At 39.6% G+C, this 72,089-nt stretch overlaps 2 protein-coding genes, 1 long non-coding RNA gene and 1 pseudogene across 4 annotated transcripts; 3 read left to right on the top strand and 1 right to left on the bottom strand.

Annotated features, from left to right (window-relative positions):
* The first annotated feature begins 9,955 nt into the window (after window positions 1–9,955).
* LOC131248273 (transcription factor UNE10-like) lies at window positions 9,956–20,714 on the top strand. 2 transcript variants are annotated; one of them, XM_058248479.1, is made up of 6 exons: window positions 9,956–10,115; window positions 10,202–10,775; window positions 10,892–10,993; window positions 18,839–18,904; window positions 19,002–19,337; window positions 20,578–20,714. In XM_058248479.1, the coding sequence occupies exons 1-6, from the start codon at window positions 10,009–10,011 to the stop codon at window positions 20,668–20,670; spliced, it is 1,278 nt and encodes a 425-aa protein (XP_058104462.1). In that variant the 5' UTR covers window positions 9,956–10,008; the 3' UTR covers window positions 20,671–20,714. The 2 variants fall into 2 exon arrangements, with proteins under 2 accessions (XP_058104462.1, XP_058104461.1); XM_058248478.1 differs by having other exon boundaries at window positions 10,202–10,796.
* A 19,299-nt stretch (window positions 20,715–40,013) lies between these two features.
* On the top strand, window positions 40,014–43,378 carry LOC131248272 (F-box protein At5g51370-like). The gene is made up of 2 exons (XM_058248476.1): window positions 40,014–41,421; window positions 42,648–43,378. Exons 1-2 carry the CDS (start codon window positions 40,223–40,225, stop codon window positions 42,913–42,915), a joined length of 1,467 nt encoding a protein of 488 aa, XP_058104459.1. The 5' UTR covers window positions 40,014–40,222; the 3' UTR covers window positions 42,916–43,378.
* A 15,321-nt stretch (window positions 43,379–58,699) lies between these two features.
* Window positions 58,700–61,840, bottom strand: LOC131249487 (elongation factor G-2, chloroplastic-like; annotated as a pseudogene).
* A 3,881-nt stretch (window positions 61,841–65,721) lies between these two features.
* On the top strand, window positions 65,722–66,169 carry LOC131249869 (uncharacterized). Its single transcript, XR_009172883.1, has 3 exons — window positions 65,722–65,791; window positions 65,895–65,943; window positions 66,023–66,169. It is a non-coding gene; the product is annotated as an uncharacterized LOC131249869 (long non-coding RNA).
* Window positions 66,170–72,089: the final 5,920 nt, after the last annotated feature.

Below are 72,089 nucleotides of genomic sequence, written 5' to 3'. Positions count from 1 at the left end.
GAAAAACCTCCAATATTATGATTTTAGGGGAAAATAGGGATGTTTGTATGCATAAGATTATCCCATTTATGAATTTAGAAGTTCTTTAATTGGTTTATTTGTCAAAATGAAGTTAATGATTTAGTAGATTTGTTGGTAGGAATTTTACAAATACCAAATTAATGGGGAATTTACATTTCGGTACCTTATTGAAAAATGTTTTCAAAAAGCTACTTCATTAATCCACATAATTATCCTTATGTTACATTACTCTAACAGCTTGTTGGGCAACGGGCTAGCAATTGGGTAAGCTGCTTGGGTGGGGCCATGTAATTTCTATGTAAAATCTACATGAACCATTGGGTGCATCACCTCACGTTATGCCAAGGCTGAAAAATCATACCCATTAGTGATTCAGGTGGACCACATGATATAAGACTACCCTCTAAACTGTTTTCCTTGGTATGGTTCACCTAAATCACAACTAGGTTTGATTATTACACCCCATACTTAAATTTTAGCGTGACATCTAATTGAAATGGATTTCATATAACCATCGTGTTGGACTTTGTAAAAATCAAAGTGTTTGTTTCTCTTCCAACTATTTTCTTTGATTTGCCCACCCTAATCACAAGTCAGTCTCTGCAAAAGCTGAGGAGTTATTTAGTAAATAAAGGAAATGTACACCCCTCTTGATTTTGATGAGACCATGGACAAAAAAAAGAGAGAAGGTGACTTGTGATTCTAACAAGCACACTAAAGAAACTAGTTAGTAGAGAGACATCCACCCTTGGCTTTTATAGGGCTCGCTGTCATAATTATATGAAGTCCATGCCAATCATTAATATATATATATATATATATATATATATATATTTGTGGACCATACATCATACCTATCCTTGATTTATTTGGAGCCATGCTCATGGAAATAGTTTTGAGGATGAGCATTATATGTACAATATTTTCAATCACGAAGGCTATGGAATCATAGATGGAGTTGATTTTTGAGCTCTTAGCCTAACATGGGGCACCTCATGGTCTAGATTTCCCACCCAAGCCACCAACTCATTTGCTTGCACCATGGCTGCCATGGTAGGTTGTGGAATGATTATTATTTTAATTAATGAGATCTTTTTTATAAAATAAAATCTTTCTTAAATGTAAATTCCTTATCATTTAAGTAGTTTTTGTAAAATTCTCTATTTTTCTTTTTCAATTCATTACCTTGCACCTTTATTGGTTGATTAACCTGGTGAAATTTTTATTTTGAAAACCCGTCTACATTAATTTCTCAAGTCTTTTTGAAACGCTTGAGAGTAAATAATCAAAATCATCTAATCAATGGTCATGAACATGGAATGTCCAAATAAAAAATAATACAAAAGAGGTCCAATAATGGGTCTGAGCCATCCATCATGCGTGCATCCCACCTTTTATTGTTCATCTCTCTGACATCACTTTGATAATTGGATCGTTCTGGGACACAGATTGCCTAATGATGTTGCCCGTTGTCAGGTGGCTACTGTCGGTGTCTGTCGGTGCTCTATAAGCCCCGCCACGGTATAATGTTTCCACGCCATCCATCCATGTAAATCTCAGGTGTACCACACTACATGAAAACAGTGGTGATTGAACGCCTAATATTAAAAAGCTTCCTAAGGCCCACTGTAATGTTTATTTGCGATCCAACTGTTGATTAGGTCACACACACCTAGATGAAGGGAAAACGCAAATATCAGCTTCGATCCAAAACTTTTGTGGCCCCGAAAAGATTTTAATGGTGGGCATCCAATCACTACTGTTTCATGTGGTGTGGTCCACTCGAGAGACTAGGTTCATACCCGTCTACCAGTCTATCTTATGGTATTTTTTATTTTATTTTAAGAAAGATAGAAGTACACCTGTAACTTTGTTAATTTACCAAAATAACTATACAATCTATCTACATTCATCATAGAAAGATACGTGCCACACTTATTGTAAAACATAGCCTCTATTATTGTTTACCGAACAAATTGGGTGGGCCAAATAAAAAGAATTGGGCCACACCAATTAAAGAAAACATGCCAAAATAGAAACCATACTATTACAGCCAGCCCACCTCAACCACAAGCAAAACCCAAGCTTCATAATCAAGGAAGCCAAACGATACTTCGATTGCAAATCCCTCATGAAACTTATTTGATCAGATGATTCCAACCAACTTAAGATTGGTCTAGTCATCAATTTAAACTGTCCACTACTGATCTTCGTAAATTATCCAATTGACATGTGACATAGGGATGAATGTGATGAGGTCGATCACCGTCTTCCTCAAGGATAACTACTTCAAATCCACGAAGCTTCTTTGGACTCTTCGCAAGGACTTTTTGAATCCATAAGGATAAAACAAGAAAATAAAATTAATATTCTAGAAAATTCGTAAATTGATTGATACATGAATAAACGAGATTACACCCCTTTAAATAGGGATACTATGCTATGGAAGAAGTCTCGGAATTGAACTACAACCAAATCTCCTAGAAATCATGACTTACTATAAATAGTAAACTTACTATTTATAGACGATTGTGATTCCTACTAGTGTGCATGGTTTTCAGCCAAAAAGAGTAAGTGTCCTATTTGGACGAACCATGATGTTCTCCTAACTATTCTAAGCACTTTTCATGTTAGACACAACTCTTAAAGCCCAACAGATGAATAGTTATACTCAAACTAAAACCTACTATAAATAGTAAAAATGAAATTAAAACAGAAATTCGACCGTTGATCTGATCGTATTTCTCAAATTTGGCGTGAGTAACTCGTTGTAACTGGGTTGGGTGGCTAAACTAGCTCGTCCTATCCCAAAATCATATATGGTACGTCCGATAGCTCAATTTGATTTGTGAGATACGTCTGTTTTAAGTTTTGACGCTCTAGATCACTTCTGCTTTCAATCGGGCCTTTTATGATCCATCTTGGCTATGAAGCTATCCACGACCCGCTCTACATCAACATGAAATGAAGTGTCTATATTATTTTTTAACGAGGGCTCATATTGGTGATCTAGACTATCCTTTATATGGGCCCATCTTTCATTATTAATCCCTTCAAAAAGATCACTTTATTGGATGATTCTATCCAATCAATGAACAGGGAATGGATGAAAGACATTTGTTATACTTTAAAAAGATACGATCATCGCCCATCATTTTTATTTTTAATTGTGGGTCCAATGTTGATTGTCCATCAATTTTTAAAGTTTTAATTGATCAAATGGTCTTAACCATAGGATCAATGGATAGAAAATGGATGTTCCATCTTTGTTATACTATAAAGCTCTAAACAATGATCTAGATGATCTATCATGTGCATCCCACCATTAATGAATCATATTCCCTCCCAAAAGTCACCTTAATGAGATGATAGTAACCATCCCATCCATGACTAAGAAAGTAGACAATACATGTTAATTTTAATAGACAAGTTTTAGTTATTGATTTGGACAATTTAGCTTAAACCCACCTTTGATACTTGTCCCTTTTAAAAATTAGTTTGATTGCTTGATCCTAACTATTTGATAAATGGCTTTAAATACGGGCTACCTATTGACCATCGTAAAGAAGTTCCAATAATTCACGTGGACTTTCCAATTACATGAAGTCCACTTTAAACTGATCACTTCTCTTCAATTGATTCTTATCCAGTCATCCCAACCATCAAATCAATGTTTAGAAAAATGTGAATTCTATATTAGCTCTAATAGAGGTCTGATTAGTGATCTATATCATCCATGATGTAGGGCCCACCATTTATTGTCTATACCTTTGAAAATTATTGTGCTATAATGGTCCTTAACATCAACCAGGTGATAAGAAATGGAAAGTTCAAACTTAATTATTATACTAGAAAATGTCATATTAGTAACCTAACAATTTGATTGACAATTACTAAATGTATGATTCATATTTAATATATATACCAAAAAATAGTTTAGTTATATTGTCTATCATGTGGGACCTACTTATGATTGCCTATCCATCTAGAAAATTAGACTGATGGAATGATGTTAACCATTCAGGCAATGGCTTAAAAACTTCTGTTGTTAAACATATGTCTTAAATCTTGGTGGTCCGAGATGTTTGACGAGTTAAGGGACTGACTCGGCTAGTCGAAGGTCCCTTTGACTGGTTGAAGCCCTCCTTTAACTAGTCGAGGGTTACGCTGATCTTAGGATATGCATAAGTGGGAGTTTCCCATCTATAAATAGGAGTCTCTGAGGCTATTATAGGATATTCTAAGGCTTCCTAAAGGTATTCCAAGGGTTTATAAAAGGGTAAGATTCGAGCTTGTTTGAATCGGGTAAGTCTTTTTCTCTTTATAATTTATGCTTTCATAGTGGATATCTGTCGCTTTGTGTCGTGATTTTTTCTCAAAAGAGTTTTCCACGTTAAATCTTTGTGTTCTTTTATGATTATTTGGTGCTTTTGGATTGTTATCCTAGATCCATATCTATGTGATTCCGCAAACCGAATCCCAACAACTTTATGGTCCATTAGATGTCACACTAAAATTAGGCCCAGTTGTGTGTACCACCTAAATCACAACTAGAGCTGATCTTTGGGGCTTGGGCCTAATAGGGATGACGCACCTGATTGTCTGGGGTGGATTTCACATAAACATCTCAGTGAGGCCCACCCAAGCCCATGATAAGAAGTCTAAGAGAAAATTCTCTAATGATAATTACTTGATAATGAAATAACTTATTTAAAACCTTTTTGAATAAGGTACTTGAATATAAATTCTAGAGTTTTTTCATAAGTGAACCAAATGTGTGCTCCGCTTGGGAGCCTAAAATAGTATCCTTTTTTCAAAAAATAAATTTTAAACCTAAAATTGCTTCTTGATATATTTTTTTTTGGGATAAAAAATGCCCATTGACCTTTGCCTCCACACTTTCTTCTTTTACCACTACTGTCTTGCTACCTCTCTTTTTATCTCTGCAATGCAGTTATCTTTGATGCTTTTCGTATATCCTATTCAACAAGTCAGAAACTCTCACCCTAAAAAAATGGATTTCGAGCTTATTTGGGAAGAAAATGAGAGTAAAATATATATAAAAAAAATATTACAAAAGTTTTACTTTTAAAATATAGGTTCTTCTTCTTTCTTGAAAAGATTTAGCTTAGATGAGTCTTTTTTGCTAAGAAATAAAAAAAGAAAAGTTAAAAATATCAAAAACTCCACTTTTAGAAATGAAAGAGAACGTAAGATGAACTTTAAGCTCACTTTTAGAAGGTCAAGCATAAGATAATTCTAGTCCTATTTGAAAAATCTTACAATTATCTTTTTAATGAGCCCAAAATTACCATGATCCAATCTGTAACGAGGGAGTTATCAGTGTTTTCATGTGATTGTTTCATGCTGGAAATGAACACACCATGACGAATTTATGTTCCCTTTTCAAAGGTTAAATGGTATGTAAATGAGATTATTCTAGTTCCATTTGGAAGCTCATCAAATTATCTTTCTAATTAAACTAAGATTGCTCTAATCCAACCTAAATGAGAGAGTTATGATTGTTTTTGTGAGATCATACGATATTAGAATAATCATTATTCGTGCAATGTTAGAATCTTAATTCATGTAGCGTTAGAACTACGATCCATGCAATATTACAGCTACAATCTATGTAGTGTTATAGCCACCATCTATTCAATGTTAGAATCACGATCCATGCATGACCAACATTGAAGGTAAGGTCCTCGTGATGAATAGTCCACATTAAAGGCGAGCTCGACATGACAGGTGTTAGATATTGAAAGTGGGCCCTACATGATGACCCAAAACATCAATAGTGGACCCCACTTTATGGATGATCTACATTAAGGTGGGGCTCACATAATGGATAGTCCATATCAAAGGTTGGCCCTTAATTATTAATAGCCCACATCTGAGGTGGGCCTCACATGATGGACGGCTAATTTCGAAGGTGGCTCCCACACGATGGATGGTTCACATCAAAGATGCAATCCACATGATGGGTGGTGGATATTGATGGTGGGCCCTACATGATGGATAGTAACCCTAACGGTGGGCCCCACCTCGATGTGAGTCATCCATTATGTGGGGCCACCATCATTGTTATTGTCCATCATGTGGGGCCCACCTTCAATATCTACCACCTATCATCTGGAGCACATCTTTGAAGTGAATCATCCTTCGTGGGCCCCACCTTTAATATGAATTGTCCATCATGTGGGGCCCACCTTGGATGTGGTTCGTTAATCATTAGGGATTGACCTTTTATGTGGACCATCCAATATGTGGGGCTCACCTTAATATGGGTCTTCCATCATGTGGGGCCCACTCGTCGATATTATTGTCCATCATGTAGGGCCCAGCCTCAATATCCATCGCCATCATGCGGAGCCCACCTTTAATATAGATTGTCCATCATATGGATCAAACCTTGGTCATCCATCATGTATAGATCGTGGTTCTAATGCTGTATGGATCGTGATTGTAACACTACATGGATTATGATTCAAAATTATATGGATCGTGGTTCTAATACTGCATTATTAGCAGTTGTTCCAATATCATGCGATTTTATAAAAATAATTATAACTCCCTCGTCATTGGTTGGATCAAGGCGATCTTGGGCTCGTCAGAAAGATAATTCAATTAGCTTTACAATGAGATTAGAATCATCTTATTTACACACTTTTTGACATTTCAAAAGTGGGCCCAAAGTTCATCATGACATTCGTGTTTAATTACTGCATCGCACGATTCCATGAAAAACGCTCATAACTCTCTCATTACACATCAGATTGGGGCGATTTTAAGCTCATTGGAAAGATAATTCATTGACATTTCAAATATGAGTAAAATCATCTCATTTAGACATTATATAACCTTTGAAAAGTGGAACCAAATCCATCTTGTGTTAGGTTTTTATTTCTAAAAGTGAACTTTTTGCCATCTCTTTGCTACCTTTTATCCATTTCTTGGTAAAAAAAGACCCATGTAAGTTGAATGTTTCGAAGGTGGTTTCAAACCTATCGGGTGTTATTCTCCATTATGAGGGATATTCCTAGGAAAATGTTGCCCCCCTATGTATTGCATGTTCCGTTATAAAAAGGTGTTGTCGATACTAAATATGTTGGTTTCAAGTTTCCGACATAGTTTATCTCAATAGTTTGTTGCGACACAGTCGACCAAGTCACTGTTTGCTGAAGCATAATGGACGCTCTTTTAGTGAAAATGACCATCATCCGATTCAAGCTTTTAGTCTGACTGGACATATACATGTTGAAAGTTTTAGCTTGAATTTGAAACTTCTCAGCCTGAGCTCGTGACTGTTCTGCGGTATGTTGAATCTTCATTTACATATCATGTAACGCAGTTAACATTATCTCAAGAAGATCAGTTCGAGATAAAGATGCCTTGTCTTTATTTGGAAGATTCGGTGCTGGATTCCGCAACAACTCAGGTACTGGATGCACTTGTGTTTCCTCTTCTTATGCAGGAGGTTCAGTAATGCTAGAAGGGTTATGACACCTTTGGCTCATATTGCACAGGTAAGCTTAATTTTGTGTCGATTATGTTGAAAATAATTGGCTTTTTGCACGACTAATGCACAATAAATTTTTATGACACCCAAATAATTTGAAGTCCCACCGTGCATGCCAAAATTTATTATATATCGGTTTGTTTTTAGTCATGTATGGTGTGTGCGAGCATGACAGGATTGATTGTGCGGCTCGTTTCAAACCAAACAACTTTGACCCCAAGCATTAAGATGGGCAGATATGTTGAATGCGATTGTATATAATCAAGACCTGAGAAGATCGGTCGCCTATTCAACCACTCATGTAAGATTGTTACAAGATGATTAGGCGACTGTCGGAGAGTGGGATTCTTCATCCAAAGATGGGTTACACTTTGCCTTCCATACAAAAGGATTTGGGGTATAACAGGCAATCAGGAAGTTAGGCATAAAAAAATACTCACGGTCAACAAAAGGATGAGACTACGAGGAATCTTTCTGAATGAAGTACTATTTGTATTAAAACGAAAATAATTCAGAGCAAAAGCGTATACTTGAATCACAGTTAAAAATTAATGTTAAAGATTATTGTTACTTTTAAGATAGAGTTAAAGTTATGTTAAAGAAAGATAAGGCTATTATTTTATTTAGTTGGTATAAGATAGTTAATTGTTAAGTGAATTTTTTCTTCTATTTATATACTTTTCTACTGCGTGGATGGTCTTAATCTATTTTCTTTTTTGGCTTCAATCATTATTCCATTCTGTCTCTCTTTTTAACTTCAATCGTTATATCATTCTCTCTTCTAACGTGTGTTCTTTTAACAGTTATTTTCTCCTCAATGTCTCCTGGCCTTTTTAGGTTATCCCTCCTCATCAAATGACGTGTATTATTCAGTTAATCGCCGACTGTACTTCTATAAAAGGTACCCGATATATTTTAGAATCCGTCAAAAAAATAGAGTACACGTGTGCCTCGGAGGCCCCATCCACCGTCCTACACTCTGCATGCGTTAGCGGATCACACGTGTGCAGATATTCACCGTAGACTTGTACCACCTGAAGCGAAAGACAAAGCGGCCTCTGGTGAAGGCCAATCCAAAATCGAATTGATAGGACGATAGGTCGGTAAACAAATCCAAAAGCGGTCTCTTGACAATCCATTCGCATGGTGGTCGTAGTCTGACGGTCTAGATCATCCAATCATACCTTTTTATGCTCTACGTGGGGCCCACGCCCGACATTATAAGCGAGCGGATTATGTGCGGCCCCAGCCTCATTTAAGAGGTGTGGCCCTTACCGTGGGACCCATTTTGCTGCATATATTCTATATCCACGCCGTCCCTCCGTTTTTCCATATCACTTTAGTGCATTAACGTAAAAATGAAACAGATCCAAATCTCAGGTGGGCCATAACGTAGGAAATACTGGTGATTGATCATTGAAGGCTTCTTGTAGACCAAAAGGTTTTCAGATCAATCTGGTATTAATTTTTTTCCCTTCATCCAGATTTTTGTGACCTTATCAACAGGTTGGATTGCAAACAAAAATGTTGGAAACACTACGGTGGGTCTAGTAATTTTTTTAATGGTGTAACGTTCAATCATTACTGTTTCTTATAGTATGTTGCATCTGAGATTTATAAATACTTAATTTTTTCCTTTCATGCATAAAATGATCTGAAAAAATAGATGGACGGCGTGGATTTATAATATATACATGAAGGAAGACCCCACGACAAGGGACGCACTGTCTTTAGTACAGCCGGGGTCGCACCTAATCCGCGCCCACAATGGTAAACGCTCGGGAAAGCGACAAGAGCGGTCAAATAAAAATCATCGAAACGCAGTAGGGAAATTCTATCCACTAAAAACATCCATCTGTGGACTGCCTGTTGTTGACATGTGGCGATGGCAACCTGACCTGTCTAGCATCCATGCACCCTCTCCTTCCACTCAACACGTTCCATGCCAGCTCCTCCTTCCGTACCACTCTCCATCGTCCAACACGATCACATGAGAGAAGTTTTACGGTACGTAGTCCATATCTTTGTACGTTATGAGCGCGTTCATAGATCCGACAAGTGAGGCCAATTATCCGTAAATCACGACCGTCGATGTCGCATCTTTATCAATTCCTAGTTTTCTAGATAAAAGATTTTCTGAACATTTTTCAGTCGAATATTGGCTGCAGTTGTATTTCAGTTTGAACCGTCTAATTACAGGCCACAAATGTACGATTCGGATTGTTCTACGAAGAATATTTTTTCAGTATAGTCCATTTAATGGGGGACATTAAAGGAAGAATTCAGTGGATCATCGAAATGTAGGCCCCACTTTTCCGAATTGAAAATGTATGTAACTGTGAAAAAACATGCCGTAGAGTCATATAAATCAATATGATAGTACATCTCCGTTCTTTGCCACTAAAATAACATCACTCGTCTCTAACATTTCTGCATCTCTCTCTCTCTCTCAGACTCTCAGTAGAATGAGCCAGTGCGTCCCAAGCTGGGACCTCCATGAGAGCACCAATTCAGCTAGACCCGCGCTGCAGGGAGACCCAAGCACCAACTCTACGCCACCTGAGGAGGCCATGTACTCTCTCTCTCTCTCTCTCTCTCTCTCTCTCTCTCTCTCTCTCATATACGTATGGATCGGTGTATGCTTTTTGTTTTTTGCAGGTTAGACTACGAGGTGGCGGAGCTGACGTGGGAGAACGGCCAGCTAATGATGCACGGGCACGGCCTCCCTCGGATCGCCGGCAAGACTCTCTCGAAGTACGCGTGGGAAAAACCACGTGCAGGCGGCACGCTCGAGTCGATCGTCAACCAGGCCGCGTGTCCGCCTCCACCCCAGGCCGCGGGGGAACTGGTGCCGGGCCTGAGCATGGACGCTCTGGTCCCGTGCTCGAACCCCACCCATTTCCCTGACGAGCACCCGACACGTGTCCCCGATCCGAAGCGTGGCGACCTCGGCGCCCGTGTGGTGGGCTCGTGTAGCGAGGAGAAAGTGGCTGAGGCCGAGGCTGCCGCGAGGAAGCGTCCGAGGGTGGCACGCGCGGCGCACGAGTGGAGTGGCCGCGCTAGCACGAGCATGGCGAGTGGTAGTGAGAGCAGGCACGTGACGATAGACACGTGTGAGATGGATCCAGACATGGGGATTGCATCCACCTCCCTGGGATCGCCCGAGGACACGAGCTTTGGGCTGCCGTTGTCGTCCCGCTCTCTGCCTACTACCGTCGACGATCACGACTCGGTCTGTCATAGCACATCTCAGGCAATATTCCCGATTTTACCCTTTCCTTTCTCTCTACTTTCTACGTGTGCTGACGTGGATGGGTTGTTATTGTTTTGTCTCTCTGCTGGAAAAAGATGGAGGAGGGAGGAGGTGAGGATGAGAAGGGCAAAACGGGGAAATCGTCCACTTCGACGAAGAGGAGTAGGACCGCTGCAGTCCATAACCAGTCCGAACGTGTAAGAATCTCCGTGGACTTTTTAATTGAGTTATTTCCTACTCTGGCCGACTGTGATGGATGATAATCAGGCGTATTTGTGTCTGTACACGTGGTACACAATTAACTCAAATTGAATTATTAAAATCATGGAACGCACTCTATATAGGTTACACTCTGAAAATAATATTAATTTGATCAATCTAACGTCTGATTTATGGAAGTAATTAATTCTGTTGAGCTTGAACCGTTTATTATTTTCGTGTTGACCGTCCAATATATATTGTTTAATCACTTATTCGAGTGATTATTTCTGTACAATTATTGTTTCTTAAGTCATCTAATATGGGATCCACTATTCGAACGGTTTAATTTGAGTTAAACGCCACGTGAACAATTTTGTGGGTGCCTGCGTATCATCCATGACACCAGAGTATCAAAGGTTTTCTTTTTCCTTTTTTACCCCTTCTTTACGTGGGACCGATATCTACTCGCTTACTGATTTGGAAGCTGATTGCGTGCTGAGTAAGCGGCGCCCCACCACATAGATGTATATATGTATCTCATCCATACCGTCCATTCATTTTTCCAGATTATTTTAGCACCTGATCTTAAAATTGAAGCATGTCCAAAGCTCGAATGGACCACACCACAGTTAGAATAATGATGTCTACCGTTGAGCCCACAGCTGATGTTTATTTGTCATCTAACACCTTCATAAGATCACACCGACATGGATGAAGGGAAAGCATAAGTATCAGCTTGATTCAAAACTTCTGCCGGACATTTTATCCAAAGCTCAAGTGCGCCACACCATAGAAAACAACGGGAATTGAACCTCTACCATTAAAAATTTCCTAAGGTTACAAAAGCTTGGATCAATATGATGTTTATGATTTTTATTGATCATCCATGTTGGTTTAACCTTATGAACAGGTTGAGTGATAAATAAATATAAAGTGTGGGCCTTAAAAAGGTTTTGACAGTAGTTGTCGTTTTCTCAAATGTTTCCTATGGTGTGGTCCACTTGAACTTTGGATATACTTCAATTTTAAGCTTATGTTCTAAAATGAGCTGGTAAAATGGATAGACAGATATGATACATACATCATGGTGGGACCCACAACGTTTACCTTATGCGCTGTAGTAGCTGACAGTTACTCAAACACGCAATCCGAATTGCAGTTTGCTCAAAAGTTCGGTGGCAGTCTAGAAGTTTCCAACCATTCCACTACGTCCTGTGATGCCGTGGACTTGGAGCTTTTAATATACTTCAATTGAAAACGAGCTCTTGATATAGTAAGACGGCGTGAATAAGACAATACATCAAAACGTTATGGTATGTTGAGTAAGTACGCAATCCATCCCCCGCTGTAGGCTGTGGGTAAGATCACCGAGCTCAACGGGGCCCACATTGTTGTAAACCTTGCACCCACTCTGTCCATCAATTGAAACTTTTCGTGTTGTCCAAACAGCCCAAAAATCAGACGATCCAAATCTCAGGCGGGCCACACGACGGGGAACAATGTAAAATCATGCCATGTGGTGCCCATGAGATTCGGGAGGGTGATTTGGTGCACTTGATGAACTATCAGGACTGAATATAGACAGATGGACTTTAGCTCTGAGCTTTGGATCGTCCTTAACTTTTTAAAATGAGCTGGAAAGATTGATGGATAACGTGGATAAAACACATAAATAGCAAAGGCTACGGAGATCGTGGGCCACGTAGTGCCACCAGGGATATCCCCGGTTGCGGGGGCTGCAGACAATGGCTATCTTTTTAGTTTTTATTTTTTATTTTTTTTACTTAATATAGTAGGACAACGTTGTAGCATCTTATGACCAAAAGTGGCAAAAGTAGAAAAGTATGATGTTGGATGATTGGATTACAAAAGTAAAAGTAAGGAAGAAAGAAAACTGGTCAAAAGAAAAAGAAACTGATCATATACAACGTTTGTATGATATATAACTTAACGTACAATGTTTTATTTTCCACTGGCCTGTCATTTTCTATGACATCTCAGCCATGAAAACTAGGATGGTCCATTAATCAGGTAGGCAACAGATAGGCTAGACCGTTGAAATCCATGAACAGGCACTGGTCTGAGTCAAGGTATGTATGTGGCCCACCTGATAAATGGATCCTTTCATTTTTCACACCAGATGATATTCATGGTGTGCTTAACCGTTTTGATGGCTTGGATGCTCCGCAGATGTGACACATCAGCTAACAATAAAGACATTATATGTTTATCACAAGTATTGTAACCGCACAAGTTGTTGGGGTTTTCACGTACCACAACTTGCGGTACAGTGTCATCCTTTCCACCAACACGCCCCCTATTGGTATAAATATAATGAAGATGGTAGGCATGTTTCATTTCTACTGCTTTTGAATTCAATTCTCCGTTATTCTCCTCTCCATCTCTATATAAACAGGAGTACATGACCCACTTGGGTATATTGAAAAATCATAAAAATAGCTCTTTCTATGTTAGAGTCTTTTCATGGACCTGCAGCAAGATTACATTTATTGAAAATCAGGCTGTTATACTTTTTAGGTGGGCTAATCCTCTAATATCTCCAAATTGTGTGGTGTGCCACATACCACTGACTTCCACGGTGTGTTGATGTCACGAAGTTTTGTGGACCCCAACGATGTATGTCTTTTATCCAAACCACCCATTCATTTGGCAAGATCATTTTAGGGCTTGAGCCAAAAAATTAATAAAGATCCAAATCTCAAGTGGACCACACTATATAAAGCAGTAGGGATTTAACTGCTACCAATGAAAACTTCTTTAAGGTCAAAGAAGTTTGGTATGTATCTGCTGAGTCGGGATCCTCTATTATCAGGTCAACAGAGAATTCATGTTACCATAATGGTTTGGCGTCCGAAGCTGTTTTTTATTTTTTTTATTTTTTTAGTGAGTGGTGATGTTGACCAATGGGAATTAGGGTATCAGGAATTCTCTGTTGACCTGATAACAGAGGATCCGGACTCGTATCTGATATTTACTTTTTTTTTGTGAAACCTTTTGAACAGGTTAGATGGTAAATAAACATCATGGTGGTCCCTACTAAGGTTTCAAAAGTGGGAATCATGATGTTTATTTCCCATCCAACCTATTCAAAAGGTTTCACAGCCTTGGATAAAGGAAAAAAATTAAAGCAAATATGAGATTTATCCAGGACTTCTTTGACCGGTTTCAACGGTAGACTTTAAATCCCCACTACTTTCTGTGGTGTGGTCTACTTGGGATTTTGATCTTGTCTCATTTTTGGGCTAAAGCTCTAAAATGATCTCAAAAAATGGATGAATGGTGTGGATATAAGACATACATCATAATTGGGCCCATAGAACTTGGTGATGTCAACACACCATACCATGGGGCTTCCAAAATCTTCTAAGTTGAGCCTACTACTTTAATTGTATGGAACACAAATGGCATGATGGTGGAAAAGATGGTGCGGTACCAGAAATCTAGGTGCATCACTTGTATGTGATCAATTCTCTTCAATGGAATGCAGGGCACCTAAGGCTGGGGTCGACGGAGCTACTATGCCTGTCCTGGTTCCCACATCCGATGGCAGATGTGTTACAGACCCTGGATATTCATTAGCCAGTGCTAATGGTTACCACATTGGATTGAAAAACGTGCTAGAGATATTGCATAGTTATTCATTAGTTAGTGTTTAAGCTTCTAAATTTTTTTTTAAAAATTAAAAATTAAAAAAACAAAAACAAAATGAGAAGTTCTAAAACAAGGATTGCCTTCTGATCTCCGCTGTTGAAAATCCACTTGATCGTCGGTGCCACGGGCATCTAAGGTTTTTTTGTGTTTATTCTCACTTATAGGAAATTGTTCTCACTTTATGAAATTACTCTCACTTTAGCATAATGAGTTAATAATTTAGGGAGACCAGTATAATGCTTCATTACAAACTTTGGTATGCCTCGCTACAATATGAAGTCTATAATCCTGCTTAACGGTGTATAACGAATTGACTTTATTTCTTCACTAAATATGGTCATCCATCCTTGATTAGATTTTCTTGTAAGTTTAAGTGATGGACCATAAGATTTGAACAGTCAAAATTGTCATCAAGTGAGATGAAAACATATTAACGATTAAAACAAAATGTCAACAATTGAAGACATTCATAAAACCATTTAAAATCTTGAGGGTATCGATATTAGTGAAAAACTACTTGATAGATGATCAAATCCATTAGAACTCTTAAGTGTCTCATCTCTAGGAAACCAATGAATTATTTATTAGATTATATGATCCTTAAATGTATCCTAATACATAAACCGGATAATATTCACATGTGAGTTACTGTAGTCGACTCTATGAAACGGGCTTAATTAAGCACATTATATTAGGAAACATTATTGGGTCTAAAGAGAATCAAAGTTAGTACATACACAAGTTAATTTGGACCAAGCATAATAAACCTCTTGATTCAGAAACATAAAGTGATCATTCGATTCAAATATCGAATAAGTTTAATACCAAGATCTCATTCTCATGAATGCTAACACTATGCATGTAAGGTAAGGCACATGCAATTTAACTCATTGTCAAACCCATTGGTGGAGATCTTCCATCCTAATTTGTCATTGGTTCCATAACACAAGCTAACAATTAACTATCATATCTTTGTCCCACAGCCTGTTAACACAATACTCCCTAGACCAATGGTTATTGTGCCCAATCTCAATTTTCCCAGGACAACGGAGAAACATACATGTATGATTTAAAATATATTCACACCTTAGTTATGGCATTATTAATATGCCCACACAGGGCCTATGGTTATCATTATTTATGGACATGATCATTAAATCAACAGTTAAGATTAACACATTGACTTTACAAGACACGAAACACTAACACATGCCACATTATCTCTACCAGCTTTACCAATGAGCTAGAGACAAGATTGAGAACTTATTCACTGTTTAACTTTAAGTTGATTTTATTTACAGAAGATGAAAAATAGGGCTAGAAGCCTTAAAGTTTGGTAGAGCCAACTCTCCATAATGTATCCAAGTTCGGAGTCATTGGAATAAAATGGATAGCAGAAAGAGGAAGGCCCAAGTAGGTAGGGGTGGCAATGGGCAACTGAGCCCTGCCCACCCAAACAGGCCTAGGCCTGAAAAATTGGTTGGGCACAGGACCAACCCAACACTGTAAGGGCCGATCTTGAGAAATGGTTGGGCCCAGGCGCAACCCATGCTTGCATTAACTTGAGGGTTGTTTAAAAACCTGTGAGTTTTGTAAGTAGGGAGTGACTTATTGATGGTGCCTTGGGAGGAAAGTCACGTGTAAGCTGCTTACAACTTGTAAGTTACGCAGAGGCAAAACTATCAGGAAATGGCATGTTTGGAACATAAGTTACTTTAAATACTGCTTATATCTCAATTTGCTTATTTTGGTTTCTACTTATTTAATAGATAATTATGTTTGGTAAACAACATACTTATGAACCAAAAAGTAGAAAAGTATGTTAGGCTTCCAATATTGTATGAGTATTTATTTCTCAATTTGTTTGGTCTGCCTTTAATATTCATCGTCTGTTATGTTAGCCAACCTTTAATGTGGACCGTTCATTATGCTGGGCCCACCTTAGTCATGTCTTCAATTTGAACCGTCCATCATGTGGGGCTAACCTTCAATGTGGTTATCCACCTTGCAAGGCTCACCTTAGATGTGGTTATCCATTATGTGGGGCCACCTTGATTGGGGGCTATCCATCGTATCGGACATTGGATGTGAGTCGTCCATCATGGGGCCCACCTTTAATGTGGATTGTATATGTGAGGTCCAACTTCAAAGTGGATCGTCCATTACACGAGGCCGGCCTTGGACGTGGACCATTCATCATTAGAGGTTGACTTTCAATGTGAATTGTTTTTCGTGTAAGACACCTTTTTTTCTTCTTTTTTTTAAAGATGGGAAGCACACCACCTATGAATTTGTTAATGCACAAAATCAGCCTATACAATGATTCGATCGTTATAAAAAGAATGGACCACATCTATTATATAAACTTGGTACGAGACCTCCACAGAGGGTCCTTAATTACTCTTGCTCGGGTGGTAGACTCTCAGGAGTTTCAACACCTGGTCAAGGGTTCGAGTACCCATAGGTGGTGAAATTCCACTAGCTTGAGTGTGTGGGGTGTGTGTGCGTGTGTAAAAAAAGAAAAAAAGACCTCCACAAAAGGACCTAAGCACCGGAACAATAAACACATCACTAACCATGACACTAGCCATCCAACATAGAGGATCTTTTAAAAAACAGAGCCTTTGTAACGACCTTCAATATGGGTCGTCCATTGTGCAGAGCCCATTTTCAAGCAAGTCAAGAAACTCATTGACTTAGAGGTGTACACGAACCGAGCTTGCTCGGTTAGCTCGCTCGACTCGACTCAACTCGAAAAAGCTCGATTCGACTCGGCTTAAAGCCAAGTCGAGCTGATTTTTTGAGCTCGAAAATGAGTTCGAGCCAAGTTTGAGCTAGCCCCGGCTCGACTCGGCTTGGATCAAACCAGTTCGGTGACTCTGTTACTTTGATATGATGTTGCTCACCATGTGTTTGATGAAATGACTTAAAGAAGTGTGGCTGGTGGCAAGGAAGGTATGTATTTGAAACCAACACCCTTTTTTTCTTGATTTTTATATTGCTTAGAAGTTGTTTGATAAAATACTTGTAAAACCATTGCTGCTGTCTCAAATACAGTGAGATTTTGAATGTGCAGTACAGATGTTTGTGAAAATGCTACAATGGCGAACTCGGCTCGATCTTGGCTCGAACTCAGCTCGAACTAGCCCGAGCTGCTGACCAAACCGAGCCAAGCTGGCCAGTCAAGCTCGAGGATCGAGCCGAGCTGAGGTCAACTAGTGGCTGAGCCGAGTCGAACTGAGGCTAGCTCGACTCGATGTACACCCCTACTCATTGTATGGACATCAACATGTGACACTTTGCATTTGAGAGGGAGCATCAACACTTGGCCATAGAGTATACCTTAGAAAGTCAACGAAGGCTATGAAGGTAGATGTGGGTCATTTATCATAGGGCCTAACCTTTGATGTGGACTATCCATTATATGGAGACCACCTTGATATGGGTCATCCATCATGTGGGGCCCACCTTCAATATCCACTGCTCATCACATTGAGCCCTCCTTTAATGTGAACTGTCCATCATGCAGGCTCCACCTGCATTGAGGGCCGTCCATCATGCGGGGCTCGCCTTGGATGTGGGTCATTCATTATTAAGTGCCGACTTTTGATGTAAACCATCTATTATGTACGCCCCACCTTTGATGTGGACTGTCAATCACATGTGGCCTCCTTTGATACGGATCATCCATCACATGGACAGATAAAAAGGGCGAGAGATGAGTAATATATATATATATATATATATATATATATATTGTAGAGAAAAGTAACTTCTATGACATAAGTTACTTCTACAGTGACACTTACCAAGTTAAGTTAAAAATGTAACTTATTAACTTATGTAAGTTTTTTTTTAAATAAATAAATAAGGTTACTCATTCGAAGATGATCCGGTGATTTGAATGGTCCGTGTTCGAGTTTAAGAGTGCTACTAAGACCAGCCACAGTAGTAAACCGGTATCGAGTAGATGAATTTAACCATCGACATCTATGGCTGAATGCGGCCACAAAATATCAAATAGCCGTGATCATCCTCACAACATGATTATTGGTTGCCATAGGAAAATAATGATCAGAAAATGGACGGTCCTGATCTCATCAGACTCTCTCTGCCAACTTAAGGTACTGTTCTTATTTGATAATCAAAATAATGGTGTCCTTTTTCAGAAAAGAAGAGACAAGATCAACGAACGTATGAAAACGCTACAAAAGATGCTACCAAATTCCTGTAAGGTGTGGAAAAGATGAAAATAGTCCATTTGAGGCTTGTTGTCAGCATGTTCTCCTCCAGCCGGGCCACCGGGATCTGACTCATTCCATTGTTTTTTAGACAGATAAAGCATCAGTGCTAGATGAGGTGATCGACTACTTGAAGCAATTGCAAGCCCAAGTACAGATAATGAGCAAGATGAGCAGCATTCCTCACATGATGATGCCAATGGCTATGCAACAGCTTCAGATGTCTATGATGGCCCAGATGGGTATGGAGATGATGGAAATCAACTCCATTAATGGACCGGGCCACCCGGCCGTCGTGCCCCCAATGATCCACTCTACTAATTTCTCGCCAATGACGGCGTCATGGGACGGTTCACGTGATAGATTACACATGGCAGGCGGGACGTCTCCAGATCTTTTCTCAGCCTTCCTCAATTACCAAACACAGGTAAACCTAAAGGGTTCAGATGCTATAGTCATAGTGCATTTATTAGATAAAAGGTCGACGCGGGCTCTACCCATTTTATTGTGGACGATAAGTTTCCATCTACCTTCTAACTTTATACATGTCATGTCGCAGCATCCAACCCGTCTAATAGGTTGGCCCCACTGTGAGGAATGTGCAAAAATTAGCCCCATCAGCACTTGTTTTTAGTTATTTATATCAGAGGCTATATATTATTTTCTATGGGTGTGGCCCACCTGATGAATATACTATTTTTTATGGGTGTCACCCACCTGATGAGTGAATGGGGCTGATTTTTGTACAAGGTGATTCGGGTCCTGGCACCACACAAATGGATTTTAGCCGGATGTAGCACGAACATGATAGGTTTGAAGCTTATCATTTCTATGTAGGGTTGACAATGGGTATTAGGATACCACGATGGACCCAACCAGACTTTAACGGGTCCGGGTCCAATTTTTTGAACCCACTGGGAAAACGGCTCAGGTTCGGGTTTCACCTGTTTAGACCTGCAGGTTAAAATATAACATTGATTATTCCAGGAAAGGAAGCCGCTTGCATTTATGAGTCTGCTTCCACACCAAAGCATGCGTGGAAGTGGCAATTGTGCTTGCATTCTAATCCATCCATTGGGTGGGCCAAGCATGCAAATACTCTTATTTGTGCAAAACCTAGATTCAAATATCTAATGGGTACCCGATGGTTATCCGAACGGATACCCGACGGTATCTGGACCAGGGTCTTCGAGAATGAGACCCGTGGATAGCCCTAATTGGATGTGACCATGTCTCATTTATTAGGCTTAATGCGTTTATTAGATAAATTGGACAGTCTATGATGTAGTAATTAATTATGTATAAGCTACCACATGCCATTGATTGATTTGGACCATCTATTCAGTTCAACATACATTTTTTATGGGTTGTGGTGTGAAAATCATGCCCATGGGATGATGTAGTCCATCTATAAGTCTATCTTTTTATGGCCATTGGTTTTCCAAACCTTGGACAGGACGGTTGTGATTCTCTGATGAAAGTAATTCTTTAGAATCATCAAGCAATCCATGTTGGCCCCACCAAAATTGGCTCAAATTGTTAATGGGGCTTCGTGAATGTCCATTTTATAGATTGGATGATTGGACGGTCCAAACATCACGTTTCTGTTATGTATGCGAGTTGCGGTTGAATATATCGGTTTGTGTTGTGCTATGTGTGAGTTGCAGCAATCTATGAATTTGGAAGCTTACAGCAGGATGGCAGCCTTGTATCAACAGCTACAGCAACCAACACAACCACCACCCAATTCAAATATTTAAAATAGGAAGTGAAAAGTAATGAAATGTATTAATGTTCCTTCTGCTATAGAGTTTTTATATATTTTCTCTTCTTCTTCTTTTTTTTTTAAAAAAAAATAATTGCATGTTGTATTTGTTTGCAATTCAACTCCACACAAACACCTTTCTTGGGATTCATTTGTGTGTAGTCTCTGAGGCACGGGAAGCCTGTGTAGCGGTCCACTCGCGCTCACAGACCAATCAAGCATATCGGTCGTATTCTTGAATTTGGAATGAAAAAAGGAGTAATGCTTCCTAACACGGGACATGGAATAAGACCACTTAGATCGTAATAGCATTCAAACAAATGTCCTAACATAGAGTAGAATCCAACATAGAAGAGATTAGTTTACAGCAGTCAGCCAATGGGGTGCCTAATTCCAAGGCAACAGGAGTCAATTGGTGCAAATCAGCAAAATACCTTGATTGATGAGCGGTCGGTACGGTACGTGGGTTAGGTGCACCTCTCGTAGTTATAAAACTTACTGGGTTGACTCAAAACTCAGTTCGAGTCAACTTGACTCGGGTAGATTTCAAGCCTCAGTCCCACTCCATCCTGACTTGGGACGATGATCGAGTCAAGCTGACTCAACCACTTAGAATCAAGCTAGTCACTGAATTATAGCAGCCTCATCAGCTATAGGAAAAATGATCTTCACCAATTTTACCATCGGGTGGTTTAACAATAACATTTGTATTTTATGTTAACCATGTTAAGGGCCCGTTTGGATACCACCAGATAAGTTACTTTTTCTGTTTACAGCAGTAGATAAGTAACTTATTTGAGATAACTTTGCTTTATAATTAATTATAAATAGTTTTTTTTTTTTAATTTAATGTTACTTAATCACTTCTGTTTAATAAGTAGAAATTAAGATAAGTTAAGGCATAAGTAGCTTATCTTAAGAGCCTGTTTGGATACCATAAAATAAGCTACTTACAGTAATAGTTAAGTCACTTATGTAAAATAAGTAAGTTTTGTTTATGATCAATTTTAAATAGTTTTTTTTTTTAATTTAAAGTTATTTAATTGCTTCATCTTAATAAGTAGAAATCAAGATAAGCTACTTATGCTTCAAGCAGTTAATTATAAGTATTCTTAAGCCAAACCTACTCATCTCAAATAAGTTACTTATCTACTATTGCAAAACAAAATTTATTTTTTTATTTAAAGAAAGTTATTTGATATTTTCCAAACGAGCCCTAAGTAACATATGATCCAAATGCCCCTTAAATACCTGATCCTATTCTTTTTCTTTTTGTTTTAAAGTTTATAATTATTAAATATTGAGTTGGGTCAAGTATAGTCTTTGAGTCAACTTGACATGGCTGAACTAAGTTTTAGGGTTTTGAAATTATGCTTGCACCTGTTGATGCAACAGATGAGGTGACCAGAGCTCAATCTTCAGTTAGATCCACTCATCATGTGGACCAAAGCTGTATGTTGGATCAGATCATTGGTTGTCTGTTGATTTCGATGGTGCTGGTGACCCAATGACCTGATTGGCCTCTTTTTTTTGTGGACCCCATGATGAGGTCCACCTTGCTCAGATGTCCTGAACATAAGAACAGCTGCGGGAAAAGGTTGGGACCGTAACCTTACGGTGCCAGCAGCAAATGCAGATTTTGTTTATGTGGGATCTGAAAATGTGAGGCTGTTGTTTGGGCATTGAATCCATCAGGTCAGACAGGTGGCCACTGAAGTGCTACAGATGGAAGGATCATATGGCTCGAACTGTCCCATCACAGACAGCGCTAGAGCTGATCTTCAGACCTCTTGGGGGTCAGACCATCTTATTTTTATACCTCACCTAATAAATGGCCTGGGCTTGGGTGATCGGATGATCTGATCCATCCATTATCCAAGGGCAAATCAAGCCCAAACACCCACGTGAGATTTGGGCTATCCATCAGGCAGTTTTGAGTCCTTTACGTGTCTGGGCCCATAAATAGGCCCACCAAATATTTTGTATGTGCGTTATTCGTATGCAATTCGAACTGCCCGCCCATAATATTTTGACGCAGTAGATGAGTGGACAGTTTATTTTTGGTAACTACGCATAGTACTGTGTTTTACTGATGAAGGGGCGAGATCTCATCACGTGTGCCTCCTCAGCACGTTTGCATGTTTCAAGTTGGCAATTCTCAGGTAGAGCATTGTTTCATCTGCATCGATGTATGTGAAAAATTAAGAATGTTCATTTACTGGATTGATGGTTATGATTATCCTACCGAGGCAATTTTTTAACACGTGCCAATCATGATGAAAGGCTATGGATTGGATGGTACGGATCATCATGCAAACATACCACGTGTACAATACATCAAATGGAGGTTCGAAATTCGATGCCTCCAAAGGCAATGGATCTTTAAAAGGGGCTTGTCCGATTAAAGAATCGGACGAGTCTGATGCGACTCACCTGAGTCGACTCGGACTCGATCGGACCCATTCCTCTCACTGCCTACTGCCCACTGCCCAGGGTCACGGGCGATGCGCAGTGGTTTACAGACGCTAGAGCCCGACCCTTTTTGGGCGGTCCGGTCCAACCGGTCAACCCGGTCAGATCATGATGTCAGGCGAACCCCTAATTATTTTCACCCCAAAAAAAAAAAAAAAAAACTACAAAAAAGAGAGATTATTCTTAAGTGTAAAATAAAAGAAGAGAGAGACAGAAATTCCCGCAAGTCGGTGAGATCCAGGGCGTTCATTAGGCGGCCCGACTTTGTATGTGTCATGGCAAAAATCGGACTGGTCAGTCAGATCTTTAAATGTGGACCATCAGTAAGAGGACAGCATGATAAGCATCTGCCAATCGATCAATGCTCACCAAGCCGTAAATGGACGGCTACAATATAAAGGGGAGTTCGTATATATCACTGTCAACTTTGCATCATTGGTAGATTCCTCCTTCAAAATGATACTTATATATACCTTTCCTTACTTTTCCTGATTTCTTTCCTTACTTTTCCTGATTTTTCCGGACGAGGGCGCTGCATCGTGCCAAGCCGCCTCGCTTGTCCTTGAGTTTGAACTCGAGCTTACTTTTGAAGCTTCGCTTATTTGCCAAGCCTCTTGAGGCAAGCTAGTGGATCGAGTAGAGACAAGCTAGTGGATCGCGTCAAGGCAAGCTTATCTCGAGTCGAGCCTACCCCTTACCCGAACTCAGCACCCGACCCGCACCTAACTTAATCTAGCAACCCGACTTAACTCTCAAATTAAATATTCAATTAATAATAATAATAATATATGTATATATAAAATATTAGATAGAGCCATAGAAGTACCTTGTTGTTAGTGTTGTGTGAGAGAGAGAGAGCTTGGGCGGGCAGTTAAGTGCGGGCCGTATGGCTGAAACTAGTCGGGCAGACGCTGAGTCAAGCTCAGGCGAGTGGCTGAGAGAGAGAGAGAGAGAGAGAGAGAGAGAGAGAGAGTGGCCGAGTGGAGAGAGAGAGAGATTGCGGAGCTCGAGCGCACAAGAGAGAGTGAGAGAGAGGAGCTCGGGCGCGGCGAGTTGGATAAGGAAGAGAAAGGGTAAGAAAGGAACTAACGGGTAGGGTAGAGTTTAAGTTTTAACTTCTTTTTTTCTTAAAAAATATTTTATATATATATATATATATATATATATATATATATATATTCAAGTCGAGCTCGAGCTTCGAGGCGAGCCGAATTGAATCAAGCTCCACTATGTTCGAACTCGGTTCGTTTTTAGAGCCAAGTCAAATCAAGCTCCACTATGTTCAAACTTGGCTCATTTTCAAAACGAGTTGGGTCATATGAAACTTGGCTCGCTTGGATCTTTACTCTTGCTCCGATGGTAGACTCTTACGAGCTTCAACACCCGGTCAAGGGTTCGAGTATCCATAAGTGGTGAAATCCCATTGCAGCGTGAGTGTGTGGGGGTGTGTGCATGTGTATAAAAAAAAATAAAAATAAAAATAAAAATCTTGGCTTACCTCAAGTCATCATTCAAACCGAGTCAAGTTCAGTTAGATCGAGCCAAGCTGAGCGAGCTTTTCGAGCTAACTTGGCTCATATACAACCCTAGCTTAATACCCCTCCCCTCAGTTATGGAGCGAATTAGCTGAGACCTTGGCCTCACCTAAGACAATGCTACAGTGGGGCCCACCTTGATGTATGTATTCCATATCCACACTATACATCCATTTTTCCATATTATTTTATGGTATTAACTGGAAAACGAAGCATATCCAATTATCAGGTGGGCCATAGCACAAGAATCAGTGGTGATTGAACGCCCTACCATTAAAAACCTCTTTGAACGCACCTTAATGTTTTCGTAGTGTTTATTTGATATGCAATCTGTTAATAAGATCACATAGGCCTGAGGGAAGGGGAAAAACAATTATCAGCTTGATCCAATACTTTTGCAGCACATTAATGGTCAATCACCACTGTTTCCTGTGGTATAGCCCTCTTGATTATTGGATCTACTTCATTTTTGGGATACTACCATAAAATAATCTGGAAAACGGATATACGGTGTGGATACATAATACATATATTAAGTTGGGCCCCACTTTAAGGGCTGCACCGTCTTGGGTGAGGTCGGGTCTCACCTAATTCGCTCCCGTCAGCGCTGCGTGAACATCTGTTAGGTTTGAAAATAGGTTTGAAAAGGATACCATTTCTTTATGTGATTGTTAGGGCAAAATTGCCAAGTCAATATAAAATACCAGAAAAGCTCCTCCTATGTGAAATTTAGTCAATTTAAAGTTCATTCAACATGTGTTATGTGGGACCCACTGTACGTACACTACACTGGTTAGTGATTTGGTCCATTCATTGTTGTGTGGGCCAACGTGAGTCTTGTAATACTTTGATTTTCTTGGCATTCCTTCCTCCTAGTGAGGCACACCTTGCATAAATAGATTGGATGCGTGTGGATTGGGTACTACCTCCTCAGAGACCTAGCTAAAGATGAATAGTCATGTCAGGGATTATGCGGGGTCATTGTGATTGATATATTTTATCCATGTTGTCCATCTATTTTCACATATTATTTTAAGCATGAGTTCAAAAGGGAGGCAGATGAAGGCTCAAGTAGACCACACTATAAAAAGTAATGAGGATTTAAAGTTTATTGTTGGAAACCTCTTTGGGGCTAAGAAGTTTTGAATCAAACTAAAATTTATGTTTTCCCTTCATACATGTCTATGCGACCTCTTGAATTGGTTGGATGGCAAATAAATATCATGGTGGCTCACTTCATGGTTGGATTGGCATTATTTAGGGCATATAATTTTCATTAAGGGACAATTTGATGGAGAGCGGGTCGCAGATAATTTCATGGCCAAGATGGATAAAAAAAAAGGCCCGATCAAAGATGGAGACGGAGATGATTCAAACCTTTAGAACTTAAATTGGACGTATCCCAACTTGCTATGCTGGGTTGCACATGCCGAATTTGCGAAATATCATCAGATCGACGGTCGAAATCCTATTTTAATTTCGTTTTTATTATTTATAGTAAGTCTTAGTTTTAGTATAACTCTTCATCCATTGGGCTTTAGGAGTTGCGTCCAACATGAAAAGTTCTTGGAAAAATTAGGAGAATAGCATGGTTGAGTCAAATAGGACACTTACTATTTTTGGCCGAAAACGATGAGGTCTAGTGGAAATCACAACCATCTATAAATAGTAAGTTTACTATCTATAGTAAGTCATGAGTTTTAGGAGTTTTAGTTATAATATGAGTCTGAAACTTCTTCTTAAGGTTTATATTATTATTTAACAGGTTATAAGCTCATTTTTCATAATCAATCAATTTATTACAAATTTCTAAAAATTATTTTATTTTTCTTATTTTCCTCATGGATTCAATGCATCTCTGTGAGGAGTCCAAAGAAGTTCTATGGATTCAGAATAGTTATCTCCGTGAAAAAGATGGTGCTCGACCTCAACACGTCCTTACCTGCGTCACAATTATATCATAGCAGTCAGACACCACATACATACACCATGGCAGGCCCAAGACGCTCAACTAGTCGCATCATAAACTAGTTGGGTGTGAGAACTATTTTATACTTGAAAAAGAGTCTCATTTTAAGTCTTTTTAACTTTTAGAAATTTTACTTTGCTCCAAATCCAGGGCTATATAAGTATTTGGAATATACACGAGTCTGAAAGTCCCGAACAAAATATTTAGGGGAGATTTGAAATCCATAGATTCACAAATCCCCACTAAATTTTCTAATAAAAAACAAATAGAAAAAATTGATACACAAGCACTTACAAATTGTACAAATGATGCATGTATGTTCAACCAACTAAGTTACAGTCCAAAAATCAAATTATTTGAACCATTCCATCTCTAATTCTAAAAATCAAATTGTTTGAACCATTCAATCTCTAATTTTTGTGTGGACTTGCTTACTCAAAATATGGTAATCAAATATTTCATTTTCAAGAGTCAAATAAATTTCACCAATCTAAATACAAATAACTTTTTATTTATGATACATACAAGCTAGATGTGATATTTTAGATGACTTAGTTTGAATTATTTGTATGCCACTTATACAATTCCTAAATAATTCCAAAATGCTTGTGCACTATCTATCATAAATTAATCGACCCAAGTACTGAAACTTCAAGTCTTAGTAAGTGACCCGATGCGGCAAATTCAAGGAGAGCCCTTTGATAGTCCGACAATGCATAATGATTGAAAGATGTTAAAGTATATGATATGCATGTAGTCATATCATAAATAGCTATATAGATAAATTCACATGTGTACGTACAACCACACACATATATATTAAGATTATTTATAAATTTTCACCGATCTTTCAATCTCTTTTATATATTTCTATTATTCTCAATGAAATAAATATAATATACTTTTTTGTACAATGCAATCTCTTGTAGAACAAAATAGGATTAAGGCCAAAGAGTTCTTACAAGATCTATTGCTCTAGATTCTGCACCAATACCATCTAGAATTGTCGCATATGTAATCATCATCATTGCGATTCATTGCCACTAGAAACATTTCATTGTATCCTCACCCAGACATGTCGCCATCCCAACTTGGCACCTTCATTACCCCAACACGACAAGTTTGTTACAGCCTTTAACTCAACACCCTAATATTACAGCCTCCACCCAGCACTCCTTTTACAATGCTAGTTGCCATTAGTTTTATGGGCATTACCTCTAGCTAGTTACACTACCTCAAGGTGTACATGTACTGTTTTAGACCGGGAATCATCATTTACGCCCATCAGTTCGAAGTGTTCACACATCCACCATTTATGCAACATTCATCCCCAAACATGTATTGTCATTGCCATCACTTCAGCTCCAACATCGGAAGAACCCAATGTTGTCATGGCTGCAAAGCAGCCCCATCTCATCTAGGCAAGCCACCGTCCGAACTCATCGGCATCACTCGTCATCCGTGTTTGTGCCGGACCCATCAGCATCATCTTGAGTTAATCTTTATACACGTGACAACCTTGTCTTCTTTGATGCCCTTGTTGATGTTTGTCGTACTTGCGATTACATCACTTGATCTATCTTTTACTAATTTCCACATTTTCACTAGCAAAATCAATTGCTAGCCATCTCCTTTTGTGAAAAAACTTCGATTATATATATATAAAAGTTTTGTTTTGAAAAACTTGTGATTTTGACATTTTTAGGAATAGTCCCATATCGGATATGAGAGAAGAAAAAATAGTGTTTATATGTGAGGAGTGAAGTGCCTTGTTATTTGCTTGGTTGATTCGTAGAGTACCGGGGACTTGCGTGTTCTGGTGTGAACACTGTAACACCTATGCACGGGCACGTTCTCAGGCCTAGTGCGAGGACGTGGCAAGTGAGGCAGTGTAGCTATAGAAGTGCTAGTGGTGCACTTCGCACTTCACACGTGCGCATTGTGTCACAGATGAGTCGCGCCTTCGTGACCTTACGTGAACCTGCCAATAACAGCTAGTTTCTCATCAATAGCCATATAACAACCATATTGAGTTATAATCTTGGACCAAAATGGTTGCCTATATAAACAGTGCCTGGATAGTTCATGTAACATCCTGGATTTTTACTGTTTTGGATTTTCAAAAATCCTTAATTTTTTTTAAAAAGTGTAATTAACTCATATTATCACTTACTGACCATTAACACTCAATGTTAGTTTATACACGGGTGGTATCAGTAAGGAACTGCATAAGTCTGATTAATCAACCGTAGGAGGCCAACGAATCCGCCGATCACTTAAACACCGAATTTAGCCATATGATTTGCTCACATAGAGCCTAAATCTAACCGACCTACCACTGATTAATTAAGACAATCGTAACTAAATTAAAGGATCTACTCGAAACTGAGTTAGATAAGACCCGGATCTTGACTAATAAACTAAATCAACCTCGTTACTTTTTTAGCCTAAAACCGACGGTTTAGAGTATTCATGACCAAATATCCACTTTCACTAATTATAAATAGGCTACACTATGAACATAGTTAATCCAAACCATAATCATTACCCATAAGAAATCTCAATACCTAATTCATTCTAGAAATGTCCCGATTTTCCGAATAAGCTCTACACCGCTCGTTAGTGGGCCACTAGTTCCGAAATTATAGAATAATGTCCGTCTCACTGGGCTCGACATCCATCGTCGGAGTCGGACCTGGGTAGTGTCCAGAACGGCTCAACTTGGGCCGAAAGCTAAGTACTTGCAACATGCAAATCCTGTAGGCCGAAATCTAAAACTTAAGTGAAATAGACATTCTACTCTTTCGTGAAGTTGTGGCTTTCAGACCATCAATCCACAACCAAAATTGGAGTACCGATTAATGATATTTTTTTGTTCATATCCGTATAGTCGCGGCCCCGATCAACCATCAGTGACCGTTAAACAAACTTCTAATCATATCTGTTGATTGACACATCCAAATGGCGGGTCGATCATATCCATACACAGATCATCATTAGGGCTAACTATCTTACGGTGTATATCGACTTGTACACCCCATAATGGGCTCTAAAGGTTAGAAAAACTCTCTCATAGGGCTAGTATAGTAAAAATCCAACTATTAGGGCCATTTACACCAAATCTGGCACTATATAAGGGTATCATTTGGGCATCCCCTCTTCCCGTACGAATTTGCATTTTCAAAGGAGAGAAAGAGAGAAAGAAAAAGAAAAAGAAGAAGACAAGAAGAGAGAGTAGGGTGGGGAAGCTTTAGTGCCTCCCTTCATCGGTTTTCTTCAATTAAAGCCCTAGCATCGATCACTTTCCTCCGTTAAATCCACCCCATTTGCGATTTGGAGGTAAGAAATAAAACCTACTTCCCAACCTAGATTTTTCTAAAATGAATCGCATGAATCTTACCTAATTGCTTCTAAATTGGTATAGAAATTATTTTTTCTAATTTTCTGACTCAAGGAGCGCCATGAGTTGGGCGAAACGTCACAAGGTGCGAACCATTATCCCTAAGTGGCCAAATACCAATTTTAGGATAAATTTAATGATTTTGAATGTTATAGTGATGTGCATGAATGATTTGGGGAAAAACCTAGCTAGAAACCTACATATTAGGTCCACCAACATCCATACAATTATAAATTGCTATTTGTTTGGTTTTCAACATGTTTGAGCATGAAATTGGTGTTGCATGATCATCTCATATTTGATTCTTGCATGATTTTTCCTATAACATGTATGATTGTATTATTTTTTATTGTATTCTTGTACTATGAGTGCTGTGTTGTCCTTGGTCTCTTCGGTAATCCAGCACCACACGCACACTCGTCTAACTCATGCTATTAAGAGTAGTTGCATTTATATTAACAACCTGAAACTTCATGCTCGATGTATTGTGCGCATGATTTCACTTGTGCTAGAAGATGAACTCTTAATTGTTGAAGTGATATTGAATACAACTCATTCTCTGGGTTGGTCAGGAACTGAGAATTGTGAGGGTGGACCCGTTGGTTGGACCGCCCTGTGACCAGACTGACTGATTTGGGCGGACACGAATGGGCGACAGTAGTGGGACTACATGGGTTGCTTGCACCCGATGTCGTGCGTTATGTGCTCGCCTGAACTTGAACAGTCTAGTCCACCAACTGACCAACCATGTTTGCTCACGCCTGTTTGGAACCTGGAATACCCCTCGCCCATCGACCCCCACTAACAACAACTAGAAATTAATCCACAGTCTTGTGAGCCGAGCATGGTGGAATGGGACACTATGTCCGAGCTGTCGACCTACGCTGGGGTGACGAGCCTCCCCGTAGTGACCGCGAGCGATCCCGCTTTCCAGCACTCCCCACGTGATTACAATGGGGGTGGGGACTCCAATGGGGTCAAGGATCGCGGGGTCTTAACCTCGCACGTTGAGGGGTCATGGCCTCTCAAATAGATGAGGTCATTGATATTGTCGGGGTGTACCAGTTTCCTTAACCTGCTGGATGAACGGAATTAACTAAATACTTGGTTAACATTATTCATGTATCGCATTAGCTAGGATTTGGTGACTCAGCAGTTGAGATCGCAATGAGGGAGTGTTGGTCATGCGCGACCGTGAGACGAAGTCGCTTGAGGGAGTGTTGTAGGTGAGGTCATGCATCATACATAACTCATACATACACATTAACAAAGACTGGTTAGTGATTTATGAATTTATGCTTTTCATTAAATTTATCATGGAATCGTTATTTGATGTAACTTATGGCTAATGGCACTGTCACACCCAAACTTGGAGACCAGGCTCACAAAATTTTCGATTGCCGAATCCAGCGTTGACAGCCTCCATAGTACCTCATTCTCGGCTCCCAGCACCCATATACCAGGTTCCGATCCTAGGATCCTACAAGGAGGATTTCAAAAAATTTTGATTCGTAATGAGCATAACCATAAGCATAACTCACGAACAATAACCACAAGAACACCATTACAAATCCATTATGATAAAAAACTTTTGAGTACAATGCGTATGAAAAGGAAATACAAGATAATGATAATTTCAGAAACTCCAAAAGCTCGACTGCACACTCCAACTCTAACGAGGCTACGGCTGCGTCCTAGTGTTGAGGGTCAATTGTTGCATGATCTAATCCGGCCAGACTTCTTGGCATCAGTCGAACCCACATGTAGAAGGTTTTGAATGGTCAGGATTGTTGGACCGATCATGGCCACGTGCACAAAACGGATTGGATCGTCTGGGTTTCTGGACGTGCGTAAACAGAGCCCGTGTTTGCGCTGGTGTTTGGTGGGGCCCAATACTGACTGTGATGAAGAAATCCACACCGTTCATTAAATTTTAAATGAAAAACCATTTGGGAATGACGAGATTGGATTAACTTCAGTGTGGCCCACAAGGTCTTTTTCTCTGTCGTTCATTCTCTGTCAGATGGTTGAGATCATCCCAGCAGTTTTGTTCTCAGACTTTTGATACCTAGGATTGGATGAGAGGGCCCTTGGGCTCCTAATGGACGGTCCGGATTAGACCTTTGTTGTACGGTGGTGGCCCACAAGAACCGTCCGCAAGCCACAAAAATTCCGCAAAACAGAGCTTCGTATCCAGCGTTGTGATGGTTGGTGGGCCCATATTTGATGTCAGTGTGGAAATCCAATCCGTCCATTGCGTTCCTCTCGAAAAACTAGCTAGAAAAGGGTATTTCTGTATGTCTTTTGATACGGCCCATTGAATCTTTTCTTTTAGCGCTAATCTTGCGTTTTACGAAGATCCACATGCATATAGGTGTATGGGGCCAAAAGCCACCTAGTAGAGGGTCACACCTAGCCCAGAGACTCAATGGTCGGCACTGATCGTCCGTTGGGATGATATGTGGGACCCACTAGCCAAAACCGGCGTCCTCCCGTCCGTCGCTGGATGTTTCTTGAGTTTTAAGAATAAACTGACCGACTTTGGGAGATCTCTTATAGAAAGCTTAGAGGGTGATGTAATGTATTGTAAGAAAGAGATGAGTGAAGAGAGAGAGAGAGAGAGAGTTGACTTTGGGAATGAGGAGAGATGGGTTGCTTGTACTTGGGTATGGCTTGTACTTGACTTGTACTTAACATGAGTAAATCATTAATTGATAGGACATATTGTAGAGATTCTCTCAAAATTCGCAACGCCCGGCGTTATCTTCGAATTAAACACGAGTCCACATCTTCTGACTTGGGTATGGGATTAGTGCGCGAGTCGCAGCGTTGAAACCGCGGCAACGACGCGGTCGGTAAGATACAAGTTTTGGTTCGAGCCGACTTCGGTATGCTGGACCCTGCTTAGGATTGCACGCAAACATCGAATACGGGTCGAGGGTTGTCGAAATTCTACCGGAAGGACCGCGGAAGTTTATGGAACGGTATAAACTAGGATACGGGTCTTACTGGCACCCACTGAGTTAGCTACTCACTCTCACTCTAGGACAGTGTTTTAAAACACCAACTAGAACTTTTACTAGATGCAGGTGAGGCGGAGCTTGACGAGCCGAGCGAGGTGAGCATGGATGAGGAAGAGGAGCTTCCCTACTTCAAGACCTTCGGCGGATCTTTCTAGTCTGAGTTCAGGCTACTGCGGGGTATGGGTCAGGGCTCTAGTCACTTTGGGTCATGTATGGGTGAGAGTAATTCCCTATTTAGATGACTTTGGATATGTGGTTTGGATATTTTTATAATTAATGACACTTGATACTACTTTATGACTTACTTATGCTTTATGCTTGGCTAAACTCTCCATTATTTATGAGATCATCTAAATGTAATTCAAATCTGAAGCCTATTAGGGCACCTATGACACCTGAAAATTTGGGAGCCGAGTTCTTACACGACCCCTAAAAACCCGGGGTGTTATAGTTTAACAGACTATCACCAATACTCAAACCATTCTCACTTACAACCCAACTATAAGAACAATAGTGTACTCTGATCAACCGGCAAGGTTCATACGAACCTTAGCTAGAAGACCTTAAGAAATAGACTAAAGCAATGGTCTAAAATTTTCTAATTTTCTTTTTGAATCTGGGATTTTTCTTTTATTTATCTACTAGAAAAAATTGTCTATATAGAGTTCCATTCGTAGTTCTTCGTATTTACTGAACACAAAACCACACTCCAGGCTCGTCGTATCTTAGAAGCGATTTGCCTATAACCTATCAGCATTCTCAATTATTGAGAATGAGTGAATAACACTTTAAGGACAGCGTGATCACATGTGCTACAGCCTGTCCTTATATTTTTAGTTTCTTTAATTATTGTTTTATAGAAATAATAAAATCTGTAATTTGCACTAACATCTCATTTGTCATATGCATTCGCTCATGATCCTATCGACACCCACCAGTATAGTGTTTTCCCTTTTATTACTATAAGCTCTATTTCTCTTATGAATTGTTGCGAAAGGACAAAATAGTACTAAGTGTCTGTTAACCTATTAGAATCTCATCAGTGTTAAACTAATTTTTTAAAAGGTCTATTGTATACTCTAAGTGCACGCCCATTGCCACCGTCTAGGCCTTCTACTTATTAAGTTTTACAAGTTATCTTTTACACGCTATCAAGCACCATCATTACTACCATCATCATCTTTTTCATTGTTTTACCATCCAATAAACTACACAATCCAATAATCAAGACATCAAATAAGCCTAATATTTTGTTCGAGGTTGGTTTCTTAACAAGTTCCGTATCAAGTTCATGCCGAATGAATTTAATCTATGAGTTGTTCACCTTTACATCAGGAGTTATTAATATACATATAAAAATTATTCACTTGTTCATCCACTTTTTAATTGCTTATATACCATTGCATGTGCCGAGCCCATACATTAAGTGAGCATCATCATGATGACGGAATGACTTTAAAGTAATGCTATCCTATCATTAGGAGAGCCACAATATAGAAAATAATTAACAACTACCCAAAAATCTCCAAATCCATGTGGGCCGCTCACATGACAGCTGGATTAGCATAATTTTGTGGCGTCCAACTTTTATAGTGAGGCAACCCTATAGATAGGTTGGATTCCATACACTACAGTGGGCCACATGCGAACCTTGTACACTTGTTCCACAAGGACTTGTCAAGGAGCCCACCTTTCTTGTTCACGACACATCCAAACTTAGACCCCATAATGGGAGCAGTTTAATTTGAATTACCTAACTAGGCATGCAATTTCAAGTAATTTTCAAGTACTAGTGTATCATCCACCACATCCAGACGGAGCAAATTTATTTCAAGCCCTAATGTATTGTGCGAACCTTCTGGCCTAGAAATATATAACATCTTCTTGAGTCTCCATGTATAATTTTGAATTAAGCAATTTCTTGATGCAAGGAAGAGCTAGCATGAAGAGATAAAGAGAAAAATCACAGTTGTTCTCAAGTGAATAAGTCCTTAAGTCCACACAAGGTGTGATGACTCTCAAATCCACCAAAGTTTAGAAAATTCAAATACTTTATTAAATTTTGTCTCTCATCCAAGATTACGATGCTTAAAATAATAAAACAGGGCTCTAATTAAGAGCCCTAATGCAAATAAATTGAAATTTTCATAAAATTGTAAAACTTAATAAAAACATAAAGTTTTAATCTAACTATACATGATGATTCCTGACACAATAAGAAGCAAACCCTGAGAAGACACTAAATACTAAAATACTAAGAATAAAAAGTTATGTTTGATATAAAACCTATTAAAAATAGTAAGTTTTTCAAAAAAAGGAAAACTTGAGTAGGAATGAGTTGTTTTCTCACGAAATAGAGTAACACAATACACTTACAAGTATTGGTTGGCCCTGTAACGAAATTTCAATCAAAATTCATAGGTCAGGCATCCCATAATTCAGTCCAGATCAAAAGTTATAGTTAATTTATGATTTGCACTTTGAATGCCATTTTTTCTCAATCTATAATAATTTTCTCTAATCCGGATGTACCCAGGACCCAGGTACATCATGTCCCAGGTAAAATTGGGCCCAAATTTGATGGAATACAATCGCTTTCATTTGAGCATTTTTTTTCGGTTCATCTAAGCCAGGAACAGGTCAGCAGCCCGTTCTACATCATTTTCGAATACCTGCGTATCATCTACGGCACCCTGATAGACAATAAAGGAAAGTAAAGCCCTAATATACCTTGCGATCATTCTGGCCCGAAAAATATACAGCATCTCTCTAGAGTCTCCACGTGAAATGTCTAGGTAATTTCCAAGTACCTATGTATCATCCACCGCACCGTGATAGAGTATCAAAGTCATACTCTTCGAACCTTCTGGCCGAGAAATATATAACATTTCTCTGGAGCTGCCCCCACATGCAATTGCTGAGTAATTTCAAATACCTGGGTATCATCCACACATGCAATTTCCAAGTAATTTTCTAGTCCCTGCGTATTATCCACCTCACCCTGACGGAGCATCAAAGTTATTTCAAATCCTAATGTACCTTGCGAAGCTTCTAACCCCAGAAATATAAACATCTCTCTGCAGTTGGCCCACATGCGATTTTTAAATTTGGAAAGGGTTAAACAACGGTCCTTGAGTGAGTGCCCACATAAAGGATTTTGAATTTAAAACGGCTAGCCAACGGTTCTTGCGTGGGCCCACCACCCAGTTAGAGAACTCATGAGCGTTTTCTTCGTGTAGGCCGTCATTTCATTTGAATGTGACGTGTGAGACCGCTCTTTCTTTCAAATTGGAATGTCCTTCCCGCACGTGACTTAGTTTTCATACATGTGGCAACTGTTTCGACAATCCAAACCGTTCATCATGATGTACGACCTACTTGGATGGGTCACTTCACAAATTTCTCATGCGTTGGACGTTTTTTTTCTGGAAAAAGGCAGCCATCAAGGAACTTAGGTTGGTGTTTTATATATATAATCACAAGGAATGATCCCGACGTGTGGGAGCTGTGTGGGCCCCCCATGATATTAATGTGAAATCCAAACCGTACATCTGATGCGCCTCATCATGTTCACCAAGCACCCCAAGAATCATCCCTTCGAAAATCTTAGGTGGGACACACCTCAGAGAGCAACGTACAACTACGCCAAAACCCTGTATGTTCACTTTTCTGTGGTGCACCTAAATATCAGAATGACTTGGGTTTAGGTGGGTTCCTTCATCGTAGTGGTGCTCACGTTATCAACGGGTAGGATGACATGTAAACAAAACCATGGGTCCCACATTCCATTTGAAAGTTCCTATAATTGGTGTCCTGCTCCTGATTGCTCCCATAGATCACTTTGGCGTGGCCCATTTGAGTAATGGATCAGACTAGATTTGGGATCTTGGCCAAACATTGGTGGGTGCATCTAACGGACGGGTTGGATAGTGCACACATCATGGTGGGCCCCACACGGCTCGAATGTATGGTAGTTACATCCGTCAGTCCCATCATCTGTTTCAATTCGTTCCTCACAATTTCCCATGTTGAATTGCTAGGCTTTTTATATCAGTGCGCTTTTTGAGGTATGGTCCATCCGAGGCAGAGCCTATCCGATGATCGGTTCTGATCTAACACGAAATTGTGTATAAAACGCCTCTACTATCCAATTTCAGACCATCTCATCATGCTATCTTTCTGCACTTTCATGTGTCAGACATTGTCGCGCATGCCAACAAACCACCATTTGCTAGATCCAAGCCGTCCATCAGATTGGCCGACATGTAGATGCTTTGGCCTGCTAACCGAGTGTGTCACTCATCAGGTGGGCCATAGTGCTCAGATCCCAAAAAACAAAAAAAACAAAAAAAGAGCCATTTTCTTTCTAGACGTCCATATGTTTTACGTGGAACCACCTATATTTTGCCCACCCAATGAGTGGTCCGGATTTTTTTAATCAGGGAATCTAGATGATGGGGCCCGGCTGATGGATGGATCTGATGCTCCACACATGCGTCGCAGAAGGAAAAAGGTCTGTATGGGTTATATTCAGGTGGAATCTGCAAATCTCATAATTAATGGCCGGTCGAAACAAAATTTAGCACTGCTCCACATTCGGTACGCGAAATCTCAGATACTACAAGGTAGCTAACGTCCACTTGTTGAATTTTCAGGCCATGGCCCGTCCTTAGTTCTGTCCAGTTGGATGAATGGTCTAGATCTCTTACACGTTCCCACTTATACGGTGTTGAATCCAGCAAGCGTGCCACGTGGAGATGGTACAAGAGGAATTATCATCAGCAGCGGAGCAGTTCGCGGACGTCTGCCGTAACCGCTGGATTTGAAAATGTGAGGCTATACGCTACTGATCAGAACCGTTGATTTGATATTGGTTGCCGTGGATTGATAATAAATCGAAAAGCTTCTACATTGGAGAATACGCCCCCTCAATCCAAGCCCTTCAGACTCTTGCGGTTGAAATCTTTTAATGGATTTTTCGGCTTAAGCCGCTGTCGAACGTAAGACAGATCGTATCAACGGCCTCGATCGAAGTACCGAGGTCCCCAGTGCACGGTATCCTAAGCATTAGTTCCAAATGATAAAATATAAGAATTATATTGAGAGTCGGATTACTTGAGTTTCAGCCATTCGTGAATCTAGACCGTCCATCCAGTAAGCCCTGGTGTGGATGGACCACCAGCCCCCCATACATAAATATGATACAAGATAGATGATTCTGGTTTCATGATTAGGACATTCAAACAAAAGGTAAAGATTAAGGGTCCAAATTCAAAATGCAAAAGCTCTTCAAAATAGAAGGCTAGGATCACTGGATTAGTTTAGTTTGGTACCAAGACCCAACCATCGTAATGCTGGTTTACGTTGTTGACGGTACGGATTTATTGACTGAACAGCCATGTGTACAGTGGCGAGTTGCAATGAGCCAAGATGCGGCCCACCATCTTGTTAGGTGGTCTAGATCGTCTGTACAGCGGCCTAGACTCACATTGAAATATCTCTGGAATTAGCTAATCAGAGCCATCCAATTGGTGACTTCCAAATGCGCAGCTACAAACATCGTCTAGAAGTTAACAGATGGGTCTTTTAGATGGTTAGGTTCATCTGATGGCTTACATCTCTTCAAACATAAGGCCCACCATACCAACGGTTGGATTGCCAAAATGCGGCCCCGCAAGCAGCTCGGCTGAGCAAATTGCTGACTTTGCCCGCACGCGTACGCTTCTCCCTCCAAGAGAACGAATATTCATCAGGTGGCATTTTGGGGATTATCCCAAATAACAAGTCCAATTCAGCGATGGCTTCGAGCGGCGGAGGAAAATAAAATTTGTGTCGATTACTGTCTCGCGACGCATGGAGATTTTGTGCCTCAAATTTTGATACAACACACGTGTCATATGTGAATAATGATCTGAACCATAAATCAATTATCCATTTATTTTATTTTATAAATTTTAACTTACTATAATTTATTAATCATATAATAAATAGGCCTTTACTTAATTAATGGTAACCGTTGCTGATTTTGTATTTTAGTTTTATTATGCCTTCCACTGGCTGAATTTTAGAATCTAAAAACATGAAGATGGCCCATGAACTATTGAAAATATAAAATTTACTGTTTTGATCTCATTCATAAATGCTAGGTGATCAGAATCACATGGAGTCACAAAAAATACTGTGCCTCTAGAAGCACTGAGAGTCTGTTCTCAAAGGGAGAAGAGCATTGACTGCCAGTTCGCCACAGGTGGTGTTAATCCAGACCGTCAAATCTTCGAGCCCCATTAATTCCAAAATATACACTGATCTGAAGATTTCAACGGTCCAATTTTCCCACTGATTTTGTGACATTGAATAATTTTATCTCACTGGTCCTCTTACTGGCCACCAATCGTACAGTTAGGATCATGGCATCAATGGATTTTCAAACTGCAACTCATCCACGGTAGGATCAATGATTCGACGGCCTGGATTTCACTGCATCGACGGCAATGTACGGTCAACGAGTTGGCATAGTCTAGGACTTGGTGGCAAACACGTAATGGAATATAACACAAGATTAAATGGGAGAAAAAAGCATTGATACACTAGTAGACTCTCACAATCTATACACATGCACATCATTATCGCATACGTGTCATACCCTTACCAAAAATAGACCGTACAGTCCATCTTCCTTGATTTAAATAGGACACAAGAAGAATATCATATTGATCGGACCGCAAAAAAACTTAGATTAACGGAAGTTTTTCAAAGTGTTATCTACCGTTAAATTTTTTTCGCTGATAAATACCACTTTCAATCATGGCCCATCTGCAATGATCCAACTATTTCACCGGTTCAGATTTCATTTACTGCATGCATGAGTCTACATAGTCAGAATCCGGTGGTGCATGATGAAAACCCAACAAATAAATGATAGATATAGACAGGAATCCAGACCCACCATCCGAAAGAGATCCGTTTGAGAAGCAGAAAAAAAAAAGGCTATCACAACGGCATTCTTATCTGATAGTGGTAGTAGCGCTAGCATTTAGAAGAAGAAGATAAACAGCCCCACTCCAATGCATCAAAACCCCTCAAAACTCGATTTTTTGAATCCAGTCACCCCAAAACTCCACCCCAACATCACCATCACCTCTTCCTAAATGCCTTTCTTTACAAAAAAGACCCCCAAATCTTTGAAGAAACCCCCCAAATGGTCTGACCTCTGGCTATTCAAAGAGAAACCCGTCAAGCATGTGGTTTTCAAGATGCAGCTCGACTCCAATACCCTAACCCTAGACCAGCATCAGGATGAAGGAGAAGAACCTCTGCATCTTCACCGTCCATCGTCGGGCCCCGCCGCCGCATCGGTGGACCCCACTTCACTCCTATCCGACTCCGACCTCCTTCACATCCTCTCCCTTCTACCAGTCTCCCAGCACAAGTCCATCTCCCTCGTCTGCAGGCGATGGCTGTCGCTGGCGGGCCGCCTCCGTGAGTCTCTCACGCTCCTCGACTTCCCGTTCCTGTCCTCGGGCCGCCTCTTCGCTCGCTTCCCCAACCTCACCGACGTCGATCTCGTCCCTGCCTCCATCCAAACCCCGCAAAATTCCTCCATAATCCTCACCCACGCGTTCCTCTCCTTGCATCTCGGCTCCGATTTTTCATCCGGATGCTTCTTCCGCGACGAGCTCCTCCTGCCGTCCGATTTCATCGACAACGGGCTCCGCGTCCTCGCCCGGGGCTGCCCGAACCTTCGGAAGCTTGTCCTTATCGCTGCCACAGTGATGGGCCTTTCCTCTGTCGCGGCCCACTGCCCAACGCTCCAGGAGCTGGAGCTGCACCGGTGCACGGACCTCTCGCTGCGGGCCATATCAGCTTGTGAGAACTTGCAGATCCTGAGATTGATTGGTTTCTTAGATGGGTTTTATGATTCACCTGTCACCGACATCGGGCTGACGATCTTGGCCCATGGTTGTAGACGGCTGGTGAAGCTGGAGCTGAGCGGGTGCGAGGGGAGCTACGATGGAATCAGCGCGATCGGGCAGTGCTGCCCCATGCTGGAGGAGCTGACGCTCTGTGATCATAGGATGGATGGAGGGTGGATTGCGGCGCTGTCGTTTTGTGGGAATTTGAAGACATTGAGGCTGCAGGGGTGTAAGAGGATTGATTCGGATCCAGGGTCCGTCGAGCATCTGGGGTCATGCCTTATGTTGGAGAGGTTGCAGCTGCAACGGTGCCAGCTGCGAGACAAGCAGAGCATGATGGCGCTATTTCTGGTCTGTGGGGGTGTTAGAGAGATTGAATTTCAGGATTGCTGGGGATTGGACAATCAGATGTTTGGCATTGCAAGTATTTGCAGGTACTTTGGGTTTGTTTTTCCATTTGTTTTCATTGAGTCAGTCATACTTAAAAATGTAGCTCTGAATCTGCTTCTATTAGTGCTATTGTCAAAACAAAAATTAGAGATTGAAAAAGAGCAGAAATTAGAAATAAGAGTAGGCAATGGATGATTATTGGGTGTAACTTCTTCAAGGAAATTTGAGATTGAAAAAAAAAAATTTCCTTTAAATGATGAATAAGAAATTGGAAAATTCTTAGTGAAGAAACATAAATGCGTTGAATTGAGGTATTGTTGGGCTGGTTCTGTTTTGAAATTGTCACCTTAAACATGGAAGTAAACACTTCAATGTATTGTTGGGATGGTTCAGTTGTGATAGAAAATGACGTTTCCTCCAGAAAAATGAAGGTATTTGAGTTCATTTTCCCAAAGTTCCCAAAAAACTCCCACTCCGGCAGCCCGACAAATCATCTACTTTAAAAGGAGCCTGCCTGCCGTGCACCCCTCCTTGAATTATTCGGTCATGCAATACTCTGCCCATTCTAGTGAGTGGCATGGTGTTTGTGAAGTCTCACTGCTCAATGTATGTAACTTCAACCAGACGATAACAAGAAAGCAAAATGAGGGGAAAATACCATTCTAGATGCTTGAGTAAACAGCAGTTTTGATCTTTCAAGTATTGTATTCCAAAAGTAGTTATAAATAGGACCAACTCTTCAAGGAGTATTATTTATGCCCAACCCGGCGATTTGCATAATACCCACATCTTTGAATTTGTGCAAGGCCCATGGTTCAGTGATCCAGATTGGCCTCATTGTATGATGATTCAGGACAGGACAATCCAGTGCCCAACGACTGGTTACACTTGTACAAACTGAAAAAAATACCCACGGATACTGCATATCATTGGCCAAGGATCATTCTTCGTCCTCCAAGATCATGACTAGATCTTTGGTTTTGGTCGTGTATCTGAGATGGATGCATTATTTGCACCTAGGCAACAGTTTTACAGTGACTGATTTCCAACAAGCACCTATTTGTTACGATGAAATGGGGAGAGGGAGTGATACGACAGTATCAAACACTTTAGTTGCTGGAGTCTTTGTTTTGATATGATGGTACTGAACACTTTAGTTCAATCTTCGTGCACACGCACACGCACGCACACATGCACACACACAAACACTTTAGTTTGCTGGAGTCTTTGTTTAAGGCTTTGTTTTGATGGGTTATTGATTTCTTCACAGGAGGGTAAAATTTCTATCTTTGGAAGGATGCTCCTTATTGACAACAGAAGGTCTGAAGTCTGTAATTCTTTCTTGGAAGGAGCTTCAAAGACTCAGAGTAGTCTCTTGTAACAATATAAAGGATGGTGAAGTCACTCCTGACCTTGCAAGTTTGTTTTCTGTTCTGAAAGACTTCAAATGGCAGCCGGATTCCCGATCTGTTCTTGCATCGAGTCTTGCGGGGACTGGAATGGGTACTAGAGGTGGAAGATTTTTCAAGAGAGCGTGAGTTGTGAACAGCTTATTGCCTGATACTGAGAGCCATAATCCCACATTAATGGTTGTTCAAATGGTAGCTGCAAAATGTCATGCTGCAACTGCACTACCATTACACTGTCATTTTTTTCTCATCGATCTCAGATGGTTAACATGTTAGTCGATGGAGGCCGCCTTTTCTTCTTACAGGGATGCAGTCATGGTTCCTATTCGCCCCAGATTTCATTTTGTCCCTTGCAAATATCATCGTTGTTTTATTACCACTACCAATACTTTATCTGTACTTGTTCTGCCATAGTTAGATTAGGAATGCTAATCCTTTTCTCTTTTTTTATGGTGGGTGGATCAAGCTACCATATGGCTATTTCAAGGGGTTGTGGTAATTGGGGCAGGCTCTGTATATTGCACTCTGTTCATATTTTTATACTTTGTATCTCTTAGTTCCTAAATATGAATTCAACACCTTTTTAGCATAACATGGTAATCAGTTACGTCTGTTTTTTTCTGCATCCTGATTCTATCTTCAGTTGGTACATTTGTTTGTAGTGTGTACTGATATCCAAGCATGCCAAAATCCAAACCGCTCATAGATTTGATCAGTAGGTTGATCTTTGGCATGCTATGTCGGAATTTATTAAGGTTGTATTTGTAAAATATGAAAACTTAGAAGTCTTGAAACTCACTAAAGTGTGCTTGTATGTTGTTAGGATTGTACATGGAAGTTAATGGGGACAGATCTGAACTCGTCTCATGTTGAGCAAAGCTTCCAGTTTCATTCTTATTTTGTGATCCCAGTGGAAAATGCAAAAGAAAGACACGCTTGTTCCCAGAAAATGTTATACTTGGGTAATGAACTAATAAGATATTGAATGGATGAATTATTCCTTTTTCTTTCATTGAAAATAATCAGACATTTTTTTCCAAGCAATCCTACTTAAAAGAATTTTTTTTTCTAGCAATCCTACTTAAAAGAAATTTTTTTCTAGGAATCCTACTTAAAACGAAGACATTAAGAAACACGTGGTCGATATCATGTATTCTATAATGCTAGAACAAAGATAAGCTAAACCAATATCCATTAGATACAAACAGTTCTCTTCTTAAATGAAGTGTCCTCAAAGAAAAGAAAAGAGTTTTAGTGAGACTTGGTTTCTATGATGTAAAAGAAGATAGTCAGGTCCTATAAATAAGAATGTCTCTGGGCGACTACATACCAAGGTTTTAAAAAAATAAAATAAAATAAATAAATAAATAAAAACATAGTAATGGTCTGAGATGCTTGGCTTAGCCCAGGTGACCCACACCTAAAAAGTTAGGGCTTAGGCGACTAAACCCGACCCTAATGGATAATTGTTTGTGGCATGCGCGTGGTTGATGAATGATAAAATCTTACACAGATGTGCCACAAAAAAAAAAAAAAAAACAAAGTTGGTTCATAAATACACACTAATTGTACATTAGAATACATGTTATTTATCCCAATTTTATAGGGCTGCCCTAGCTTGGCCTAGCCCTTTAGGGCTAGGGCTAGGGCTGGTTGGGCTAGGGCCAACTTCAGCCCAGCTCTCGCCCTTGGCCCCAGCGAAGGGGTTACCCATCTATCATCTATAGCACACACACGTAAGGGGTTACCCATCTATCATCTATAGCATACACCTAGTGACGCAAGGGAGAACATGAGGTCGAGCACCGTCTTCCTCGAAAAGATAATTATTTCAAATCCATGGAACTTGTCTAGACTCCTCAAAAAGACTTCTCAAATCCGTGAGGGAAGAAAGCAAGAAAATATAAATAAATTCTAATAAATTTAAAATTGATTAATGACTGGAAAAAAAACGAGTTCACAACCCTTTAAATAATGATACCAAGCAATGGGAAAGAACTAAGAATCAAACTACAACTAAAACTCCAAGATTTTGCGACTTACTATAAATAGTAAACTTACTATTTATAGACGGTCGTGATGTCTACTAGTGCGCAAGATTTTCGGCCAAAAATAGTAAGTGTCCTATTCGGATTCACCAAGCTGTTCTCCTAATTTTTCTAAGCTCTTTTTACGTTGGGCGCAACTCTTAAAGCCCAACGGATGAAGAGTTATAATCAAACTAAAACTTACTATTTATAGTAAAAACGGAATTAAAATAGGGAAATGACTGTCGATCTGGCAGTATTTCTCAAATCCAGCTTGGGTAACCCGGCGTAGCGGGGTTGGGTGGCTAAAGTAGCTCGTTCTACCCCAAAATCATATATTTTACGTCGAATAACTCATTCTTGATTGCGAGATACGCCTGATTTAAGGTCCGACGGTCCGGATTACTTCTATTGTCGACTAGGCCTTTTTCTGATCCATCTTGGCCATGTAACTGTCCATGACCCTCTCTACATCACCTAGGGGGAGAATTGAGTAGAAGGTGAATTGAACAGACCCCAATTGGTTGTATAAGTTCTTAGATGATGGTTATGAGTAAAAGTTATGGAGAGGAGAAGTATAAATATAAATGTGTTGAAGGTGTGGCTCAAAGGGTCTTACATCAATGAAATTTTGTGGAAAGAAGATGTTGTGTGAGTGGAGGAGAATTGCATGACTTACTAATATCTGGCATGGTGCAGTGGAACAAAGATCAGTATAAGAAACTAGGGGGGAGAAAAGTGAAAAGCATCATCGCTCATTCGTCGCCATCATCACAAACTCGTCCATGCTATTTGGGATCGAGTTTATGATTTTGATATCTCAGCCATTCAAATGTGTCATGAAAGTATAAAAATGTAAAATGAAAGAAAGAATTAACGTGGATGAGAAAAGCTAGTTGTATAAAACCTAGAGGTGTACACGAACCAAGCTAGCTCGGTTAGCTCGCTCGACTCGACTCAAAAAAGCCCGATTCGACTCGGTTCGAAGCTGAGTTCGAGCCGAGTCAAGCTAATTTTTTGAGCTCGAAAATGAGTTCGATCCAAGTTCGAGTTGGCCCCAGCTCGACTCAACTCGAATCGAACCCATCTCAAATCGAACTCAGATCGAACCAGTTCGATGACTCGGTTACTTTGATATTGATGTTGCTCACCAAGTATTTGATGAAATGACTCAAAGAGGTGTGGTTGGTGGCAAGGAAGGTATGTATATGAAACCAACACCCTTTTTTCTTGATTTTTATGTTGCTTAGAAGGTGTTTGATAAAATACTAGTAAGATCATTATTGCTGTCTCAAATACAGTGAGACTTTGAAGGTGTAATCCAGGTGTTTGTGAAAATGTTGCAATGGCGAACTCGGCTCGAACTGGCCTGAGCTGTTGACCAAACCGAGCCGAGCTAGCCAATCAGGCTCGAGGATTGAGTCGAGCCGAGTTCGAGCTAAGGTCAGCTAGTGGCCAAGCTAAGGCCAGCTCAACTCAGTTCAACTCGATGTACACTCCTAATAAAACCTCTCTTCTTTCATGTAGATATATACCTTTATGGTCTGTAATTAGTACACCATAATCTAAGAGAAGTCCCATTTTTGTGGTATACTAATGAATATTTGAAGCAATCTATAGCAATCATCTCTGGTGAGGAGTCACAAACATGAGACTTCCCGCTCTGATACAACTTTGATGCAGGACAACTAACCACTTGCTTTAAAAGCTCAAATCGATAGAGCACGACGAATTAATCCATTTATCTCATAGCTCAGTCCCTACATCGCATGGGTTCAAACTTCAGCCGAACTCCCCTCATGGGCATTACTTCACATGGGTTCTGCTTCACATAGATGGGGCTTGCTTTACACAAGCCGCCTGCCTCACACGGGCCTGTTGGGGATTTGTGCTGCGGAATCACACAGATCTAGATCTAGGATTGCAATCCAAGAGCACTAAGTAATCACAAGAGAACACAAAGATTTAGCGTGGAAAAACCTTTTGGGAAAAAACCACAGCACAAAGCGATAGAATTCTACTATGAAAATAGAAATTACAAAGAGAAAGGACTTACCCGATTCGAACAACCTCGAATCTCACCGTTGCTACACCCTTTAAAAATCCTAAAATTCTTTTAGGAACTCTTGGAACCCCTTTAGAAAGCCTTAGCATGCCTGAGAATGGCTTTAAGGACTCCTATTTATAGATGGGGAAACCCCACTTACGTACCTCCCTAAAAATCGCCTCAAATTTACGCAGTCCACGCACAAACCGCGCACTATCTGCGTAACCCTTGACTAGTCGAGCTTGGGCTTCGACTAGTCGAAGGATCCCTTCGATTGGTCAAGCCTATCCCTCGATTGGTCGAGCATCCCGAAAATTCCAAATACATCGTTGCTAAACTTCGAGTCGAACTATATTCGACCAGTCGAAGGAACCTTTGACTAGTCGAGCCAATCCCTCGACTGGTCGAGCATCACGGTGAACCAAGATTTAAGGCATCTGTTTTACCACAATCTCCACCATGTCTTTAATCTTTAACTGTGTAGCTTCTTAACCTCTTCTCTTATCTCTGCATCACATCATAGCTTCAATTAACACTTCTTGTATACACTCTATCCTTCTTTTATGTCATCGCCAAGCCAAGAGAAGTTGTACAGAACTTAAACTTCTCTGTAGGAATGCCCTTGGTGATCTTGTCTTCTGGACTCACGTTGGTGTAAATCTTCTCCAGAGTTATGCCTCCTTCCTCAAGTACCTGTCAGATAACATGGACATCCAACTAATTGCTTCACCCGCTACTACAAACGAGTAACATGAAGTCGACTTTCTGGAATCCACACTGCCTACATAATCTGAATCCACATACCCTACCACATTTGTTCTTGTCTTCTCAAAAGATAAGACGTAGTCCTTTCTACCTCGAATGTATCGAAGTAACCATCTTACTGCCATCTAATGTTTCTTGTCAGGGTATTTGCTCATAACACTAATTGCCTATGAAATAATCAGTCTAATATAGACCATGGCATACACTGCCAACCGCATTCGAATAAGGCTCATGAGACATATTCTGCTTTTTCTCATCTGTTTTGGAATATGTCCTGAGGAAAACTTAAAGAGAGATGCGTAGGGAACACCCTCCGGCTTTGCCTGGTCCATCACATCCTTGATCATTACCTACACAAGGTATTCTACTTGTGATTACCAAAACCTGCTCCTATTTGAGTCATACCGATAACCATCTTTACAGCCTCTTCCCCCCTCCCGATCTTTCATCCTGAAGGAATCAAACCACCACCTAGGCGACAAGTCGTACCATGACCTCATGCAAACTCTTTTTCTCAGCCCCTTTAACTTCGAACCACTCTAGTTACTTCATGTAGACATGCTCTTCTAATTTTGACTCCACATTCATCATTTACAGCTCAAGATCGTATTGGCCAATCACGAATCTAATAGACACATACTATACCGTCAGTGTGAATATCTTTGAAAAACTGATCTCTTCTTTCTGAGCATAACCATTCGCTACCAACCTCGCTCTGTATTTATGTTATATTCTCCTGAAGATCCACCTGCATCCAATCGCTTCTTGGCCCACTGGAAGTTCCACTATCTCCCATGTGTCGATCTGATATAACGAGTCCATCACATTGTCTACAGTCACCTTCCACTTCTCAGCATCAAGCTCACCTAGAGCCATCTGAATAGAGGACTGATCCCCTTTGATATTTGAGTCGTCCATGTACCTCGCCGATATCTTGCGATTGTGCCATGTGATTCTTTTCACATGTGGCTGCTTCACTTGTTCTGTATCTATATCTGCGCGTCTCAGTCTTCATGCCTTACCCGCTCATGTGGTCATGCCCAACATGCCACACACGTGCAGAGGTGAAATCCACTATAGCCACTGCACCTCTACCTTTTGAAGTGCTCCCGATCAACTTGTGCATGTTACCGAGTTGTTGTACTTTCATGATTAATCGTGTCCCCTTAAATACTTTAAGAGCACCATCAATACTTATGAACTTGTAGCCCATTGCCTCAAGTACACCAAGAGAAATCAGATTCTTCTTCATGTTAGGAACATGCCTCACATCAATCAAGGTACGCTTTATCCTATCAAACATCTTCATGCTCACCGTACCAACAGCCACAACATTATAGGCAATGTTATTGCCCATAAACACCTGTCCACCATCGCACTCCCTGTAGCTGGTGAAACAACTCCGATGATGAGTCATGTGAAAAGATGCCCATGTGTCTAGAATCTACTTGTCCTTACGATCATAATAAAAGTATCTGATCGTATGCACAAATAAAACATCACCATCACATTCATTCGATCCATCTGACGTGGCAACACTGGTCTCCTTATATGAACCCTCAGAATCTTCTCTCTTAGATTTAGGATTTGTACAATCCTTCTTCACATGTCCTCCCATCCCACAATTTCAGCACTTTAACTTACCTTTGCCTTTACTCATGAACCTAGATCTTGACCCTGAAGATCCTGTACGTTGCTCAGAATTATTATTTTTCATAATCAGTGTATCAGAAGGTGTCCCCATACCACCGTTAAACTTTCTCATAGCCTTTCCTTGAAGGGTTGAGATAACGGTGTCAACACTCAGGGTTTTATTCATGGTGCATATTGTGTCCTTGAATGACTCATACGATGTCGGAAGAGAATTCAGCAACATACATTCTTGTTCTTCATCTTTCATCACTTCTTTCATATCCAGCAATTTGCAAACCGATTTATTAAAGTTGCTGATGTGAGCCTCCAAATCTCCACCCTCTGCCATCTTGAAGTTATACCACTGCCGCTTCAAATATATGCGATTTTTAGAAGATTTTTTCGCATAGACATCCTCTAACTTTGCCAATAACTTAGCCGTAATTTTCTCCCTCATGACATTGTAGAGAACCTCATCCGTGAGACATAAATGGATCGATGATAAAACCTTTTTATCAAGAATATTCCAATCATCATCAATCATAGTAGACTCTCGCTCCTCAAGAGCACCATTTTCGCTTTGCTTGATTAAGGAATTGATCATCTTGATCTTCCATAACTCAAAGTTATTTTTTCCTGAGCACTTCTCAATCTCATACCTAGTGCTTTCCATTGATGTTAATCCCTCAGATTCAGATCTGTGCCCCAACGATTGCTCTGATACCACTTATTGAGAATTTGTACTGCGGAATCACACAGATCTAGATCTAGGATAACAATCCAAGAGCACCAAGCAATTATAAGAGAACACAAAAATTTAGCGTGGAAAACCCTTTCGGAAAAAAACCACAGCACAAAGCGATAGAATTCCACTATGAAAATAGAAATTACAAAGAGAAGGGACTTACCCGATTCAAACAACTTCGAATCTCACCTTTGCTACACCCTTTGAAAACCCTAGAACCCTTTTAGGAACCCTTGGAACCCCTTTAGAAAGCTTTAGCATGCCTGAGAATGGCCCAATGGACCCCTATTTATAGATGAGGAAACCCCACTTACGCACCTCCCTAGAAACTGTCTCAAATTTCGCAGTCCACGTACAAACCGCGCACCGTTTACGTAACCCTCGACTGATCGAGCATCCCGGAAATTTCAAATACATCGTTGTTGGACTTCGAGTCGAACTGTCTTCGACCAGTCAAGCCAATCCCTCGACTGGTCGATCATCATGGTGAACCAAGATTTAAGACATTTGTTTTACAATAGAGCCGCCCACCCTGAGTGTGCTCCCACTCGAGCCGGATATGAAAATGACCCTGCATTAATATTATTAGAGAAATGTTTTTTTTTTTTTCTTTTTCTTTTTCCTTTTCAAGTAAAATATGCTTTGACCAGGTGAGTGACCCAAGTTGAGGCACCGCAAGTGGTGTCCCTTTGGCTGAGTCAGTGAGCTAACTCATCCAGTTGAGTCAGTGAATTTTAGAACTATTTTAAGATGAGAAACCCAAATGAAAAAAGGACTGAGAATTGGTGGCTAGGATTTTCTAATCCCAAAGTTTTTGGGCCTGATGGTTGCATAAGGCGAGAGCTTTTTCTGTCTCTGCTGCATCAACCAATTCCATCCCATGCGTTTGTGTTGTTTTAATTTCATTCAAAAGGGATTTTTTTTTTAAATTTTTTTTTTTTTTTTTTTACAACCGTTCACGCATACCTACATTAGTTGGCCTCAGCACAAGAATGACCTGGCAAGAATCAGATGCTTCACTCATGTTGGCAAGAATACTAGTCGTTGGATTGTAGTCTTTCCAACGACTGAGGATCAAATAAATAAATAAATAAATAACTCTCACATTCAAATATTTCGACATTTTCGATTATTCAAAGTTCATGGGAACATCAAATGAGTGAAGGGTTAAAATATTAATTCACAAATATTTATTTTAATTTATTCTTATTATTTTCTTTCCACTCTTCAAACTGACACCAAATATATAAATGGCTTGGATCATTGAAAAATGTCACCAAAATAAATAATCTTTTCTAAGACAATATTTTTCAACTTGGAATGATGAGTTATGATACTATAGCAATGTATAATGGTTCATAGGTGCACTCCTCAATCGTGGAAGCAGCATGCATTTTGCTCGGTTAAAACCGTCCAAATAGTGGGCCCTTGTGTAGATAGGTCATAAACACAAGAAACGTATTGGGCACTAATAGCCTTTGATTAATGGATATTTATTCATTTCATTCAACTATATTCCATCTTAACTAATTTATAATGCATAAAAATTGGGGCCCACTGTTTGATGTACACCACCACTGTGTCAGATTATTATCTTATGTTCTCACACAGAAAACTCAATCTTGTGGAAATGAGCTTATTTAAAGAAACATAAGAGATTTTCACATAAGAGATGCTCCAATGCTCTTACAGTGCTTTTAGTTGCAACAGATCACTTTGACAGTGCAACCAACTAAACTGACTTAAGTCTATATGACATTTCATGCACTCTCATGCAAATAATAATAATAATAATAATAATAATAATCACATTTACAATATTAAAGACACTCATCAGGCAGGCCACACTACATCCATAAACCAGAGGTCCACTTACCTGTGGTATCCCACACATCCATTTCTGTGGGAAGTGTATGAGGTCAGCCTGGACCGGATTGGCAGAGACCCGTCCAATTTTTTGGGATGGTGCGGCACATATCTTACTCACAGAGCTCATTTGATGTAGAGTGGGTCGCGGACACTTTCATGTCCAAGATGGATCAGATAAGGCCCAATTAGAGGTAGACGTTATCAAGACCGTCCGCTACCAAAAAAAGTGGGTGAAGTTGATGGACTTAGGGTGGTTTCAGCTACGGCTAAAATCCGTAGGAAAAACTATTTAATCCGTAACCAAATAGTTTGTTGACGGACTTGGGGTGCTCAATCACTTCTGTTTTCCCGTGGTGTGGACCAACTGAGAATTTTATTGAGCTCATTTTTAGGGATCAACCATAAAATGACGTTTTTAAATGGATGGAAGGCAGGGATAAAACATATACATCATGGTGGGGCCCATAGAGCCTACCAGATCCAAATCTCAGCCGGACGTTTTTTATTGTACAGTGACAATGTGCGAGTTTTGTAGTTGATGTAAAATAGTGGTGACTCATTCATAACAATAGTGGCAATGAGATGGTGTTTTCCAGACCATCTAAATAATGGGTCTAGTTGTAAATGGATAATATTTATACTTTTTTTTTTCTATATAAGACCATCATAATCATCTAGTAAATGGTCACTTATATGTATGGCTGTTAACATAGTTTATGTTATAAATGATGAAAACTCACAATTGTCGTATTTGAAAGTAACATTTCATTCATGAAGAGGATTTCCCCATCCATTTTTTGTGTAGAGGACGCCTCGTCTTCATTCAAACAAAAGCCGTTGGAGTTCCCCTTTCGGCATTCATTTACAATGCCAGGAATTTGCGATTGGGAGATTTTCAGGTTCCTCGTTTCAAATTCCTCCTCTTTTTCTGTCTATGATTTATAATAATAGAAGAAAATCTCTACCCTAAAATGATATCGTAAAACGGGAGATGTATGTGTGTCCTATCCACATAGTCGACCATCTTTTGTGTATGGTCCAGTTGAGCTTTGGATATGCTTCAATTTTTTTCTCATGCCCTAAAATGATATTGTAAAACGGATGGTCGACTATGTGGATAAGACACACATACATCATTCGTGGGCCTCACAGAGTTTACTCAGTACCTAATTGGCTTCCATGAAAGATATACACTATAGTGGCCCCACACACAAGCAATTATCCCAATTCCCAGCTGAGTAGTGGTTTTTGGTCCAAAGGCCTAGCATTGAGGTGGAGCGGTTTGGGCACGGCTCGGGCTGTGCCTGATATGGTGCAAATCTTACCATGGGACCCACCTTGATGTATGCATTCAATATCCATACCGTCTATCGTTGTTGCTTGATCATTTTAGATCATGATCTTAAAAATAAAGCCGATCCAAATCTCAGGTGGATCTTACCACTGGAAAAAGTAGTGATTGATCATTAAAAATTTATTGCAGGCCACAAAAGTTTTGGATCCAAACTAATATTTGTTTTTTACTGTTCATCCAAGTTTGTATGACCTTATCAACAGGTTAGGTGGCAAATAAGCAATATGGAAACAGTAAGGTGGACTTTAGGAAGTTTTTAATAGTGTAACGTTCAATCACCACTGTTTCCTGTAGCAAGGTCCACCTTAGATTTTGATCTACTTCATTTTTGGGCTCATGTCCTAAAATGACTGATAGACGGTGTGATGTAGAATTCATACATCAAGATGGGCCTCATGTTAAGGCCGGCACTAAAAAAACAAAATCAACAATCCCCTGTTATTTTTTAAAATTGAAATATATACAAGCATTGGATATAGCTTGCATAAACAAATATGTCACGTAGACTTGAATATTTGTTTAGTGGGACGTAATCCCTTACCATGGACTTAGTGGACAAATTTTATAAACATAATACACTTTAAGGTCATGTGCCAATCCCAGTTTCATGATCGTTATAAAGAATTAGCTAAATTCTTATAAAAGTAGCCACACCTTCACACTTATATAGGTGAGTCTATCAAGAACACACTCTTGACCATGTGTCCCATCCGTAAGGACTATAGAACTCATTAAGAGGTTTGACCTCATCCTCCAATATGTCATAAGTAGCACTGGTTTAACATCAGAAGTGATAGGAAACCCATTTTCCGTCACCCAATGCCTTTTAGAACTACTCTGTAACTCATTTGTCCCATTGAACCTATTTTCTGGGATATCCAGTCATTCAGGTTGGGTTACAATTACAGGTAGTTTACTCAATTGACTTAAGTCTCATTCCTTAAAATGTATTATAGATTTTTTTCCCTTGAAAGGCCCTTAGTTAAAGGATCTAATAAATTTTCTGGCGATCTAATCTCATTTATAGAAATCATTTATTTTTTTAAGTAGTTTTCTAATTCAACCATGTTTCCGGCTTATGGGTCTTCCTTTACCATTATACTGTGCATTGTTTGCATGCTTGATAGCTGCATTACTATTGTAGTTTAGTATACCAATAGAAATTAGTTTACTCTAAAACGGAATATTATACAATAGATTTCTTAACCATTCAACTTCTTTCGTAGCAGAGGTAAGAGCTATAAGTTCAGACTCCATGGTAGAGTCAGATATAATAGACTGTTTTATGGATTTTCAAGTTACAACTCCTCATCCTATGAGAAAGATATAACCACTGATTGCCTTGCAACCATTACAAATGGAATTCCAATCAACGTTAGAATATCCTTTCAACACCGTTGGATATCTAATATAGTGCAAACCATAGTGTTGAGTCTTTTTCAAGTATTTAAACACTCTACGTATAGCTTCCCAGTGTTCCTCACTAGGATTGTTCCTCACCAGGATTACTAGTGCAAACCAATGTCATGGGTGGCTTAGGCCTTTTGAATATTTTGGGATGTCTTTTTAAAGTTTGGATTTTTGGTCTTAATATTGTGGACCTTGGTACGACCATCTTCCTTATGATCTTGCAGTCGTGCCTCTTCTTCAATATGAATGTCCACCATCAGTCTCTCCATTGTGTGTTCATCTGTTTTCCATCTAAGGTTTTTTTTGGAATTCCTTCCAAGCTTGAGGTAACTTGTTAATGACAGAGGCTACAAGATATTGCTCATCAACCTTTATACCTTCTTGTAATACCCCATTGAAGAGAAGTGGAATTTCTTCATTTTGCGATACAACGGATTTACAGTCTACCATCACATAGCGGTTAAAGTGACCAACCATTAGCTTGAAAAGAATTTTAGAAAGACCTTAGACGAAAGACTGATGAGCTTACAATAAAGAGACTGATAGTTGACATTTGTAGTGAAGAAGCATGACTGCAAGATCTTAAGGAAGAGAATGATACCACGGTCCACAATGTTTAGACAAAAAATCCAGACTTTAAGAAAACATCCCAAACTAATCAAAAGGCCAGGACTAACCATGACCCGAAAAAACCATACAAAAAATTCAAAAAATCAAAGGCTAAATCAGGATGCTTTGTGTGTGGTATTTCGGGCCATTACGCTCGGAATTGCAAACATTGTAAAAGGAGGAATAAAGTCAACACAACAGAGGCTGACAAAGCTGATGAGGAGGAACAACTGGTGGCTATGATCACAGAGACTTGTGCAGTCGAAGTGAATGAAGGCTGGTGGCTCAACTCAGGACCGACGGGGCACATTGGGTTGGGACTGAACATGGTTCAAGACACACAAACCATCCCACGATCACGAAGTTATTCATCTTGCTAGTTCAACAATTGCAAAGGTGGCTGGAAAAGGAATTGTGATTATAAAGTTCACATCTAGACGAGAATTGGCTCTAAAAGATGTTCTGCACGTCCCGAATCTTAGGAAAAATCTTGTATCTCATCACTTGCTTGATGAAGCTAGCATTAAGGTTGTAACTGAGTGTAGACAAATAGTGTTATCCAAGAATGAGAAATTCGTGGGGAGTAGATAGTATGTTTAAACTTTCTGTTGACTGTAATAAAGGTTCTTCTTCTGCTACTTACATTGTTAGCATTTGTAATGAGAATGTTTGGCATGGTAAGTTGTGGTACATTAATAATAAATATGTGAAACGCACTAGTTCTTTGAAACTCGTTCCTAAGTTAAATGCACTATAGCAAGACTAAAATTGTTAGAAAACCTTTTAAATCAGTTGAAAGGAATTCCGAATATTAGGCCCGGTACACCGAGATATTTGTGATTTGAAAGAAATCTAAGCTAGAGGTGATAAAATGTACTTTATTACCTTTATAGATGACCATTCCAGGTTTTGTCACGTATATCTCATTAGGTCCAATGATGAAGCCCCAAATATATTTGATGTTTTTTAGGCTGAAGTAGAAAATCAACTTAGTCATAAGATCACGATTCTTATAAGTGATAGGGGAGGTGAGTACACTTCCCAAGCCTTCAGTGGCTTTTGTGAATCCTAGTAGATTATACATCAGTACACTACTCTTTATACCCCTCAACAAAATGCAGTTGCTGAGCAAAAAAATAGACCATTGATAGATCTAGTAAATGTTATGCTTAGCTCTTCAAGTCTATGCCGCAATCTATGGGACGAGGTTATTTGTATTGTGTTCTAAATAAAATTCCATCTAGTAAATCAGATAAAACTCCATACGAGCTATGGAAAGGAAGATCCTCTAACCTAAACTAATTTAGGACTTGGGGATGCCTAACAAATGTTAAATTGTTTGAACCTAAAAGACCGAAATTAGGAGATAGAACTGTTGGCTACGTATTTGTTCGATATGCACTTAATTGTAAAGCCTATAGATTCTTAACCCTAGACGATTCAACAAGCATATAGTCTAGAGACATTGACTTTTTAGAGGACATGTTTACTTATAGAAATTAGTGGGGGCGATTCTCTAGACGCAAGTCCTAAAGACGTGTCAACATCGCAATCCTTGAGTACAGATGATCTTGATGCCTTTCCTAGAGCCAGTAGAAGGACCAGAGTCAATAAGGATTTTGGACTCGAAGGCGATCTAGTATCATACAAGGAGGATATGTCCTCTCGTGATCATGGTGTGCCAAAACGGTTTCGTATCGACCGTAACGGTAACGGTGGAAACCGTTACGCGTTTTGGGGTCGTATCAACCGTTACCCGATTTTGTACCCGTATCGGCCGATACAGGCCCGTTACGGGGTGTAACAGGCCCATATCGGCCAAATAACGGTAAATTTTTTATTTTATTTTTTCATTTTAAGCTCTATTTTTGTTGTTTTTTTGAAATCTCTTGCTTTCAAACTATTTCTCACTCCTTCTACTACTAATTTCGACCAACCTTGGCTAGATATTTGAGATAAAAACACATTATATTACGGATTTTCTTGAATCAAAGCTCGGTGGGCCATTTTTCAGAAATTCGTCAAAAATAGGTATTTATACTTTTTTTAATATGTTTTGCTGTTTTAATCACGCCATATGATATGTTAATTATAGTAGAACATGTTAATGTGCATTTTACAGATTTGGGGTGCCATTTAATAATTTTTTTTATATTTTTTTCTATTTACGCATGAATTTTGGTCCCTTTTTTTAAAATTCGAAAAATCAATTTTTAATGGTTGTTTTGCTGTTTTAATCATGTCATTTGATGTGTTAATCAATTCTTGATTCAACGGGGTTCAGTATTGAGACTCCAGATTTCCTACTCACGCTCTTTAGTAATATTCCGGCTGTGATCTGAAATATTTTCCACCATTAAAATAAAATAAAAAAAAATAAAAATAAAAAAGAAAAAATGATATATTTTCTGAGCTGGAAATTCTCATAGAAAAACTTTCTTGCATATAAATTCCCGAAACAGTCTCGGACATCCAAGGGCCCATCATGGGGACCCTAGCTTAATCCCAGCCAGAAATCAGGAGTGATTTCTGTCAATCAACTCAGTTTAGTAATGGCAATCTAAAATCTCTTAATCTTTTGAATTTCTTATTTATTTTTCATTTTCAGTACCACTTCAGCAAATTCCGCAACCTCTGCTAATGGGGTGTGTGTGTGTGTATATATATATATATATATATATATATATATATATATATATATATATATAAAGCTTTTGTACTTCTCTGATGTTAATTACCCCACAAGCCTTACTGCAATCTCCTAGTGCGCATTTGCATGTCCCGACAAGCAAGATAATCTCTCTCTCTCTCTCTCTCTCTCTCTCTCTCTCTCTCTCTCTCTCTCTCTCTCTTTAAATTCAAAAGTTAGTATGATTCATGCCCGAAGCAAACAAGTAGGGCTGGCAATGGACCATGCATTGGCTGAGCAAATGATCAATTGTCAATAGGCCTGGCCCAGCAAGCCTAACACCTGCAGCTCAAATCCAGGGATCCGTCCAGGCCAGACGATTTCCACCTTCAGCTACAAGCACTGGAAGGCAAGATGATGAGCGATTGGCCTTGCATAGCAAGGACTTCCCTACACCCTTCAAAACCATTTTTACAACGCCAATGAACTTGTATAATTGTGCTCTCTCCGAGTTGCCCATGATCATGCCCGCCAGATTGTTTTCCACCCACCCCATGGATTTTAAGTAAAAGTCCTAAATTTGAAAGTGGTTTGCCCATATACTCCCATGTTATGGACCAAACTGCTCATATGATCTGATGGATCCCACTGTGATTAGAGATCTGTTTCATCCATACATGTGCTGAAATTTGGACCACTATTTCTAACGCCTAATTCATATGGACAATGGGGATATCCAAACCTTTGATTTTTTTTTTGCCATGTGACCCATCTATAGTGGGGATGGGACCTTTCAGATTAACATCCTGGATCAACCCATTTGGAATCAGGCTATGAAATGGCAGCTCATTCTTTTAACCCAAAAAAGTGCTACTTACATTTCAAATTTATGAAAAGTGGACAAATAATAGTTGGGTTGGATCTTAGGACTACAGATTAAGAATTTTTTATATCAAATGGACAACCCGAGCCTATCTGCACCAGTCCCACAGATGGAAGGAAATCAAGCAGCAACCTCTTGCTCTTTTGCGGAGAGCTGGTTCTGAATGTGTTGTGGGACGACATCGAACTTGGCCAACTGCATGGTGTAAGATGCACGCCCTTTTGTCATTCCTCTGAGTGTGCTCACATATTGAAACATTTCTGCCAGCGGTACCAGTGCATCCACCACCTGCATTACTCCTCACATGATTAGTTTTGCTACTCATTCAATTGCTAGTATTTGCAAGCAGGATATACAAGAGTTGCACGCAGAAATCAGAAAATTACTTTGCAGTGTAAAAGGGATAACTGGGGTTTAAAACTTTTGCAAATATGGAATTTGCTAATGTAAAAATGTGCATTTCCACTTGTGGAAATGGGTGGGATATGCTCCACCTAAATTGGTCATGAAAAAGAACATGTTGGGGCCCTCTTTGCTTGGGATTTGGGGTGGAAAAGGAGGAAAACAAAGCCCACCTAATGCAACTACCTTTTATAAGCAGGAGACCAAAAGGTACATTAGAATGATTCCAGCCCACCAAAAAAGGGGTCCTGGTTTGGGGGCACAACCAAACACGCCTCTATAAATTCGAAAGATGTTTTTATTAAATTTGTGGGATATGATCATCCTAATCAAAGGGTGATAGGAGAAAACAGATCAACTTATGAAACTTTGGTACCTGGTTAAGGTTTTAGTACAAAACTCTCATATCTCCAACCAATTTTCTACAGGTATAGATCAAGAGAAAAAAAGGAAAGAAAAGATGAAAGCTATTTCACATACCTTAAGGCCCCCAGGCTTATCACCAAAGTTGTTGATCTGGCCTCTTCTCGAGTTAAGATCACCAATCAAATCACCCAAGTGCTCTTCAGGTGTGACAACTTCAACTTTCATGATAGGTTCCAGCATGCTAGGAGCTGCTTTTCTCACACCCTCCCGGAAGGCACCTCGAGCTGCCAGCTGGAATGCCAAGACACTTGAGTCGACATCATGTTAGGAGCCATCAACTAACACAGCACGGACATCAACAACAGGATAGCCAGCAAGTACACCATTGCTCATGCATTCCTCCAATCCTTTCATCACACCTGGGATGAATTCTTTTGGGACCGCACCTCCTTTTATTTCGCTCTTGAATTCATACCCACTTCCTGCCTCCATGGGTTCAAACCTCACTGTAATATCTACAAACCGGTCGGCTCCTCCAGATTGTTTCTTGTGGATGTATTTTGCTTCTGAGATTCTAGAGATGCTTTCACGGTAGTTCACTTGTGGTGCACCTACATTCGCTTCAACCTACATGTCGACCAAACCCAAAAGTCATAACGATTGAAGTTGTCAGTTAATTATAAAATAAAAACTAATAAAGTGGAAATGGAAAGAAACTGATGACTAAAAAGATATATTGGGAATGGGATCCTTCAAGTTTCTGACATTATACAAATGGATATTTTAAATGGAAAAAGAAAAAGAAAAAAAGAAAACCACAAAATCCTGTTAACTGTTGGCAAGGTTATTATAAGACCATCTTAATCATGGTTAAAAGATGAACGAATGATCAGATAAAATGAAAAACAGTCAAAGATACCAAACCTTGAATCGTCAGCCAATCGACAATGATCTCAAGATGCAGCTCCCCCATTCCTTCAATAACAGTCTGGTTGATCTCTTCTTCCCTTGAGAAGTGAAATGATGGGTCTTCTTGAGCAAGCTTGATCAGCCCAACTGCCATCTTATCAACATCGGCTTTGGTCTTGGGTTCTATCGCAACCTTAATAACAGGATCAGGGAAATCCATCCGCTCAAGTACAATAGGCTTCTCTGGATCACATAGCGTTTCACCAGTGATTGTATCTTTCAAACCAGCGAGAGCGACAATGTCACCCGCTAAAGCTGTCTTGACATCCTCCCTGCTATTAGCATGCATCTCTAGAAGTCTTCCGATTCTCTCATTCTTCCCTTTGTTTGCATTTAGTACATAGGAGCCTGCCATTAACTTTCCTGCATACTCTGACAAATGTAAGAGATCCTACGAATGGGTCACTCTATGATCTTGAATGCCAGTCCAGCAAATGGTTCATCATCACTCGCAGCCCTTTCAATAGCAACTTCTGGATTCTCAGGGTCAGTCCCCACCATTCGTGGCAATTCGATTGGTGAAGGCAAGTAATCCACAACAGCATCAAGCAATGGCTGGACACCCTTGTTTTTAAATGCCGAGCCACATAATAGTGGAACGAAATTGCCCGCAATGGTTCCCTTTCTGATTAATTTCTTGATGGTTTGTTCATCAGGTTCAACTCCTTCTAGGTAGTTTTCCATTGCTGTATCATCCAGGTCAATCACAGTTTCAATCATTTGAATTCTGTGATCTTGAGCTAAGTCCTGGAGATCAGCTGGGATGTCCTCATATACGAATTTCGCACCTAATTCTTCTCCTGAGCAGATTATGGCTTTCATTTTCCGAAGATCAATAACCCCTTGAAACTTATTTTCTGCACCTATCGGTAGTTGAATAACAAGAGGTTTAGCCCCCAAGTTTGTGACTATCATGTCCCTTGTTCTAAAAAAGTTCGCTCCAAGACGATCCATCTTATTAACAAAGCATATTCGAGGGACTCCATACTTATCAGCTTGTCTCCATACAGTTTCAGACTGGGGTTCGACACCAGCAACACTGTCGAACAAGCATATGGCACTGTCCAAGACTTTGAGGGCCCGGTCCACTTCAACCGTGAAGTCGACGTGGCCAGGAGTGCCAATAATGTTAATCCGGTGATTATTCCAAAAGGTGGTAGTTGCAGCGGATGTTATAGTAATGCCTCTTTCTTGTTCCCGTTCCATCCAGTCCGTCGTAGCAGTTCCCTCATGCACCTCCCCTATCTTGTAATTTCTTACAGTGTAGTAGAGAATCCGTACAGTGGTAGTAGTTGATGGAGACATCTTGTTCCCGTTCCATCCAGTCCGTCGTAGCAGTTCCCTCATGCACCTCCCCTATCTTGTAATTTCTTACAGTGTAGTAGAGAATCCGTACAGTGGTAGTAGTTGATGGAGACATCATACGCGCACGCACACGCATGCCGCCCCCCCTACGTACATACGTACGAAGACAGAGGGCCCCACCATCGATCTGGATGGATGACGACGTCCAAGGAGGGCTTTCTAGCTAGAAGACAGAGTTTTGGTTCATTAAAGTGGGCTCGATAGTCAAGTAAAGCCCATCATGGGATCTCATGATCGTGGCTCACTAGTCAAATTAAGTTCATATTTTAGGTTTTTCTTATTTATGTTATTTAGAACATCATGAACGCTTTAGATTTCTGTAATTAGTTTTATTTTCGTTTACTTCATCGCTAAGTAATAAGTTATACACATGGTGCGAGTTTTGGAGTATAAGATTTTTCTATAAAAAGGCACCCTTTGTAGCTCTTTTAATTCATTGAAGCTTAATAAAAAAAAAATTCTACTTTATTTTTCTACTCTCTGAGTTTCTGAGTTGTGAAAAATTTCAAAAGTGGGTGCGAAGTCCTCCTTTTTCGAATGGCTAAATACTGTGGTGCGTAGCCACGTCTATCACAATCCTCCCCATCTTATTTCATCCATTTCACGATCATCCTTGCTCCAAATCCACTTGTTTTGCAGCTGTTTTTCTTCTTACAGCCAATTTTCAGATTCTAGCTCTGTAGGAGGGCCGAAACTTCGGCGAAGCTCAGGCCCTGGCCTGCTGTCCACACGCAGGAACTGTCTTAGGTTCAATTTTTCTTCATATTTTCCTCTTTTTATACCTAATTTCATAAATCTTAATCCTAAATTGCATTATCCCTAATTGATTTGCCCATTTTCTAATCCTAGAGTTTTTCTGAATTACAATTTGTGAATCCCTTGAATTAGGGCCTGATTACTGTACATGTGTGGATGATTCCTATTACCCTTTAAGTATCGTTTGGTCCATTATTTTACTGATCGAGTCCTAACCCATGTAGGCCTGAACCCGCACTGATTCCCCTAGCTTGAATGTTGAACTTTTGTGTAGGATGTGGAGTTTTATGTTATTGTTTTTGAATTAGTATGATCTAAGCCTAAAATCTTGCATATCATATTTCAATTTCATGTCCTGCATCAAATTTGGTATCAAAGCCTATGGTTCTTATAGGTGAATTTATTACATGTTTAGGGTATAGTTTGTTTTTGTTCATCATGTATCCAGTCCCATCATATATAGCTTTTTAGAGGTCCATAAATCCTGATATAAGCTGTTGGAGTTTTTGTTATCAGAAAATCAGCAATTCACATTACTATAATTTTTTGTTATCCCTTTAGTTTGACAACCATATTGCTGAATTTTGGTGACGTTGGTAGTTTCCTTCATATAGAGTCTCATAGTATTATTTAGTCCTAGTTATTGCATATAGTCATCCTAGAAAGTCCTTAGGTGGAGTTAACAAGTGTATGCTCACACGTACGGGTCGTGGTTATGGTTTGCACCCTACACTAAACATGGAGCAATTGCAAGAAGCAATGACCAAGTTAACCCAGCAGGTTGAGTCCTTGAGTAGTTTAAACCTTATGTTTAATTAGTGATCCAAATTAATGATAAAATGAGATATCTTGCTCAATTAAACTTACCGGATAGAGATGGAAAAAAAGAAAGAGAAAACTGATTGTATGAGTTAAGCAAGAGGTCCATAAAAAATTCCAATATGTGATACAATATGTACAATAGTAATGCCTTTGAACTGTTATCATAAAAAAGTCCTTTAACTACAATACCTAACTTTGAGAGACCCATTTATCATAAAAGAAAATATTATAAAAAACCTTTTTCTTTTTATTTTTTTTCTAAAATAACTTGAACTATAAGATGCAGATTGCTTGTAAGAATATCCCTGAAGCGCAAGGTGGCCCAAGTTTAGTGAGGGCTATTGTGATGTATGTATTTTATCCACTCCATCCATCCATTTTTTCAGCTCAAGTTGACTGCCTAATATAAGGATTGGAGTGAGCTAAGATTTTACCCTTAATGTAATTTAAATCCCAAGATGATTATGATTTTGCCATTGAGGTAATTCTAATACTCATCCCAAATGGTTATGATTTTGCCATTGATGTAATTTTTAATACTAAACCTACAATGGTTATTTGGTGCAGGTATTTGAGAAACTTGGAGTTTTGCCGTGCATGTGTGAGTGAAGTGAGTAATAGAAACATGAAACCCCGACACTTGGGATCGTTTACCTTAGGAGCTTTCTTGTGGTTGTACCATTTTTTGGAAATAATAATTATGCGGGGAATGTCAAGGGAAGACACTATATGATGAATAGCCTTTTTTGCCACTTTCCACCCATTATCTTTTGATAATTAAGGGTTTGAAATATTGTCATTCAACATCCCCTTGACTGCCCATCAAATAGAAGGTTTCTCTAATTTAAATCTAATGGCAAAAGTTCCAACTCTTATTGTAATGTGCCAATCAAATCTCGTGTAAACGTTTAAATCCATGAGAACCCTAGAGTCTGGTTGGTTCTGAACATGTTATCCTTGTCTACATGCCTGTGAGATCTTAATTTCCATTTCACGCCCCAAGTGGGCCACCACATATTGAAACAAATGAATGACTGCATATGCCAAACTTATGGTTGGCATGGATCGGGCATACATGTGCCATGTTGGTAAGTATAGCTGTACATGAACTGAATTAGCTTGGTTAACTCGCTTGACTTGATTCGAAAAAGCTCGATTCGTCTCGGTTCGAAATTGAGTTCGAGCTGAGTTGAGCTGATTTTTGGAGCTCTAAAAAAATTCGAGCTAAGTTCAAGCTTGTCCGAGCTCAAATCAACTCAAATCAAACCTCAACTCAAATTGAACTCGGATCGAATCAGTTCGGTGACTCTGTTATTTTGATACTGACCTTTCTTACCAAGTGTTTGATGAAAAGACTCAACGAAGTGTTGTTTTGCGTGCAAACATTCATTGCAAAAGAAGACTACGATACTTTTATGCTACGGATATAACCCGTAGTTATTTACTACGGTTTTAATAAAAATTTGCTACAACTATTAGAAATTAACGGTCCTATAAGGGACATTTTTGAGGCCCATCACAATATATGTGTTCTATCTCATCCGTCCATCTGTTTTGAAATATCATTTCAGGAATCTTACCAAAACATGAGGTAGATCGAAGCTCAAGTGGACCACACGGTGGGAAACAGTGGAGATTAAATCAAATGTGTTTCCTATGGTGTGGTCCACTTGTACTTCAATCCATCGAATTTTAAGGTAATTAATCTAAAATTATGTATAAAAATGAATGGACTGAATGGATAAACCACATATATCATGGTGGGCCCCACGGAGCCCCTGACAGGATCGCCATCTGTAGGTCGGTCCTGGTGGGCAACCCAATCCACGCCCAAAAAAGGGGCACGCGCTCCAAACAGAGCCGCGCCAAAAATGCTCTCTCTCTGTCTCCCGATCTTCGTCCCATTAATTCTGAAAGTACTCCCGATCTTCGTCCCATTAATTCCTCTATACTTTCAGCAAGGAGCTCCTTATCCAAAATTCATTTACCCCTATAGAGCATAGAAATTTCAAGGACCTGAAAGATTCGGTACTTTTCAAAGAAACCTCAACCGCTTTCTTCTGATTGCAGTGCCAGAACGCTCAGATCAAGCTCTAGAAATCGGTAAAGAACTCCACAGTCTTCTATACTGATTTGTGATGTTTATAGAAATGTCCTCGAAATGGAAATATACTACGGAAAATGCCGTGGGATGGTAGACGAAAATGCTCTCATCTTCTCGTCTGCTTTTGGGATTAAGCCAGGTTTGACGTTATCTCAAGTCTCATAAAAGTTGATGCTTATACGGTAAGTGACCTGAGGCTTTGAGCCCTATACGCGGGTTTCCAGTTTCGACAAGTGGGGCCCACCAATCGGGTATCTGGACCATTGTTTTGTTTCATTCTACCCTGAATAGACCAGGATCTAGAAATATTGAGGGATAGAAAAATCTGGGGTCTTATATCTTCACTCTTTCCAGCTGTAGGATTTTGGGTTTACTTTCATGACTAATAGATCTTCTTAAGCAGGTAATGCATCGCCTTTAAGATTTATCAGATTAGTTGGCTGAATTAAAACTTCAACAGGCATGGTGCTTGTTCTGTGCAGGCATGGTACTTGCAAGCAGCAATTAAGGCAGGTCTGTTTTGAGTGGTATTGAGTTCAGATTTCCATGTTAGTCCATTGTAGATCTTGTGTCTTTAAGTATGCTACTGTTATATTCATCTGGATTTGTATGTGACAGAAATCTATCCTTGTTTTCATATCTCTCTCTCTCTCTCTCTCTCTCTCTCTCTCTCTCTCTCTCTCTCTCTAATGCGGGGGCATTTTCACACCGGGCTCGAGTGGGGTGGCCTGTGAGATGCAGGGGCACACTCGGGGTGGGCGGCCTATGTGAGGCAGGTGGCTCGTGAGACACAGGCCCCACCCGTGTGACTCGGGTGGCTCGTGTGAGGCAGTACCCATGTGATTTGGGGCCCACGAGGGGGGTTCGACCAAAGGCCTAACCCATGAGATGTGGGGTTTGGGCAATGAGATAAAGGGATTAATTTGCCATACTCTAACAGTTCGAGCTTTTAGAGCAAGTGGTTAATTGTCCTGCATCAAATTGGTAACAGAGCGGGAGGTCTCGTATTCGAGACTCCTCACCGGGACTGATTAATGCGGGGGCTCGTGTGAGGCGGTACCCATGTGATTTCGGGCCCACGAGGGGGGTTCGACCAAGGGCGCTAAAATTGGACACATATTTATTGTTCATACCATGTGCGTAGTTTAGTAAAAGATGTCATGTTATGGTATGTTTTTTTCCGGATTTAAAGCTGGTTTTTGGATTCTTATTTGGTTAAAAATGTCATGTTACGGTATGTTTTTTTCCGGACTTAAAGCTGGTTCTTGGATTCTTGTTTGGTTAAAAATGTCATGTTACGGTATGTTTTTCCAGTTGCATATCCAGGTATATACTTAGATGCATACATAATCTGCTTTTATTCTATTAAATAGATAAATACATTTGTAGCCACCTTCATACATATGGAATCTATATGCATGCTTACAATGAAAAGCTCGTTCTTTCTCTCCCTCAGCATGAATTTCACTTGGTAAGTTCATTTTCAACCAACCATAGTTTTGAAGACTGTACTGTGCCACTCTTTTTAATGCTTTATGCATTGGATGCATTCTCAGTTCAATCAAATCAAAAGGGCATCAGCCTAGGAGACTTGGCACGAATGTTAGACCTGTGAACTGGACTCATGCATTCGGGCCCATGTGTGTTTACCCAAAAGTCTGGTCCACTCATCAAGTTGGCAACACTTGTATGCTGCATATGGACTGTGGAGTGCTGGCTAATTTTATTTTACAACCCTTTTCACTTGACTCAGATTTCTAGGCCATTTTGATAGTTTTGACTGTTGAATTCCGTTGTTATGATATTTCTGAAATATGGGTTTGACTTGTTCTAATTGATCCTATTGATAATATGGAGAATGGGTCTGTTATCTTGATAGTGTTTGTCCTGTGGGATGGCCTGATTTTGGATCAGGGCACATATATGGTGGGGCCTGCCAGATAAACGACCTGAATCTTAGATGTGTCCCACATTGTATGTGTGGGATGAATCCATATGTATGAGACCCTATTAGCAGGGCTCATGAAAATTTCATTCGTTGATAATTCCCTCTTATGATGTATGTTTCTCATGGTTCACTATATTTCTATCCAGGGATAGAGAACTACTTCCAGATTGATTTGGATATGCATAGATTCAGCTACATCTCAAGAAAAGGGTTCGAAGCATTTCAAGACAGATTGAAGCTCTGTGTCTTGGACATTGGCTTGACTATTCAGGTAAGCGTGTTTTTATCAAAATCTTCCTTTCATCCATTTATTTTCCGTAGATTGTTCCGACATGTTCTCTCAGCGAAACAGGGAAACAATAAGTGTGAATCAAGCATTTCTACATAGCAAGTAGCATACGAGTCTATCGTCCCCTTATTGAAATGATTCAATGCTTGTTATAGGGTTTCTACTATGATGCTTTCTATCAAGACCTGACCTTGAATTAGGAGCACTTTGGACAAATTCATTCGCAGGCAATGAAAGCTGTTGTGGTACTGTTTGCTTTTCACTCTCTCTCTCTCTCTCTCTCTCTCTCTCTCTCTCTCTCTTCGGAAATTGGGTTTTATGCTCTTCTTATAAAGGAAAATAATTGGGTTTTATTTATTTATTATAACTGCTCTCTCATAGTCTCAATTGAAGGGAAAAAAATTTTAAAAAAAAGAAAAAAGAAAAGCATTCACTAAGTTAGGAATTGTGTATGGGATTGATCCAGGGATTTGCGCTTCTCATTTACGCTTCCTCAAACTTTATAGCTTTAGATGTTCTAATCATGCGTTTGCTTACACCATTGGAAAAAAAAAAAAAAAATCATGTGTTTGCATACAAGGCAATGGTGATTTATAGCTTGTGGACATGCTCTTGCTTCTTCTCATGGTTGGTTCGTATGAGATTGTTTGAGAGTTCTGTTCACTATTTATCATTTATTGCCATTATAAAAACTCATCATCTCTATGAAATTTGTGTTTTTTTTTTGCATACCAGAAAAGAGGCAGGCTGAAGCTGCTTGGATCAGAGAGAAATATCCCGATAGGATTCCAGTAAGAACTTTCTTGGTTTTTTATTATGCAGCTTACTTATTTGAATTACCATTCCCCCTTTCTATGAGATTCTTATCTAAGTCTTTGTGCAATTTAGGTGATTGTGGGCTGAAAAGAGTGACATACCAGACATTGATTAAAAGAAGTCGGTGTCTTTTCCTTACTAGTTCTTACTTTTTTGTCTTTATTTCAATATGTTTGAGTCTGTTTCTTTTCATTTTGTCTTTTCCTTGCCAGTTCTTACTTTTTTGGCTTGATTTCAATATGGTTGAGTCTGTTTCTTTTCATTTCTTCATCAGTTAAGTCTTTGTTTCCACTTTTTTTCTTTTCTTTTCTTTTCTTTTCTGCCCTTATTATGAAATTAAGGAACCTAAGTGTTTTAACTGTGAGACTTCCTGCAATGTGTTTTTTATCTAAGAAATGTTCTCTCTATAAGAGAGAGACCTTCCTCGCAGGTGATGCGAGTCCTTTGAGAGAGGGCCTTGACATTCTTGCTTCAACGATAGTCATTGAAGCCACATGGCAAACATCTTTCATTGGGTAGACCATGGTCGTTGTGCTATATTTTCAAGAAAACCAGGAACTTATATCTTTATTGAATATTTTTGTTTAATATTGTAAGAAAAGGTTCTAATGATTTGGTAGTGGCCCCAGCGTCCAAAGGCATCAGCCAATCAGCCCTTTGGACTTCTGTTCCCTATGCTTTTCTTTAATTTAGTTGCTTTTGTTGCTTGCTCAAGAAAAAAAGAAGAAGAAGTCGTGCCTATCTGCATTGTCTCCTGGTCTATTAATCATGCTAGTCCCATCCTAGGGGACAATATGTGTACCAACATGTTTATCATGGTCTAGTAACATAGTGTTACAACCCGAATAGTTTTTTGCTAACACATGTGGGCCTTTCCTACTGTCTAATATGCTTTTAAAGTTTTGTATTAACATGTGTTTCAACCATCCATGAATGATGAATGCTCTCAGTCTAGTTGGTTTCTCTCTTTCTAGACAGTAGTACAGAACTTTGCATATGGCTGATTGTTGTTTTCTTGCAATTGGATGAGGTTCTCTTGCCCGATCCATTTGATAGGCCACATGCTGTTTTCATGCTAAAAATAGGAGGAATCAAAGGTTCACAAACATGATACTTTTAAGTGTTTACCTCAGTCACATTGTTTTCTGCACTTAGTGATTTTATAAAGTTTCTTTCACCAACAGATCCATTGTCGTTGCTTGACCAATCAAATTTCTGAGTTGGCGGTGCCTTGAGTATGAAGGTTCTTATTGATTGAAGTAAAGATGAAATTGAAATTTCATGTATTTGAACTTCAAAAATATCTGTCTCCATGAACTCTCTACCTTTCTCTCTTTTGGCCGCATCTATTCTGTTGATGGCTGGTTAACCTTTGAGCTTGTTGCATATGAAGATGAGCTTTTTATGATTTCACTAGACGGGCAGCTATTCTAAATTCTTTAACACGTCGTTCATATTTCACAGTTTCTCTTATCAAACTTGTTCAGGCAAATTGGTTAGGAGGATCATATATTGGTTCCTTGGAAGCATTTGATGGGGAGTTGGTTTCCCGTTCACCAATGTGATGTCTTTGAACTTGGATTTCTCAAAGGTTTTCTCTAATATTCCTTCTCCAATTAAAAGATGAATTTACGTCTATCATCTATTTGTTAAGAGGCAGAGATTCCAAAATCATCTATTGTATGTATTACCTGATCTTTATAGGAAGAGATGCAAATTTTGGGCAGGTGGACAAAGAACAACCCTTGCCTTATTGGAGAGCCTGGTGTCGGGAAGACAGATATTGCAAAGGGCTAGCTCAACACATTGCTAATGGGGATGTATTAGAGACTATTGAAGGAAAGAAGGTGAGGGATAAAGATAATTTGACAAATCAACTCGATTATAAATCAATACTTCCAGAATAAACTGAGCCTGTAGTATTTGCTTTTGCTTCATAATTTCCTATGTTCATGAAATTGTTTTACGGGAAGTACCCATGGTCTGCTGAATTGCTTTATTATGATCCCCTGGTTTAAAGTTTTTATTTCCTCTTCATGGTCTTTTTACTTCGAAAACTTGCATTACTCTTCATATAGATACAATGCTATATGTTTTTGCAGTCGTCCCTTCATTTTTATTTCTTTGCAATGCAGGTGATTACCCTGGATATGGGGCTTCTTGTTGCTGGTACAAAATATCGCAGAGAGTTTGAGGAGAGATTAAAGAAGCTGATGGAGGAAATCAAACAAAGTGACGAGATAATACTACACTACAAGAAAATACGGTATTGCACTTGGGATTGCTTCTGTTCTGCGCATGAGTGTATAACAATGCACCCTGAATGCAAGTAACTATAGTCTGCTGTGAATGCAATTGACTCTAGTCCAAATTTTCCACACTAAGAGAAAAGTGATTCTTGAACCCATCTGCTACCTGCATGTAAGTATGACGTTTTTTGTTTTGTTTTGTTTTTGTTTTTTTTTTTTCCAATATGTTACTTATCGGCATTCTCTTCTGATAATGAACATGGGCTGCTATTTGCAACACACTGTTATTGAGCTTCACAATGGGCAAAAGGGTGGTCTATTTGGCTTTGTTTTGGAGGTCACTTTTGGAGGCAATAGTGTAATGGTGGAGTTGTGACTAAAGTGTTGGAACCATATGAGATATTGGTACTTTGGATCATTGTGATGTGCATTTAGACCATGGTTGGAAGCTCGGTTGGGAATCAATTCATTCCGATGTGGTTGTAATGATCCATTTGTTAAAAGGGCAGGTGTGTTAGATCATGCAATGCATGTCTTGATTCCCAGTCAATTTAGGGGCTTGTTTAAAAGCAATTTAAGGATGCATCAACTAAATTTTGCAGGTTTTAAGAACTCTTGGTTTCTCTATAAAATAAGAAGGTAAGTCATTTTGTGGTGAGGGTCCATGTGAATTCTTGCTTTACTTGTTCTTGGATGCTTAAATATGATTGTAATCTCTTATTTTCATGAGCATGTCCACTGATTTTTATTTTTGGGTTATTTCTTTATTTATCCTTTTTCATTTTGGAGTGAAAATCTTTCTATGCTCGTAAGTTATAGAAATCTTGTCAATGCATTCTTCATTGTTAATATTTTTCTTTTTTGAATTTACTTTTTTGTTTTGTTAATTTAGGTATTAAGCTATTGTTAAAGCATGTATGTGCCTTAGTGTGATGGACCATGTGGTCCATGCCCCATAAATATACCAGAAGAAGCAGCCATTCAATGTTTTTCCTTTTTCTCCTTTTGAGTGTGGACTGCTGATGTATTATTTTCTTAACTTTCTATCTGTAGGCTTGTGAGCAAAGGGTTAACAATGTCTAGTTGTGTAGACATTTGAAGCATCCCCATCCATGATTGGCCAACAAGGTCAATGGTTTGAAATGCAAGAACCAAGGCCTGGTTGTACGGTCTCAAGTCTGATTGCATGACTTTGGCCCAGGGATTTCTATAGTGTCATTCAGTCTGAGTTCTCAACTGTGGGGTGA

Source organism: Magnolia sinica, chromosome 6 (genome assembly GCF_029962835.1).
Source record: "Magnolia sinica isolate HGM2019 chromosome 6, MsV1, whole genome shotgun sequence".
NCBI lineage: Eukaryota > Viridiplantae > Streptophyta > Magnoliopsida > Magnoliales > Magnoliaceae > Magnolia > Magnolia sinica.
The sequence above is the reverse complement of the archived record's forward strand: the minus strand, read 5'-3'. Positions and strand labels throughout refer to the sequence as shown.

Coding starts and splice junctions, on each gene's coding strand:
- LOC131248273 (XM_058248478.1), top strand. CDS start 10,009: ATGAGCCAGTGCGTCCCAAGCTGGGACCTCCATGAGAGCACCAATTCA. Junction 10,797..10,891: donor TCTGTCATAGCACATCTCAG/GCAATATTCCCG, acceptor TGCTGGAAAAAG/ATGGAGGAGGGAGGAGGTGA. Junction 10,994..18,838: donor TCCATAACCAGTCCGAACGT/GTAAGAATCTCC, acceptor GTCCTTTTTCAG/AAAAGAAGAGACAAGATCAA.
- LOC131248272 (XM_058248476.1), top strand. CDS start 40,223: ATGCCTTTCTTTACAAAAAAGACCCCCAAATCTTTGAAGAAACCCCCC. Junction 41,422..42,647: donor GGCATTGCAAGTATTTGCAG/GTACTTTGGGTT, acceptor ATTTCTTCACAG/GAGGGTAAAATTTCTATCTT.